Source organism: Chenopodium album, chromosome 15, assembly GCF_948465745.1.
Source record: "Chenopodium album chromosome 15, dcCheAlbu1.1, whole genome shotgun sequence".
NCBI lineage: Eukaryota > Viridiplantae > Streptophyta > Magnoliopsida > Caryophyllales > Amaranthaceae > Chenopodium > Chenopodium album.
The window spans coordinates 51,473,825-51,534,772 of record NC_137848.1 but is presented as its reverse complement, the minus strand read 5'-3'; the positions used below and the strand labels follow the sequence as shown (position 1 = coordinate 51,534,772).

The 60,948-nt window shown below is 32.8% G+C and overlaps 6 protein-coding genes, 1 long non-coding RNA gene and 1 pseudogene across 8 annotated transcripts; 6 read left to right on the top strand and 2 right to left on the bottom strand.

Moving 5' to 3' along the window:
- The first annotated feature begins 6,534 nt into the window (after window positions 1-6,534).
- Window positions 6,535-8,426, top strand: LOC145582525 (cytochrome P450 98A2-like). The gene is made up of 3 exons (XM_081639508.1): window positions 6,535-7,030; window positions 7,227-7,600; window positions 7,782-8,426. The coding sequence occupies exons 1-3, from the start codon at window positions 6,535-6,537 to the stop codon at window positions 8,424-8,426; spliced, it is 1,515 nt and encodes a 504-aa protein (XP_081495634.1).
- A 5,697-nt stretch (window positions 8,427-14,123) lies between these two features.
- Window positions 14,124-18,257, top strand: LOC145583341 (protein RTF1 homolog pseudogene; annotated as a pseudogene). The gene is made up of 2 exons (XR_014100107.1): window positions 14,124-14,216; window positions 16,046-18,257. The product of XR_014100107.1 is annotated as a protein RTF1 homolog pseudogene (transcript).
- A 1,738-nt stretch (window positions 18,258-19,995) lies between these two features.
- LOC145583334 (uncharacterized) lies at window positions 19,996-24,289 on the top strand. The gene is made up of 3 exons (XM_081640570.1): window positions 19,996-20,284; window positions 20,582-21,100; window positions 23,697-24,289. The coding sequence occupies exons 1-3, from the start codon at window positions 20,098-20,100 to the stop codon at window positions 24,131-24,133; spliced, it is 1,143 nt and encodes a 380-aa protein (XP_081496696.1). The 5' UTR covers window positions 19,996-20,097; the 3' UTR covers window positions 24,134-24,289.
- A 3,512-nt stretch (window positions 24,290-27,801) lies between these two features.
- LOC145583339 (calmodulin) lies at window positions 27,802-30,420 on the top strand. Its single transcript, XM_081640574.1, has 2 exons — window positions 27,802-28,038; window positions 29,762-30,420. Exons 1-2 carry the CDS (start codon window positions 27,963-27,965, stop codon window positions 30,133-30,135), a joined length of 450 nt encoding a protein of 149 aa, XP_081496700.1. The 5' UTR covers window positions 27,802-27,962; the 3' UTR covers window positions 30,136-30,420.
- Window positions 30,421-31,182: 762 nt separating this feature from the next.
- On the bottom strand, window positions 31,183-36,717 carry LOC145583336 (ubiquitin-conjugating enzyme E2 22-like). Its single transcript, XM_081640571.1, has 7 exons — window positions 36,560-36,717; window positions 34,425-34,539; window positions 33,432-33,576; window positions 33,226-33,303; window positions 32,637-32,749; window positions 32,411-32,514; window positions 31,183-31,808 (listed from the first exon to the last, which is right to left on the bottom strand). The coding sequence occupies exons 2-7, from the start codon at window positions 34,425-34,427 to the stop codon at window positions 31,433-31,435; spliced, it is 819 nt and encodes a 272-aa protein (XP_081496697.1). The 5' UTR covers window positions 34,428-34,539; window positions 36,560-36,717; the 3' UTR covers window positions 31,183-31,432.
- Window positions 36,718-37,228: 511 nt separating this feature from the next.
- On the top strand, window positions 37,229-42,509 carry LOC145583340 (uncharacterized). Its single transcript, XR_014100106.1, has 3 exons — window positions 37,229-37,607; window positions 41,293-41,398; window positions 42,243-42,509. It is a non-coding gene; the product is annotated as an uncharacterized LOC145583340 (long non-coding RNA).
- Window positions 42,510-44,620: 2,111 nt separating this feature from the next.
- On the top strand, window positions 44,621-47,826 carry LOC145583337 (uncharacterized). The gene is made up of 5 exons (XM_081640572.1): window positions 44,621-44,811; window positions 45,837-45,929; window positions 46,704-46,802; window positions 46,886-47,159; window positions 47,501-47,826. Exons 1-5 carry the CDS (start codon window positions 44,683-44,685, stop codon window positions 47,686-47,688), a joined length of 783 nt encoding a protein of 260 aa, XP_081496698.1. The 5' UTR covers window positions 44,621-44,682; the 3' UTR covers window positions 47,689-47,826.
- Window positions 47,827-47,895: 69 nt separating this feature from the next.
- On the bottom strand, window positions 47,896-52,428 carry LOC145583338 (mediator of RNA polymerase II transcription subunit 6-like). The gene is made up of 5 exons (XM_081640573.1): window positions 51,926-52,428; window positions 51,279-51,453; window positions 50,998-51,067; window positions 49,692-49,798; window positions 47,896-48,186 (listed from the first exon to the last, which is right to left on the bottom strand). Exons 1-5 carry the CDS (start codon window positions 52,165-52,167, stop codon window positions 48,019-48,021), a joined length of 762 nt encoding a protein of 253 aa, XP_081496699.1. The 5' UTR covers window positions 52,168-52,428; the 3' UTR covers window positions 47,896-48,018.
- Window positions 52,429-60,948: the final 8,520 nt, after the last annotated feature.

Below are 60,948 nucleotides of genomic sequence, written 5' to 3'. Positions count from 1 at the left end.
GTATACTACTCCGCATATACGAAGTCCGAAGTATATGGTAGAAAGACAAAGACAAAGGAAATTTAGGCAAAAGTTGAGATAAATATAGTAGCTAATAATTGTAGAAATATGTTTGAAATACTTGAAATCTATTCAGAATTACTCCTTTCAATCCTTTTTGTTCTTCCTATTTCACGATTTCCAATCCTTTTTGTTCTTCCTATTTCACGATTAATAAAGGTTCAAAAAAAACTCCTCTTATTTGGTAAATTATTTAATTAATGTATTCGCCAACATTTCATCATCTTTTTTTACTTTTTTCCTTTTCCATACATGTTAAACAATCTTCATTACTTAAACACCATGCATAATTCCAATTTAAATTCATCATTCTCTTTTAATTCCCACTAATCACCATAAGGACAGGTGATGAAATCGATGTGGAGGGAATCTCTAACCACCTGAGTTATACCGGACTCTCAGCAGTTCTAAATATTTCTTGTCTAATTTTAACAAAAATAAATAATACGAAGTAATTTTTTAGCATTGCTTACAATGGTTTCGGGCCAATGCTTCCAAAGCAATTCTCGGAATTTTTCAATATTGCGGGTGCGCCAAATGACCCAACTACCGCTATCACCAGGAGCTGCATTGCTCTGATTTAATACTCTTACTTTCTCCTACAAATAATCACAAATATGATCGAACCTTTTTGTATTAATTAAAGGCGCATCTTAAATAACATGTTCTAATCCTTTCAATGTATAAAGCACGTTAATCATTTGAGGCCGTAAAATATGAGAACAAAAAGGAACATAGGGAGTACATACCTCTAAGGATCGTATTTTTGGAAGCAAATGTGATTTTTCCTCACGAAGTTGTTTTCTTAATTCCTTGGCTATGTTTAGGTTTGCTTCCAAATATCTCTCAACCAACGCAATTGGTTGTTGGTCATTTGATGTTTTATTTTCTGTATGTAACGACAAATTTATAATATAGCAATAATTATGATAATCAAATTAAAGATCAAGATAATTTCTACCGATTAATTTCATATATTCAATGAATAGTACCTTCAATTTCAAACGCCATTAAATTGATAGGTTGAGATTTCCGAGTATGTACCTTGTTTATGCCGGTATGCCCTAGCTTTCTTGATTGATATAATCCGCGGTTATATATGACACCTAAAGTCCAAACTTAATAACACGATATTTGAGTCGGTGTTCATTTTTCAAATACCCTCTTTTAAATTTTATTTTTAGTTTTTCAAATTTCAACAATTGCAATTTGGCAAATTTTTATATGTTGCTGGCCACATGTACTGTGTGGCCAGAATTACTCGACTTATTCGGTCAGGGGTTACTCGAATTATTCGATCAGAGGTTACTTGAGGGGTTTGGTCAGGGGTTACACGATTAAGGGTTACTCGGTCAGAGATTACTCAGGTTTAATCGCGGGATTATTCGAATTACTCGGTCAAGGGTTACTTAAGGGGTTTGGTCAGGGGTTTCTTGTGGGGCTACTCGGTCAAAAGTTACAGGGGTTACTTGGTCAGGAGTAACTCAAGTAACCCTTGACCGAATAACTCAAGTAATGTGTGGTTGGCCACACAAAAAACCCCTTTTTTAAGCTTTATTGAATTATAAATAATTGCTTCCTAATCATTGACTAATTATTTCTTGTCGTGAACTGCAAGTCCTAATTCAACCTTTGAATTATTAAACTTAAATATCTAAATCACAATTACTTGTTCAATTCTTTCATACATATATATGTATACATATACAACTTTGTTGGGCTAAAATATCATTAATCACCCAACTTATTCAATTTTTTGTTTTCTTTATCATATCTAATGGAAGATGTTCAAGCGGCTGAATTTTTCAACAACTCAAAAATAAACATACATCAATTTTACTTTGTTAAATTTCCAGCATTGAAAGAAGAAATCCAAAAGGCCAAGGAGTTAAACAATAAAATGATCGAGGCAAAAAGAATTATCTTGGATGATATAAGCTCTATGAAGGTACATGTATACATGCATCATTTAACTTAATCTATTATTTTATTGTTTTCAAGGATACACATGGGCCGGGGCCTAACTCGCCTATTTGAATTACTAATAAGTCAATCCATTTATCTTTGTGACTCCCTATGCATTGAGACTTAATTCAGAATATGATGTGGCCTTAAACAAAGGTCGGGGTAGCTTACCATTTGAGCTACCTTACAACCAGATTTTTCTCTAATTATTTAATATGCATGATTTACATTAGCTTGTAATTATTTGGTGATTTTGATGGCCAACTTTATTTACCAAACATAAATGTACATTTATTTACTTGCAGGATAGTATACGTAAGGAAAGTAACAAGTTGAGGTGGTATAGTGACTACAATACAATGTGTAATCTTGAGAGTTGGAAAAGGGAGCTTGACGCTCGACTACGTGAGGGCAATGTAAGAATTGCAAAACCTTATACAAGTATATAGCAATTTATTTGACATACGGAGTATAATATACTCCGTATTCTCTACCAATGAATTATTTATTATAAATAATTATGATAATAATTAAGAAATAGTGACACGCTAGCTTTTACACCGAGTTTTAGAAAAATTATATAGAACACTTAAACGAACAATTATGGCAGTAGAGTTTATTATAGAGTTAAACATTGTAACTTGTAAGAATTAAGAATTAAGAAATGATTGTGCGTGGATTTATGGTTTATCAAACAAAAAGAAAAATGAGTACGTAGTATTCCTCCGTATTTAACTATTTTTTTTTTCTTGATTCCTTTCTCTTGGTAGGATTCACACTCGGATTCGGAACCCTCTATAAATATTGATAAGAAAATTAAAAATTGAGCTACCAATTTACACATGGTAGTAAAAATATAGCAAGTGAAAAAAGGATAATTAAGGAGCTTAAAGAATTGCAAAGGAAGAAGGAGCAACTATGTAATCATGTTGAAACAAGGTGCTCTAAAAAAATTATACAGCAATGTATTCAGGTAAGACCTTAATAATATAAGCTTAAGAATTCTTTTATCTTTTGTTATAACTTCTCCCGTTCTATAATAACTGATATAATAGTCAAATTTGACATATTTGCTAATATGCAAGCTACTTTGACCCTAAATATAAGTAATTAGTCTAATTACATATTAATTAAAATTTATAAAAGTACAAGTACAACAAATAGTTTTATTTATAGTTAGAAGTTACATGGTACATTCATACATCCCAAGCATATAGCTAGTTAAAATTTTACCTTGAAGTCACAAAGTCGACCTCTAATTAACATGCAATGGCGACCTCTAATTAACATGCAAGTTACTTTAAGTGTCTAACTCATAGACATAGTGGAGATAAAAAGATCATGGTAAGTCATAGTCTGGCCTATTCTTTTGTACATTGAAAATTTCCTTAGCTTGCTCAAGTCAATAATACTACTATATTGATTTGTTGCTAATTTTTTTATTAAGTACATTATTGCAACTTGCCATTCATGTTGTCATGTTCATACGAAGTATATTAGTATCAATAATATAAGTTGACTTATAAGTATTTCCTGATTATACATTTAACCATTTTTCCTGAAGAAAAAAAAAATATTTGATGATTCTATATTTCTATGTACTTATTGTAGAAGGGTTTTGAAATAAAAGATGGACAGGAGAGAAAAAGAAAAGTGGAACAACAAAATGATGAATTAGCAAAGGAGATTATGTCTTTGGAAGAAAAACTAGTTGAAATCAACAAAAAGAGAGTTAAACTGAATGAATACATTTTAATTGCCCAGAAGCACCTAAATGATCAGGTAACGTTTAATATGTACTTCCTCTGTTTTTTAATAGTTGCAACACACCTTTTATCACGTTTTTCGATGAGTTGATTAAATTAGGTAAATTAATTAATTAAGCTATGAAATTTTAACCATAGCAACTTATCCCTTTCTTCTTATAGGTGGTAAAATTTAGTGATTTTATTTATCCTTTTACCTAGTCTAATATCTTTCTTAAAATGCGTCTCAAAGAGGTGTGTAGCAAGTAAATAAAAACGGAGGAAGTAATTTATATAGTTGCATCTTCTTATATCCTCTTAGCTTCATTATTTTTTCGTACAATAATTATATATCTACGACATAACTTGTAACAAATGACGTGATAATCCTAAACTATATGTGATAGAACATAATCACTTTAAGTCGTAGCAGATTGTTCGATACAATGATAATACGAAACTACTATTTCATGCCAAGGAGCTCGCGACCAAGAAAGATTTGGTAGCACTTGAAGAATTATGCCCTAAACAGGTTACTACCTTTTCCAATTATAAGATTTTTAATTTCTTACAACCTTTCCAATTGGAAAAATTAATAATGTGTGAGTATTGCTTGTTTATAATCTTTAATATATTTTGTTATGAACAAAATTAGGTTGATGAATTCATGTCTCAATGGAACAAAGACAATCTATTTAGAGCGAACTACGAAAGAAGTATGATGCTATCAATAGAAGTCTCGAAACTTAGTCAAATTTTGAATATCAAAACGTTGAAACTTGGTGATCCGACACATGGAAAATCATAATTTGTACCTTTTAAATATAAATTGTCTTCCATATATCTACCTTTGTATAATACTCCGTATGTATGTTGATATATATATATATATATATATATATATATATATATATATATATATAATGAATGATAATATTGTACAAGTTTATTTGAAATTTCTTTAGAATTATTTGATTGTTTCGCTTGTTGAAGTTTAAAGATAGAAGAACAAAGAAAAGATAGATATAACAAAAGACTTTGAAATTACAATAATACTGATTAAGTACATCAATCCTTTAAATAGTAAATAATGCTAACTAAAAATCCTATCTTTAAGGCTAGATTTACCCACTGACAATACAAAGAGAATACATGACCCACTAACACCCATAATATACCCTTTGACTAATTCATAACAATCCACTCAACTAGCTTTCTAAGGTTACTTATATTTTCCGACTTGACTTAATTTTGCTGACTTAAATTAACTCATATTAACTGAATTCAAATTATTTTAATTGAATTAACTCTGTATAATTGATAGATATCGTTTTTTTTTTTTAAAGGACCAAGCAAGAGTAAAATGCATTTTAGGGGATTCACCTTCCATACTTTTCAGCGTCTGGGGACTCACCTTTCACTTTTCATCGTTTGGGGAATGCCGGTTTGTATTAAAAGTTTTCCGATGAAGTTTTTTTTTTATTTTTTTTTATAGTACAACTAAATAAAAATAATGACACAAACTCCTCCTCCTACTAATAAAATAAAACACTGCTAATTAAAATAACCTAGGTTAGATTAAAGTCAAGCAACTTGCAACTTATAAACCTGTATTTTCTCAATTAATAATATGAGAAGTTACAAAATAAATCAAACTTGAGGTAAACTCATCAGCTTTGTACAATATATGCTATGGGTTTTTTTTTTTTTTAATCAAAATATTATTTGTTTTTAAAAATTCTCATTACTCATATACATTTTTTATTTTTATATTTTTGCAAAAAAATTTTAACATTTTGGGGTTATCCAGTTACAATTTTAACGTTTTGGGTTCTGTAGTATCTTTAAACATTTTCCTCAAAAAAAAAAAAAATCTTTTAGCATTTTGGGGTTTTCTTCTGCAATGTATTTTTTTTGTAGAGTCAAGGACTATAGATTAATTTTATATTCATAATTTTATCTCTTTGACAGTTGTAATCAATAAATTTAGGGGGAATTTTTTTTTATAAAGTAACCGGTTTTTTGAATTTTGGTGACCGATAACCCTAAATGATGAAAAGTGAAAGGTGAGTCCCCAAACGAAGAAAAGCACGGAAGGTGAATCCCTAAAAATGCATTTTACTCAACCAAGCAAAGTGGCCAGGAATAGATAATGGAATGAATTGCTTAGATTGCGCTCATTACAACGCAAGATACAAGTCTAGCATATCGGAAAATAGTATACTCGATATATTTAGCATTTTAGCTAGCAAACTTAGGCTAATGTTTGACATTTCTAAGATACAAAAGATAACTCAAATTTATAGAATCTTAAGAAAAAAATTATTCAATCAATCAAAGTACCTCACTAATAACTATGTATCCCCAATTCCCCACTAACCTCCCCGTTAACACAGGTGCATTCTAATACGAAACACATGATAACAAACAAAGAAATTTAGAAAGTGAGTTATAACTCAAGTTATTACCTCCCGGTTTCAGGAGATCTTGAGATCGATTATCACCCTCACCCCTACCCCTGTGGCTCTCTAAACACCAAAAAGAAAAAAGGAAAAAAAAAAAAACAATCAAAGAAATCTGTGTATGTTCAAGTGCATTGAATACAAGAGCGAATCCTATGGTCACAAATCTTGCATTCTTGCTACTTCCTAGAAATCTAATTTTAATACTTTTGACAAGCCAAAACTCATGACTAACAACTATGTTATACTGCCTTTCTCTCCTCTATATTATGCAAACTTAGTTTCTCTAACAACCTTAAAAAATGGCTATTCTACTATTTTTCACCTTATCAATCATCTTAACCATCCTCTTAACATGCAACATCATCATCCAACGGCTCAAATTCAACCTCCCGCCGGGCCCGAGACCGTGGCCCATTATAGGAAACCTTTATAAAATTAAGCCCGTCCAATTTCGGTGTTTCTATGAATGGGCTCAAGTTTACGGCCCGATAGTATCGGTGTGGTTCGGGTCCAAATTGGTTGTTGTGGTTTCAAGCTCAGAGTTGGCTAAGGAAGTGTTGAAAGAGAATGATCAAGAGTTGGCTAATAGGATTAGGATTAAATCCAAATTAAACTTTGCTAGAGATGGGATGGACCTTACTTGGGCTGATTATGGGCCTCATTATGTCAAGGTTAGAAAAGTTTGTACACTTGAATTATTTACTAGTAAGAAAATTGAGGCCTTTAAGCCCATTCGAAAAGACGAAGTCACCGCCATGATCGAGTCTATTTACAAAAGTGCCACAGATTATTTAGGTATGTACTTCTGCCTAAAATTAACTTGTTTCTTTAAGTTGTAAAGAAAGCTTCAAAGACAATGATGTATATGAGATTTAATTTCATGTATCGCTCAAGAGTCCAGACTTTAACCAACCGAGTATGTAATTAGCCAAATTAGGTCCTTATAATTCCTGAGTAAAACCATGTCAAATTAATGTGTTGATTTTTTCAGAAGAAAATCATGAGAAAGGTGCTCTAATACTTAGGAAATACGTGGGAGAAGCAGCATTAAACCACATAACAAGGATAGTATTAGGAAAGAGATTTATCAACTCCAAAGGTGAATTTGAAGGGCAATTAGGAAGGGAATTGATGAACATTTTACTTGAGTTGAACAATTTCAAGAGGACAAATATTTTAATGTTGGGCATCCAATGGTTGCAACATATGTTTGAAGATCAAGTCTTGAACAAGCATGAAGATCGCTTGGGAAACTTTATGAAACGTTTCATGGAGAACGATAACAAGCTTCATTTTGTAGATGCTTTGATCTTTTGTAAGGATGAGTATGATCTTAATGAAGAGACTATCATTGGACTCCTTTGGGTAAGTTCTGTAGTTTTTACTCTTTTCGTCCCTAAATATTATTTTACTTAAACAACATTTTTTTATTAGTTTACACAATGTGTTGTACTTCGTATTAGATTATAGGACTACTTTTATTCTACCCAATTAATTAGGTAATTAGAAAATAATTATTGATACATTTTTAATTTGTTGTTTGTAGGACATGATTATTGCTGGTAAAGATACAGTAGCTATAGTAGTGGAATGGGCCATGGCTGAACTAGTAAGGCATCCAAGGGTCTTACAAAAGGCCCAATATGAATTAAACAATGCAATTGGACAAGAAAGAATTATGACTGAAGAAGATTTTCCAAGGATTCCTTACTTACAAGCCATAGTCAAGGAGGCCCTAAGGTTGCACCCACCGACCCCACTATTGCTACCTCATCGCGCCCAGACCCATGCCAAGATTGGTGGCTATGACGTCCCTAAGGATACAATCGTCTTTGTGAATGTTTGGGCCTTGGGTCGCGACCCATCTATTTGGCCCAACCCACTTGAGTTTTGGCCAGAACGGTTCTTTGAAAACGACGTTGACTTAAAGGGTCATAATTTTCGGATGTTACCGTTTGGGGCGGGTCGTCGGGTTTGCCCGGGAGCACAATTAGGGTTAAATTTGGTTACGTTGATGTTGGGACATCTTTTGCACCACTTTGATTGGGATATTCCTATTGGAAATCAACTTGAAGTGATCAATATGTCTGAGGCTCCGGGAATTGTCACTTATATGGCATCTCCTTTGCAACTTGTTCCACTTCCAAAGTTGCCAAGACATTTGTACAAACGAATTTGGACACATATATAGTTTGCGGGAACATATTTTCAACGAATTTACACATGTAAAATGTCTCTCTTTGACAATGATTTTCATTTGGTTGAGTCACTTGTAAGTCATTATTTGGAATTTACCTCGTATTACTTTTATATATTTACTAAACAATTTAAAAAAATACCTTGTAACGATTTTTTTTTGGTGTTTAGAGAGCCATAAGGGCGGGAGTGAGAATTGATCTCAGGATCTCCTACAATTGGAAGGAAAGCTCTAACCACTTGAGTTATCCCTCACTCTCTCTACCTTGCAAAGATTTAATCAATAATTAATTGTTGACCAATATCAATCAATTAATAATTTTATAGGATAGGTAGTAACCTAAAATTCATCTATCTACTACTAACCAATATAAAGAGGAAAATTATTTTAAAGTGGGTCTCAATTTTAATAAATATTAATTTTATAAATATAGGTAAGAAGAAGGCCCAAGGTTAATCTGCTAGATAAACATGCTTTGTTTATCATATGGCATTCTTGTAAATAAGAGGAAGTACACGAATAAAAAAAAATTAAAAAAAAAATCCATAAGATGCAGGTGGGATGCAACTGGAAAGGGATCGAATGGAGACATCCATTTCTTGATTGCGTCAAAAACAAGATCCTATGAGCAACTTCAATGGAGGATAGACAGCTTCAAGCCACTTCAATGGAGACTAGCCCCAAAAACCATTTCCGGCAATTTCATCGTCAAATTATTAAACAAAAACCCTAAGAAAAATGGAGAAACATAGTGCATGGTTAACTCAAAGGATAGGATTTGTCGTCCTCCTTAAGTGAAGATGCTCGTGAGATTCCGTTCCTCCATTGAAGTAGTTTGTGAGCTTCGATATCTCAATCAAAGTGTGTGTGTCAAATTCTCATTAAAGTTTCCTCGGCAAGTCTAACATTTAACTCGTAAACTTTGATAACTTATTAGGCATGTTGTAAAATTAATTAAACTCTACCCCAAACTATTTCCAAAAAAGACGAATATACCCCAAAGACAAACATAAAAAATTATCAAGCATTTATATATGTATTTACCCGTAATAAGAAACATTTTCATATCAACCAAACAAGGCCTTAGGGTTTTTTTGTTATTTTTTTTTTAAAGGATAAATTTATTAGGGTATCTCAAGTGTCAAATATTGTATATTGGTTTTAGGGTTTTTTCTCTCTCTCTTTCTTTTCTTTTCCCTTTTCCCAAAAACCGTCTTCCAAATTCGGTGACAGACACTACAAATACCAATTATCAATTTGGAAGGCTAAGGCATAACAAGTTACTCAGAAAATCCAAGTAATCAATGGCGTTTGAAGGTATTATTCCTTAACTAACTACGATTATGATTTCTCGCTATTATATCATATTGATAGATGTATAATTAAATGGTTTTATATTTGATTGTATCATGATTTTTATTATTATATCGTTTTTATTGACAGAAATGCCAGAAAATGCAAAAATAGGTGATATTGATGACGATCAACAACCAAATAAATCAGTTCATCAATTTTATTTTGCCAAAATAGAGAAGTATCACCTAAATTCTGATTTGGAAGTCGACCTAAATATAGCCAAGGAATTGAGGAAACAACTTCGAAAGGAGAAAACATGTTTGTTTAATAGAACACGACCCTTAAAGGTACTTTCTAGTTCTTAGGTTCTTTTTATTCCCGTCTTTACTTTTGTGGTCTATAGTAATCCACGAAGTATTAGGCCTCATTTGGTTGACAAAATAAAACTGAGGTAATGAAAAATCATGAGAATTGGTAATTTCAGTAATTTGGATAGTTGTTTTTTTGATAAAATTAACTTAGAGCAAGATTAGCGCAGTCTCATCTTAAGACTTTAATCCATTGTCACATCAGCTTTTTAGATTAAGTTTAATTTTTTTTCTAATTTATAATTATGCTAAGATTCTTAAGACTCGATAAAATTTATCTCTTCAATCGCTTAGACTCATTTTTTTACATGTAAATTAAATTATTAAAGTTTCTTTTTTATAAAAAAAAAATTAATTGAGTGTTAAATTGAGTTTGAAGTTGAGTCTTGAGTTTTCAAGACTCCACTTCAGATTTTATTAAGACTTAGCTTCTTAAATGCATTAAAAAAACAAAGTCTTGTCTTAAGATCACAAAATCAAAAAATGATGATGTCATCCTGAGTCTTAAGGACTAATCTTGCTCTTATACGGAGTATTTTTTTATTTTTTTTTTATTTTCAGGAAAATATAAGTTTATTGGATCCAGACAATAAATTTAATGGAAGATGTAAATATTATCGCCATTATATCGAGCGTGATATCAAGAAATACCGAAGATTACTGTTGAAGCATTGGCCTGAGGCAATTGTAAGCAATACTAGTTACTATTTAGCTCGATTTTTTTTATTTTTTATTTTTTATTTTTTTTTTGTATCATAAAGAGAGCCAATAAAATATACACAAACTCATAAAATCAACATCTTACCAAATGACATTTTTTTAATAGTCTAATTAATTTATTTATTAATTAAAAGTCATAAATATCTATAAATAAAAGAGATTCGATTTTATCAAGTACATGAGATATTGAATCAAATAAAAATATTTCTGTTTATATCGTTTATAAATACAACCTTATTGGAGAGACAATCTAACGATCTTTTGAATAATGGTTATATACATCGAGTACAGAATGAAGATCTCGAAGAGGAATCGAACCCGGACATAGAATTGGATGAAATCATGGAAAAAATTGAGAAATTGAGAGTGCAAGTAGGTCATGGGAAGACTAATTAGGCGACCGAGAAACAAATCCTCAAAGAGCTTGAACCTCTTGAAAGGAGAAGGGAATTGCTCGAGCCCGAAGTTAAACAAGCCAAAGCTAAAATCCCGAAAGCAACAACTAGTCATGAACATTGGCCTTATATTTATGGTTATGGTTATGGTCTTTCTAAGTACGATTTGAAACGTGAGATTCAAGTAAGATTTTATACTCTCTCCTATTCTATGTACTTTCTTTGAACTCTAATACTTACAACACGCTGTAATTGAAAAAGGCTTGTTTGGCATTGTATTTTGTTTTCATTTTTTTATTTTTTTAAAAGCAAAAAACCAAAAACAAGAAATAAGAAAAAAGATATTTGCACTATTCTGTTGTCAGTTTTCAAAATCATCACGATTTTAATTATATGATTTTGAAAAACAAAAAACCACAATGACGCCAAATGAACCCTTTTACTTCATATGGCCAAGTAATTCCTTTTATACACGTGTAGTGGAAGTTAGGTCTATCTTACTAATTGTATTGAGCTTTCTCTTTGTCTCAACAATATAGAAATGTGTGAATAGACTCAGGGAAGAAGTAGATCCAAACTATGAGAATGAACAAAAACAGGCAGAAGTTGAACAACAAGTTGTTAAAATACAAATGCAACTTACACCTCTTGAAAAGAGGTACGACATTGTGAAGCAAGAGGAAGAAAAGGCCACTGCGTCCATTTTGAAACTTCAAATTCAAATGAAAGAGGAGGTATTATTAAACTATATATGTTACATTCTACTTTCGATCATATTTATTACGAGTAGTATTTAACTATATAGTTAAATCATATGTTCATGGGCACACATTAGAAAATCCCTTTATTTATAGATACTAACACTTTTTCTTGTTCATTATGACAGCTTGCTCTTAACGGTAAGTTTTGCAAACTACAAGAAAAGGTCAAGGAGCTTGTAACAAAGAAAGATCTGGTATCACTTGAAGAATTATCTTGCAAAAACGTTAGTTACACAACTAATCTTAATTCTTTGGCCTTTTGGTTAAGCTCCCATTCTTATTAAGTGTACGTGTTGTTTGATTTGTTTTTTGTGTGTACGTTCGTATACATACATGTTTAGAACGAGGAGTTCATGTCAAGATGGACACGCGACGACACATTTAGAGATAACTATGCAACAAGCATTCAACAATCCCTTGCCAATCGAGGCTTGAGCAACGATGGAAGACTGCAAGACCTCTCGGAAGTGATATGGCTACTTGACAATGTTGGAGACATTTGTGCTAATCTATTTTTAACTTTAATTACTTGAACAAGTCTGTCATTGTATGATATACTTCGTATTAGCTAGCTTGCATGAATTTGAAACTGCATGTATGATAATTTATAGATTCTAGATAATTTTCAACTCATGCTCGGTTTTTGAAATTAATATTAAAACGTAAAAGTCTCTAGATTATACAGAATTCATTCCATGATTATATAATGTTGTTCAGAACAATTTGCAACCACTAATCAGTCACATAAAGGTTTAGGGTGACCTTGAAAAAGTGAAAGAAAGTGTAGAAGTTAAAGCGGACAATATACCAAACACTCAAATGGCCTTATGCATAGTGGCGTGGGCTCCATGAGAAGCACACTAACTTGTTTCAATTCCTTTCCTGACGCGGAAAAATTAAGTGGTCAAAATTGAAGGTATAATTTATACTTTAATTTTAAACCAAAGGAGGTTTAAGGGCTTGGTGTCGAAATTTCTCGAGGTGAGAGTGATGAATCCCAATGTCATATATGTTGTTTGGAACCATATAAGATCCCTAATTGATCACATATACGCTCATATATGGTGATCTTGAGTTAATTCTAGAATTAGCGTACATAAACGATTTAATTGGCGGTATAAAGGCAAAGTAGGTGGTTTCAACCATCAAAATGGTCTTTCGAGGTGTCATGGGGGCCCATGGTAAAAACAATAAGTTATTTTCTTTTCGAGTCTGAAAAGGTAAAAAAAAATCCAAATTTGAAGATTATATAATATGCGAAATTGAACCAATTTCATATGTTTCATAGCACGTCGTATGTAGATGCACGGTTTATAAAAAATAAATTTTTAATTTGTAAATTTTAATAATAAATTGCTATTATACATGAATATAAATAAGAATTACGTACATTTTGTAATTTAAAATCTTTTATTTTCTTCAAAATTATGATATAGTATTTGTTCGACGTCGTCTAATTCATTGTTCAATGCAGGAGGTCATTTATTAGTGTGCTATTTAAATTGTTTCAATTTCCTATGATAAAATGATAATCCGTTTTAGTTGTAAGGTAGAATCTTCTAATATTTAAATTTCAAAAATGTTAAATACGATAGCTCTACAAAACAAAACAAAATGACATCATCATTGCATATAGGAGGGGAAATTTTTATCAAGAGAGCGACACGTGGACAGTAGTGACATCAACATCTTCTATTTTAGTAATAGTTTAATAGATTAAAGGACCATCTCAACCAAAAGCCAACAAACGCGCGTCCCGAGGGGCATTGAAATGTTCAATAAGTAACTAAAAGCCAAAATATTGAATTAAAATAAACAATAATTACACCAATTGGTGCATGATTTTAACATTCATTCCTAAATTAATACCATTATAGGAAATATTTTAAATATTTATCTAACGCCTGAGGGGTGTAGTACACTAGTACATATTAAATCGAATTTAATAAGATCCATCATAATTCATAACTATACTTTTTCATATCTATAGTTTAAACTTTAAAAGTGAAAGTATTACGTCTTACGGTTAACAATCTTAACATTCCCCCCCCCCCCCCCCCCCCCGGTATTAAATTGGTGTCATTAATCGTAATCTTTTTTTTACCTCTTTTGGAGTTTTTTTTTTACTTTTATTTACGCTGCACTCACTCTCTCCTCCATTGAAGCTTTCTCTCAGCTTTCTCTCAGCTTTCTCTCTATTCAACCCACTTTCTTCTTCCTTTCTCCATTGATTCATCATCTAAGGTAAGTTGTTTTCCTTTTTTCTTTTTAAATATTGAATATCAATTTCACAATCTAGGGTTTAATTTCACGTTTTTTTTTTAAATTTAATTGGCAGTATAATCAAATTAGGGTTCTTCTATGCTGAATAATTAAACCGTTGATTATTATTACTGGAGGTGTGAATGCCTATATCGAGCGATTTTTGTTGCTAGGAATTTGCATTGTGCAATTTACGTTGATATTTTTAAGCGAAAGCAGTTTATTTGAGCCTAATTTGATAATCGAATCAAATTTAATTGGAATTTGCAATTTACGTTGATATATATCTTAGCAAGAACAATATTATGTGATTTTTCGAGCCTAATTTGATATTTGAGTTAAATTTTGTTGCTAATGTGCGCAATTTGCGTTGATAATTTTAAGCGAAAGCAGTTTTATTTGAGCCTAATTTGATAATTGAATCGAATTTAATTGAAAATTTCCAATTTACTCTGATATACAAGTATATCTTAGCAAGAACAATATTATGTGATTTTTCGAGCCTGATTTGATATTTGAGATAAATTTTTTGTTGCTAATATGTGCAACTTGCGTTGATATTCTCAAGCAAGAACAATTTATGTGATTTTTTTGAACCTGTGTCAAATTTGGTAGCTAATGTGTCGTATTTTTCGAGCCTAATCGAGCACACAATCCGAGTCCAAACCTTTTAAGCCTACAAGAGCCAAGCCAAGTTTTGTTTGAGGCTTGTCTAGATTCGTGCTCAAACCGATCCTACTCCTATTTAGGCTGTTTTCAAGGATTGCATCCCTAATTGAATTCTCTCCATTTTCTCTTTGATTAAGTTGTTTCTTGTATGTTTTAATTGGCTGTAATAATATTTGCATTGTTAGGGGATGTTTTGATGTCAATTTCTACAAAATTGAACTTAAAATTGATTGCTGGAACATAATTGTCGTTTCTTTTCTTGTAGGGCTTGTAGCTATGCGTAGATATAATATTTATACTTTTATGCTTTGGTTTATGATCATACTTCTGTTTAATATAATCTGTTCCTGGTATCCTCTGATTTCTGTACCCTGGGTTCTGTGATTCCTGTTGTAATTAGTCATTATACGAAGTATTTTCTTCTAAAAAAAAGTAGTCAGTATACGAAGTATGTCAATAATATATAATGTCATCATCAAAAGTCTGTTGCTGCTATGCAAATAATTCTGTAACCAAATTCTTTTGTTGCCCTGAATATTGCCTTTTTGTTGATGCATCCATGTTTCAAGTATTGTAAACTCTGGAAGTTATGTGGATTGATCTTGTGTTATCTGAAAGTTATTCAATTTAGTTGACAGAAAAGTTGGATCAAATTAAATGAAACCTAGATATTGTTAAATTTATTACTTATTATAGACCTTAAAATTTATTATTGTATTCGTTTTCACGTGCTTAATATAGACCTAAAAGTGTTTTTTTTTTTTTTTTTTTTTTTTTTTTTTTTTTTTTTTTTAAAATTTTTTTTATACATTGACAGTTAACAGTTTAGTGATTCAGATATGAATAATTAGACTATGAGATAATTTTGGCTGAATGTTATACGATATGCCCTTTCACAGTGATATTGTTATTTGTTATAGCTTTCAGTTTTTGCATGACATATCCTTGAGCTTCTTCAACAAAAGTTCTACTTTGTTGATAAAGTTTACGTTATTATCGTGTATATTGCTATTATGTTAAAGGTCTTCTAGCTCCATATTATGTTGGATCAATTTTGTGAATTGAACTATTAATTATTAACCTTTACATGTCTGTAATTTGAAATTTGTATCTTTATGGTTTTATTTTTTGTATTTTTGCAGTTTATAGTTCACCACCAAATTATTCTCACAAATCACAGCAGTCATGTCAGAGGCAGACTTGGAGAACATGCTCTTGGAGGCAGCAGGACGAACAGGTGCATCCAAGAGAAATAAACAGTCTCATCCAACTTCCAAAAGTCGGCACAAGGGTTCGTATTCAGATGATGGAAGTGATTCCAAGGATGATGAGTCAGATGATAACCATGGACATGCTGGTAAAAAGCTGTCTGGGTCTCAAGTTCCTTTAAAAAAAAGGTCAAAGAATAGAAATGATGATCCCGGTAGTGATGATATGGATAGCAAAGGTGGGGGATCTGATCGTGAAGGTTATAGCAGTGATTCTGATGTTGGTAGTGACCTTTACAAAGATGAAAATGATAGGGAGGAACTTTCAAAGTTGACAGAACTTGAGAGGGAGATGATTCTGTCTGATAGGGCTGCAAAGATAGATGATAGAAAATTACACAAACAGATGCGATCAAGATTGAGCAGTGATAAAAAGTCCCAATCTGCAAAAGACATCTCACCTCCTGCTTCTTCTCGTGGAGTGCGTTCTTCTATCAGATATGCTGATCGTTCAGCAGCCAAGGCTGATGCCTTGAAGGAATTGAAAGCGAGACGTATGAAGCGGGATCCAGAGGGGAAGCAGAGAGGGAGCCATGAACGCCGTGCTTCCAGGGAATACTCTCCAAAGAAGAGGAAAGGTGTTGGTTCTTCTAGCTCAGGTAGCTCTAGTGAGAGTGAAAATGGAAGTGATTCTCGCAGTGATGATGAAGGGTCGACAGGAGGTGGCAGAATGGACTATAGTGATGAAGATAGAGACAGTACTATCTCAAACACTCCAACATATGAACAGATAAAGAATATTACTATCCGGAGGTCGAAACTGGCAAAGTGGTTTATGGAACCATTTTTTGAGGAGTTGATCATCGGTTGCTTTGTCAGGGTTGGTATTGGGATGAAGGATGGCCGAAGCATTTACAGGTTATGCATGGTTCAAAACATTGATGCTTCTGATCCAAACAGAAAATATACGCTTGAGAATAAGACAACCCATAAGTACCTACATTGTGTGTGGGGCAGTGACCGTTCTGCTGCAAGGTGGCAGATGGCTAGAGTTTCCGACTCTCCACCTACCTTGGAAGAGTTTAATGAATGGAGAAGAGAGGTGGACCGTAGTGGTGGTCGAATGCCACACACTAAAGAAGTTTTGGAGAAGCAGGATGCTATTGATAAAATAAATGGTTTCGTTTACTCAGCTGAAACAGTGAAACAAATGTTGCATGAAAAGAAATCGGTCTCAGCCAGGCCGATGAACATTGCAGCTGAGAAGGAGAAATTGAGGAGAGAGTTGGAAAATGCGGAGTGCAATAAAGATGCTGATGAGGTTGAAAGAATCAAAATCCGACTAAAAGAACTTGAAAAAGCCAGACAAGGCCAAGATTTAGATAAAAAGGCACTTAAGCTTGCGGAAATGAACAAAAAGAATCGAGCTGAGAATTTCCGAGTCTCGTCCTCGAAAACAGCAGACCGGAGTTTGAATCCTGGAGATGCTGGATATGACCCTTTTTCGAGAAGATGGACTAGGTCTACAAACTATTATGCGAAGCAGGAAGCTAAGCCTGCAACAACTGGAGTAGGAACAGCTGAAGTTGTTAATGATGTCAGTGTATCAAACACTGAGAAGAGCAAGAGCAGTGATGCTAAGGGCGCTACAACTGCAGCTTTGGCGGTTGCTGCTGGAGCAGGCAAATTGGTGGATACAAAAGCACCAGTGGACCAAGGAACAGAGTCAAACACGCTGCATGATTTTAAGCTACCCATTTCTCTGTCTTTGTTAGAGAGTTTCGGGGGGGCATATGGGGCAGCAGCTGCCTTTTTGGCCAGAAAACAGAAGATTGAAGCTAATATAGGCTGCCAAGTTCCAGTAGATAACGGAAGAACACATTCTCTGACTCTTTCAGTGGGTGACTATAAGAGGAGGAGAGGGTTGCTTTGATAAACTTCTCTTTTGGTTCTGCTGTAGTTCAGATTTGACCACCTGTACTCTGTAAGTTTTAATGTTTTAGGTAAGTTATCAGTAGCTCATCAGGTAGTTTTACGGTGCTTGCTGTATGAAGTTTCCTGGTTGCACTGATGTTTTTCCAAGATACTGGACTGTAATGTGCAATCGGAATTAGTTTTGTTCTGTTCAATAGATGAGAACTCGTCTTAGTTCAGTTGCGTTTAGAGTTAAATTTTCAATTGCCTGCTTATCGATCATGAAGGTCTGTTATAAAAAGTCAAGCTAATTATTTGCAGTTTGGGTTTAAGTAGTTATGAAACCTTAATTATCAGCTAATTTAAGAACTAGAGTAAACTTAATCAAATAAGAGAGTATCCAAAGCTTAGATACTTTAAGCCCCCACACATAAACATATTGAAATGGTCAGACAATGATGAAAGTTTGTTGGCCTAAAGTATAAACATGTGACATGTGACATGTGACATGCGACATATTATATATTCTTGGTGGTAAATTTTTATTTATTTATTTATTTATGGTGGTTTTTGTGGGGAGATCTATAATAAGATAGTCAGCTTTTAACAGAGAAGACATTGATATTGCATGGTATATGACATATATGTATGGGACAACTTTGGAGTAAAAGAAAAGGGTGTTTTATATATCACTTCCATAGTTCTATCAAATATATTGTCCGCTTTTCATTTTAATAATCTTTTATTTTTTCATTTTTATACCTTTATTGACAAATTTTCATACATAAGGTTGGCTATTTTATTTGCTGTTAAATTGTTCTTTGCAAATTGTCGGCTTATTTTGTTACTATTAATATTGTGACATTTATACAATACAATGGGTAATGATTTTATGAAAGATGAGACTAATATAGAAAACAATTTATTCTATGAACCTATTTTGGATTACACTAAATTGTAATATACTAATATCTGATCCATTTTTAAGTTTTTGAGCTCTTCGCCACCTTATACAAATAATTTTAGAGGCATATTTTGACTTTGTAGAGTATTCGCATTGACAAGTTATTTTGGGTTTCTATCTTTCTATGACTAATTTTTAAGAAAAAAAAATCTAATCATGTGAGGTATTGTCAGATTTTTCTCAACGTCTATTATACTTTTACTTATTAATAATTAGAGATACTTATAATTGAATTTATTTATGTATTGGCAAATGTAATATGTGGAGCAATTTACATGGAAAATGCTAAAACAAATCTAAGTTCCACAGTTACACCCCATTTTATAAAATTCCTTGCATACGTCCATGCCAACTTTTATAAATACTACGTAGGAGTTTTATTTTTGCCGAATCTAAGCAAAATTGCTATTTGTATCTACTATGTATTTGTTTTGGAGAAGAGAAGATTGCTCGACTTAATTGAATTAGTGGTTTCATACAACTTACTTAAAAAAAAAAAGGTTGGAATATTTAGTTCACATGGACGGTATGTTGAGAATTAAGAAAAAAAGTAGCGTAATTATGAATTTTGGTTTCTTTTAAAAGTTTTCATGGAAACAATTTAATACGTGTCAACTAAGTTGAAATGAAAAAGTAGGAGTACTATCTACTAATTATGGAGAACTACAAATTATACTTGATTAGTCTTGACTCATTTAATCCTCAATTTATCACCAACTAAAATTTTACCACAAGTTAAATTAGTTGGTACTAACATGCAAGAGCGAGTCAAAAGCATATTGTCACTCATCTAACGACCTTTGCGTGACAAAATATACACCTCCTAATTCTTAACTTACCTCCCAAAAAAAAAAAAACAAAAAAAAAGTATTTGCCAAAGAAAGAGTATCAGAAAGATCAAAAGTAAAAGCAAAAAATAAAAAAAGCTCATCATCATTCATCATATTATACCCCACAATTCCATAACTTCTTCACTCCTTTATACTTACTTTTATTTACTCTCATTTCTTGTCATTTCTTTACCGTTACATATTCTCCTGCCCAAAAAACTCAACTATCACAAAAATTAAACTAGCTTAGAGTAATTAGTAGTAGAATAGTAGTAGATATGGTAGGGAAAAAGAAGAAGAGGCAGGAAACTACGTCGGCGTTGTCGTCATCATCGTCGTTAAGGTCTTCCTCCTATCGCCGAGACTCCGGTTCTCCGGCGACATCAACCACCAATGTTGGGTGTATGTCCGGGATTTTTCATCTCATGTCTAAGTACCATACTCGCCGTAAATTCCTCACTTTTGGTACGTACGTAAATTTTATTTAACCAACTTTATTATTTTAATTTTTGTGATGATAAAAAAATAACTAGCATAAACTTGTGATCATATAAAAACCAATATTTGTTTTAAATAAATACATTTTAATATAACAATAGAAGAAAATTTGTTTAAATTGCACTAGACATACATTATTGAAAAGGTTAATTTAATCATTTTGTTCATTTAGTTTTACTACTAAAATGAATGGTATGTATATTTAGGAAAATTATGTACTTAGTCGTAATTTATTTATATTCATGTGATCAATAATAATAATAGGTAAAAAACAAGAACGTAATAATGCCGTTGTTCAAGCTCCCACATCACCACCACCACCAACAAAATCCGAAGATACCATCAAATGCCAACAACAAGAACAAGGCTCGTCAGCCGGAAGATGTTCGCTTGATCAGACGCCGAGAAGCCCTGCGATTCCGGCAGAGATCCGACGATCATCAACAGACAGCTCGGTGAGCTCACCTAGGGTGGTGGCACGTTTAATGGGACTTGAAGCATTTCCGGCGAGATCTCCGGCGCCGGCGACGGTGGTGTCTCCGGCGGCAGAGAAGAGGAGGAAGCTGCTGGGGGCGTTGGAGAAATGCGATGAGGACTTGAAGGCGTTAAAGAAGATTATCGAGGCGGTGCACGCCACCCAAACGCCACCGCGAGTGGTGGAGATGAAGAGACGAGAGGAGGCGGAGGAGGTTGAAAGTGAGGTGGGGAGTGATGGGCCGAGTCCGGTATCGGTGTTAGATCACCGCCACTTGTCATCTGGTTATTACCAAAGAACCCCTAATGGTAAGACTAATTTTCTATTATGAACATTTTGTTTTGTCTTATTTATGCTCCATTGATTTTGCTAGCTTAATTCTAGATTAAGGAAATTCTATTTCTAATAATTAAATCAATTAATTTTAGCAATTGATTTATTAAAAATAAATGTATAAGTAATGATAATAATAATGGTATATACGGAGTATAAATATAACACAAAAAATACTTCATATTTAATACTGTAAATTGGTTTAACTATAAGAAAATATACACTCTGTATATTAATACAAAATATCGTTAAATTTCAACCATGTCTCTTTAATGTAAAAAGTCAAAGCGGTATGATATTGTGAGACGATCGAGGACTCGAGGAGTATATACTCCGGGGGTGTTCACTTTCTCCCATAGCCTAGCTACATACGACCTTCCTTATATGGCTGGTGCCAAATGCAAGATTCTGTGTCAAAAATGACAATATTCATAGGCAAAATCCAGGTGAAAGTTTCCCCAATTGAGCACAATCTTCCATAGAATTTCATGGATAAGACAGCTTATGATTAGAGCCTACTTTTAGCACATGATCAAATATAATTCACCTCAACATCAAATGATGTTTTGTAGTCAAACACATTGATGGTGTTTTCCTTTTTCCTTTCCACGCATTAGAGTATAGAATAAGGTTTTATTAGGTTTATGTAGGTCGTATGTAGGCATGTAGCATCCTATTTGTACTGAGTAAACGTAAGTTATAAGGTTGTTCATTCATATGAAGTCCATAAATAGTAACTTTAACAACACCCATATTACTCCATCAAAAAAAGTATTTGCTCCCAACCTACATATCTTTAGGTGTCATTCATTCTCGTGTAGGAACTATTAGTTAGAGTATGTGATGTGCACACCCTATCTAAATTTCCGTCAAGTGTATGCAACTTTGTTTAAGTAATTGCATAATAAAGTATACTTCGTATGTGAAAATATTATCAACCGCATTATTTTATCCTATCTATTAAGTAAATATAAAAAAATTATAAAAGAGCTCCCAATAATCAACCTACACATCTCTAGTTTGCATACATGTCGAATTGTAAAATCGATTGTGTGATGAGCACAAACTATCTAAATGTCAATCAAGTGTACGCACCTTTGTTAAGCATATATACACCAATACATAAGTGCACAACAAAAACAAACTTAAGTAAATGAAATATAATCAATCACACCTATTCATATTATCTAATGGTATTATGGTAATAATTAGTGGGCCACATCACCTTGAATTTTGCTAAATTGCTAACGATCAAGCTTTAACTTGATGATTAAACATACTCTATAAATACCATAATGACATTCAAAAGAACATAAGTTTTGAGTTTCTATTCGAGTGATTTAGAACGAGGGTATGATGAACTTACAGGTTGCGACTAATTTGAAGTATTTTTTAACAACACCTATATAATATCTCCTGATCTCATTATTGTATAAAAACATCATCTTCTCAAGATGTTTTTCTTTCTTTTTTTTTTTCCTTTTTAGAGAAAGCTTCAATTCTTTCTATAATACGCATGAAATCTAAAGAACAGCCTTTTTATTTTTAAGATACCCTAAGGTGGAATTTTTCATCACAAAGTGGGAGACAATGCATGTTCATTCATGCAAAAGGGACAAACTTTAATCCACCATACGTAAGGTAGATTGGCCCCACACAAACACACATAGATGTTGTAGGCCAGGCCCCAATTAATCAAACTCTTTGGTTGGTGTTGAATCTTGATTATTCCTTGTCTTTTAGTGATTAGATGTAACCATTATTCTTCAATATTACTTTGCATTTATCGTATATTTCTATATGGTAGTGTAAAATGTGAATGAATGATCACAATGTGACCCCAGCTACAATAATCAAGTAATGGGTTTCATTATGACATGAATTGATGAGCTTTAAACTTTAGAGGACTATTTCATAATTAGTTTTGAAAAAGTTCGAGATCAAAGTAGATCGAGTGGAGTAGTTTAAATGATCTAGACGGTATATTTTTATGAATTAGCAAGTATATAGATCCTTGAATAAGATGTGCGTTGTTGAAAGTTAGAATATGGTATGATGGTATGTATAAACTTTTCGCTGATCTCTTTTAAGTGTAACGTTTTGACTTTTACATTATTTATAAACCTTATAGACATTAAAAACAAATGTGAAGAAGTACTTTGTAATAAAAGATTTACAAACTTTTGCACATTATTTGGCGTTTGGTCATAATTGCATGTCATTAATTAGTAAAAATACTACCTTCATTTCATATTATTTGCAACGATTTGACATAAAGTAGAGAGTAAAAATGTCTAATCGTTGCAAATAATATGAATCAAAGGTAGTAGCATCGATGATCTCTTTTTTTTTTTTTTTTTTTTTTTTTTGACGGGGCATCGATAATCTCTTAAAGCATGCAACTTACTATTCAAATTTTTAGGCAAATGCAGTAGTCTTATAATTATTACTTACGGAGTAGCTTTAATAGTTTAATCATCATATGGTCTCTTTTAATCTCTAACTAATATTGTGACAATAAACTATGTAACGAACATTAATGATTAATTCTCCAATTTTTTCGTAATCCAGAGCAAATTATGCAACAACAAAAGCCAAAGCAACAAAAACCGCAACAAATGACTAGGAAAAAGCCAGGAGATCATGAAGACAAAGCCATCAATTTCCTTAACAAACCATCATTACCTTCTATTACACCACAACTACCATTACATCTTCCTGCTAGACCTACTCATCACCAGCAGGTTCTCAACACCGCGGCCACCACGACAGCAGCAGCCGGAGAACCATGGAGCACGGCGATGAAAGAGAGCGTGTACGAGGTTTGTAGGGATATCGAACAAGGACAAGTACAAGAGGTTGGAAGAATTGGATTGATATTACAAGATATAATTTATAGAGAATTGATTGATGAATTTATCAAAGAATTTGGTTCCTCTTTACATAAAAGAAGTACTTCCAATTTTAAGTTACCTTTCGAAGCATGCAAGAGACAATTGAGTTTCTAGAGGGTTGTTTTAATGCATCATCATGTAATATTAATTAAATTTGTACGTGTATTAAACATGTTAGTTAATTAGTTTCCTCTATTTAGATAATAGAAAGTATATGTAAATTGATTACTTGCTTTACTTTTGGGTTTATTGAAACCTCGTATTTAGTTGGTAGTCATTTGATTATTTTTTTCCATACATATTTAATTATGTTTTGTTGCTTCTTTGGTCAAAATTGTTGACATTAATTTAGGGCATGGTGGTATTAAGGTTGGGCGGGAAAAGTAAATTCAAAACGTGGCTTGGAGGAGTAGGTGTAATTATGTAAGTCCCAACCACGAGTTAGTTAGATGCAAGATGACTAGGTCTGTTCCATTCTGTTTATATAATTAGTAACATTCACAAGGTTGATATAACTTCTTCTCGTCAAATATGAACATAATTAATAAACTACGTAAATCTACAAGTGTTTTGTTCTGATCATCCCAATAATTCTTTAGCATCAATTACAATAATTGTAATGCTCCATTAGCCCATACTCAAATAAACTATAGGATAATTCAAAATAATATATTATTTTATATATATATATATATATAATAAACACTTTATATGTATATCCTTCTCTTACTATATAAAATTTTCCCATAAAAAAACGCCACTACCGAGGCCCCTAGCACCTAAGGTAGCTAGCCTTTGATTTGGTATTGCTATTTGTTATGTTAAGGCTAATTAAACATTAATCTAGCACTAGTGAATTCGTGATGGTTTCACCTTTTAGGGCTTTTATCCACCAACCATTTACTCCCATAAGTGATGCTGTTAGATTGTAGAAACAGCCCAAAGTATCAACTATCAATCATTTACTCCCATAAGTGATGCTGCTAGATTGTAGAAACAGCCCAAAGTATCAACTATCAATCATTTACTCCCATAAGCGATGCTGCTAGATTGTAGAAACAGCCCAAAGTATCAACTATCAATGGAAGCCCAACTTCGCAATTCAAGATCATAATTGGGTATTTTCTTGAGATGTTCCATAACAATTTAGCATTCCGCATACAAGTTAATGATACATTAGGAATTTCCCTCGTAAAGAGAGCTTCCTAATGTTTAATTTCTTTTTTATAAAAAAAAAAAGAAAAAAAAAGGGTCAACGATTCTTTCTTCTTCTTATTATAGAAAAATAATAATTAACATCAATATTAACATAGTAAATTACTAATAAAGAATATTTAAATAGTATCTAATGTAGATATTTCAATATGTTTTTTCCCCAATATAGCATGTAAACTTGTATTGTGATCGGGAACGAATTATCTTCTAACTAAATATGTGCACAATCAAAGTAAATTAATTGTCCTCAGGTATTGTTTGAGGAAACCACTTCGATAATAAAGTCAATATGGGTTCGATTTGCTTAAGAAAGTAATTTGAGACTATTTTGGTTAAGAAAGTTGCACATTAGAGGTGAAATGTGGTGGAGTATATATATAATATCCCAAGTGTGGGAGTGGTCAAAAAGCAATCTCCACGTGGATAATAATATTAGGCATGCTAAAGTATAAAGATCCAACTAATATGCATGAAATATCCTTAGTTGTCAACATCCTGTACAATGTTTATATTTTTTTTCTTAAATTAGATAACTCAAGCATTTAGAATTGATTCAAATACTTTACCCATTTGCCAAAATTTTAAAGGTTTTATACATGCAATTCTAAATTTATTTGCTTAATTGTTATAAGTATGAAAATTTATTCCTAAAATAAGAGACGGATGGAGTGATATACTTTGTATAAATATATAAATTTTTACACCAATCAAAATTGTGAATGTTTCATTGAAAAAAGATTACAACCACATTACTATTGAGACATCCCAAAATTGGAAAATCTACATCAAAGTATATGATGTACTTCGTATTTAATTCTTGCAGTATTAAACTAGTGATTGATTAATTAAGTATTCATCATATATTTAGTTAAATTTTTAGCTTAATAGTAATTGTAATCATGTAAAAACTTACTTCGTAATAAATAGTTTTAACCTAATATTTTAGCTTTATTCCTCAAAAAAAATATTTTAGCTTTATTATCTTTTCAACCAACCAAAATGTCAATTTCTTTGTCGAAAAAGCTTAGTTAAAGAACCACACTTAGCAATTCTTATCGACCAATGAAATTTAACCACTTGCAAATCTAATGTAATTTAGAAAATCAATTAGTGATAACATAAACCTTGATTTGATGTTAAAGAGTTGAATGAGTTGCGTAATAATCTTTATTACTCTTGTTAACAATTGACTAAGCATGTGATTAGTAGTAGTTAATTAAATCAAAGTTTATTGATAAAGTGGTAATGACATTCTAATCGAAAGTGACAACAAATGAAATAGACAAAGAAGAGATACTAGAATAGTCAACGTGAGATGTTGATGAGGGAAATGTGGGGCCCGCCACACCGCGTAAAGTTCCGCGTAACCACCGTGTCTGCCAATCGACGATTCATGAGAAAAAGAGAGATTTATCAAATGATATCTATTGGTTCTTGATTTCCTTACATAAGAGGAGGAAAAAAAAAAAAAAAAATCATTTTCTAAATATCTAAGAGCCTATTCAGTTCAGCTTAATTTCAATTCATTTTACTTCAGCTCTTAATTTCCTTATCTCATTAAATATTTATTTCAGCTCAGTTCAGTTCCAACCAGTTCAGTTCAATTCAATAAATATGAATAGGCCCTAAGTATACTAATTCTTATTGGTGGCTTGCCTTATCGAATAGTCTACTAGCCTAGTCAATATGGGGTTACCTAGTTGTACTCGATTAGCATGGGTTACTTGGTCTCGAATATTTTCAAAATATAAGTCTCTTTTATATCTAATGCTCTTATATTTTAGAGAGTGAACATGAAGATGTGCGTGTTCATAATATTTAAATTTTCATATAGTACGTTTTAATTCGTTAGTTTTCTTTTGATGTACTCCTTTATTAGATTCTTGTTTCCAGGATAAAAGTGAATGCAATAAACGGAAAATAAATAATGACAACTTGAGAAAATTTATTCGTCAAAATAGTTTTTATTATCTACGTTCACAATTAATTGTAACATTTTGTCATTCCAGATTGCATCAAATTAATAACACTCTCCATTCAAAAATGATTGATAAGTTAAACTTTTTTTTACTATTTTTCATCCACTTTTTTCCCCCTTGCAAAATCCACTCTCGTTTCATATGGATTTTGTTTTAATTCGGGCGGAAATAAATCATACTTTATTACAATTAAAATGAAACCGTGGTAATATCTACAAGTCGCCCCTTAAAGGGAAGGGAAGACTTGACTTGACAAATCATGCAAACCTCAAAAATCAAATGCGAAACCGAAAGACAAGGGGAGGGGGGGACTACATGCAAGAAGATGCCCCACTTTTCTCATATTCAATTATTCATTAACACCAACAAAAAAATATTAATGACAAATTTAGTATAAATATCAATAAATATATGTTAAAAGTAGATTAATTATTTTTATACTACAATAAGCAAATTAATCAAAGGAATTAAGGTGGCCCACTACCTTAATCCCCTCTCTTCCTATATAAACGAAGAACATTGGCTAATATTAAGACAATTAATAAACTAAAAAAACATTAAAATTTATTTGTGATACCCTAAATATAAATATAAATATAAATATTTTTATTCACCTTTATTTTTAGTTTTTTATGGTTTCCCTAAAGTTGAGATAGATATTCATTTTTTGGAGAGAGAAAATTCAAAGAGAAAAAACAAGTTTTTGTTTTTAGAGAGGAAAAGAGGAGAAGTTTTTAGAGAGAGAAAAAATGGCGGAACAACTCACCGACGAACAGATCGCCGAGTTTAAGGAAGCTTTTAGCTTGTTTGACAAAGATGGCGATGGTTTGTTCTTCTTCTTCTTCGTTTACTAGATCTGATTTTTCTTTTTTTTTTTTTGGAATTTTTTGGTTTTTTTCTTGTTTGCTTTTCGTCGTTTTTGTGTTCGGTTGATTTGATTTTTGGCGTTTTTGACTTGTTTGATTTGTGTTTTTGTTGATTGATTATGAGAATAATGTTGAAGATCTGTTGTTTATGTGTTTAATTGATTTGATTTTTTATAGATAAAGGTGATTTTTAATTTGAATTGATGAATATGAGAAATGTGCTAATTGATTTAATTGATGAAATATTATGATTTTTTTGGGTAATTTGATGAAAATGCGTTGAATATTGTTGATTTTGTTGGTTACTTCGTTTAGGGAAAGAAACAAAAGGTTTATTTGTTGGATTTTTTTGAAACAGTGAATAAAGTGTTGGATTTATTCGCCATGTTAGGGTTTATTGTATCGACGGTATGGTAAGTTTGCGTACTGTTTCGACGGAGAGATTCGTTGTGATTTATCGAAAAAATGAATTTTTGAGTAGATTTGTTTTGGAATTTTTGCAAAATAGGATAATAAAAATTGTGACTTGTTGATTATTTAGTGATGTTTTGTACATCCAAACTGCCTCAAAACTCGTCTTGACCACATTTATAGAGGTGGTTGTTGTTGTTATCGTTTTAGGGATTGATTTTGGGTGGTGATGGTTGTAAACTGATTCAAATGGGAGGTATAAGGTATGCCTGATTGTATGGAATACATGATTTTTTGATTGATAATGGGTCAATGGGAAGTTCTTCTGTGTAGATGACGCCGTTCAAAGATAGATTTTACTAGGTATTGTGGGTTTGTTTTTTGGTTGATTGTGCTTCCAATCTTGTGGTATGGTATCGGTTGCAAATATGATTGTATGAAAAATAAATGAATTTGTGTTGGTAGTAGATTTTTTTGTCGATTTCTTTGACATGCAAATCACAGTTAGTTGAAACATTCGAAATCAATAATCTTGTTGAAATTGAATGTGTGTTTTTACCGCGCTTGAATGACAACTGCTCGCTTTAAGTATTTGTTTTACCTTGTTCGATTTTATCATTCCTTGTTAGCATGTGATGGTGATCTCAATTGTTGACTGTGTTGTGTTCTGTGTTTTTGCGGGTGTATGCTTTTGATTATTTAAGCCAGTTTATATTAGTCTTTTAAATCAATTTTCTGGTTTACATGAATGATGGCAATCTTAACCATGCTTTAATTTTTGTTTTTATTTACTTGTATATTTTATTCTGAGCTTCATTACTGGTTCTTTGATGTGTCCTTTGATAGTTACTTGGCACGAACTACCCCTTGGGTACTTTATCAGACCATAGTGCTGTATGATTCTCATCCATGAATGCTCACTAGGATTTAGTTTTGCCTTTGGTCCCTGCATAATTCTGCATGCTTTTGTTTACCGATTTGGTTAAGATTGTGCGATTTGTAGTATCAATCTGGTAGCTTATACCAGAGATGCATTACTTTGTATAGATTGTTGCGATGACACTGATTACTCAGTGTGTCAGTGTGACACTATCTATTGCCTACCCTTCCTGGGCTAATCTTAAAAAGAAATATGATCTGTAAAATTGTTATCCTTAATTACTAAAGTTGTTACTTAGTTTTCTAGTTTTAGACTAATAAGTTAGAGGTGATGAATACTTTATTTATCACCTCTTCTCGTTACTGTCACCTGACCTGTTTTTAATATGCAGGCTGCATCACCACCAAGGAGCTCGGGACAGTGATGAGGTCCCTTGGTCAGAACCCTACTGAGGCAGAGCTTCAGGACATGATCAATGAGGTTGATGCTGATGGAAATGGTACTATCGATTTCCCAGAATTCCTCAACTTGATGGCCAGAAAGATGAAAGACACCGATTCTGAGGAGGAACTGAAAGAAGCTTTCCGTGTCTTCGACAAGGACCAGAATGGCTTCATCTCTGCTGCTGAGCTACGCCATGTGATGACAAACCTTGGTGAGAAGCTTACGGATGAAGAAGTTGATGAGATGATCCGTGAGGCTGATGTCGATGGTGATGGACAAATCAACTACGAGGAGTTCGTCAAAGTCATGATGGCCAAGTAAGGATTTCTGTGGTGGTTGGAGAAGGGGGAAAAAGTCAAATGTGTAAAATGGCTTAGTGAATTATTATGGACCTATAGCTTTTTTTTTCATTAGTAATTTCTGATGCATGGAAACCAGACATTTTAGAGATGTTGTGGTTATGTGATTTCTGTTGATCCTTGTTTACCCATTACTGTAATGATGTCTTGTCTTGGTGACTTTATGTTTTCTTCTGGTTTCTATTGTATCCGATTCGCTTGGGAGAACCAACTAATTTTGATGAATGGCTTGACTCATTTTCTCCGATTTTAGTGGTCTCATCTTTCCTTTAGCTTAGATGAGGGTACAGAGTATTGAGTATTGTTCAGCGAGTTTTCATCTTCATTATTATGTGCATTTTCCAGTTCATCTGTATTCGTAGCATGAAATAATTGGATTGCTAGAACCTAGTATTAACTGAATTTTCTGGATTGTTTGGTGATGGTTTCATTATCTGTGGAGCCACACTAGATACGAAACTTTGAACTTTTCTGTGATAGTTGGGCGTTCCATAATCAGGATAACTAGTAGATTAGGTTGTATATGCTAAATACAATTGTCGAGCCCATACAGGCATACAGCCAATCTCGTCCTTATCGGAAACCACAGTTTCTATGGTTTCGGACAACAATTGCTACTCGAAATCGATCATAGGCAGTAGGACAATCCAATATTACAGTAATTTTTTCCAATCAACAACCTAGTTTGTCTTTGAGATTCAACAAATAACTAATTTGTGCCACCGTTATCGAATCTTCCTTTACGAGTTATATTTGAAAAAAAATCGTGCAATTGTACTTGATGGATATTTGATCAATTACTTTTTGAAATGGCTTTCATGTAGCTTTCATGTAACTACTTGAAATGAAGTAGTACGCAGTATATTTGATCAATTACTTTTTGGAACGGCTTTCATGTAACTACTTGAAATGAAGTAATACGCAGTTTTAAACATTAAGGATACAAATTATCAAGTATAACTGTATAAGATAAAAATGCAAAACATCAACATTCGATCAACGAGGAATGTTTAAAGTTATTTGCACTTAATTTTCTTGAAACTTATTAGAAGGTGCAAAGAGCAAAAGGGCCAAGATGACAGTAAAAACAACTCCCAAATAGACAAATACATATTCATTACAATGAGTCAAAGCAACTTGTCAATAGTGCCACCCTCTAATGGAGACAAAGTGACACCCTATGGGGAGGGGTAACGTCGGAGATACATGACCTAAAACAACGGTATGCGACAGTCACAATTTACTGTCTAAATTTGTAATTATAATCTCTTCAAGCTCTTCTTTCTCGCATCAATCTTCTTTTTCTCAGCCTGGGCCTTCAAACCAACATCCTTCTTTTGCACTACAGGTGCCGCAGCTGCTGGCGGCACAGTTGAAGACCCTACTGCTCCGTTCTCACTTAATGGCAGAGCAGAACCCGCAGGATGATCTTGAAGGCTCGTTGCCTTACTGCTAGTCGTTGATGAGGCCAGAGGGGACGGTGAAGGAGCCCCAGTGTTTGCTAATGTGCTTTTCTGATCAGCATTTTGAGCTGAAGCGTTGTTTCTCTGGTCGACATTCAACGCTGTGGTTGACTCAGAAATTGCTCCATGCTTTGGCTTGGATTTAGGCTTGGCATGGATTCCTGTGTACAATCTGCCAAAACACACCAATATAGATTGATAAGAAAAGTTGAAAAAAAAAATCCTGTATTCCAACTAAAACCATTCACTATTGTGTTTTCCCCCCTTTTCAAAACAGTTATCCTTTGGTTTGTAGTCTTAATGATTATTAGATTCTTTACCAGCCACATAAATCACAAGTGTGGCAACGGTTATCACTCCTCCTTAACTTTCTTCACAATCGTGTTTTTTCCCTCTTTTCAAAAGACAGTTATCCTTTGGTTTGTAGTCTTAATGATTATTAGATTCAGCCACAAATCATATGGCAATGGTTATCACCCCTCCCCTTAAATTTCTTCACACTAATGCCTTTCCCAAATGTTGTCCCCGAATCAACTTGACATCAACTGCAACTTAAATAATTTTTCTACAATTTCCTCTCCATCATCCCTATTTCTCTCTTTACACATATATTACTATATGTGCAACTTTTAGTCTCTATACCAACCCTACAAGTTTTAGGATGAGGAGAGTATATATTATGATGAAAATAAAGGGTGAGTTAACCAGTATACAGCATCCCAATTTTTTTTTTAAAACAAAAGTGAAAAAACATATCATAAAGTATAAGCATACCTAGCAAGCCTTGCATACTCCTCGTAGTTTTCAAGCAGCATCTTGCCAGCTTGCTCATTTAAGGCAGATTCCGGAAAAGGTTCAATAAGTAAACATCTTATAACCTGTTTTCATGTACAATAACCACAAATTGTGTGAGAATTCCACTAAGAATAGAAACAGGATCTCAAGGACTAACATGACATGAAAACACAAACTATAAACTAGAAAAGTTGGCAGCACAGACCAAAAGAACATGTCGCAATCCCAGCGTTGGGTTCCAATCCTTTTTCAAAGTGTTCACACAAATTTCACCATTATTTGCGATGTTAGGGTGAAAAATCTTGGTAAGGAAATAACCTGTCATCAGTATGGTAAATCATTATTTCTATATCATAGTGGAGAAGTTCTCTAGACGGAAAAAAATTGCAGTACACATCAGATACCAACTGACAGCAAAAAAAATTAAAAGCATTAGTCAATAGCAGGCCAAGCAGTAAATAGATTAAGAGGTAAAAAACCTACTGTATGAGCTCCTACATTCCCAACATCTAACACTTTGTTTCTGATTACGTAAAAGACAGCATATTATACATAATCAAGCTTAATAAGCCACATATCAGTGACCATTAATTCACGGGGAAGGGAGGGGAAGAGGGGTGCACAATCACATTCATGTATAGAAGCATCAGAGGAGATATTGAAGCATCACATGCAGAAATCATCATTAATGTACTCAATCAATAGTCTATCAGCAATTTGAAAATAGGAAATCATACAAAGGAATGTAACCAAAGAGACAATAATGTACTAGCAAATGAAAAAGAAATAATTACCTTTGGGAGGAGTATGAGGAAAGTCACTTGACAATATCAATTTCATGCGGAACACACCATTTTCATATGGGGTTCCAGCTGCAAAATTCAGGATCACATGTCAACAACAACATAATTTGACTATAAAACTCAGAATATTTCATTATTAGAGGAGTCACGCTGTGAGCACTCATGCCAAATTAAGAGAGAAAGATAGGAAAACAGACCTGGGCCATCTATATCAGCAAATATGGTCGTAAAATCATCATCATTAACGCCCACTTTGATTCCTTCTGGAGGAGTTTCATCAAGATTTTTTAATTCTTTTGCGAGCTGCTTAATCACATTTGGCGGAAGATTTTCATTTGTAGCCTACAGTGAAAAAAAAAGAAAGAAAATTAGCCTTGGTCACACAATGAAAGGTCTATGAATTTCCCTAAGCTAATGCATCGATATGAAACACGACATATATACTAAGGAATCTTCATGCAAGAAGATTTGATAGCCTGCCCTAGTATAAACATCAGAATCAGAATAGATGCAGTTTTGGAAGACCCAACCACTGCAAAAGCGGCCTCCTTAAAGTGTACTACTTTCACATATAATAAAAGAGAGGTTAAGTTGAAAACTGAAAACTACAAAAAGAAAAGAGAAGAGAATGCCTAGAAATCAGGTTACTGCAACTGTTTCACTTAGTGCATGTTTGGTATGAATATTGGAAAGAAAATGGAATGGAAACAAATAAGAAGGGAAAATGGTAACATAGAGTGTTACTATTATATGTTGTTTGGTATGCACTTGGAAAGGAATCCCTGGTATCAAATTGGGGTTGAAGGAAACATTTTTATTATCATAGGGTTGAGTGAGGTAACAAATGGAGAGTAATGATTATCCTTAGTGTTTTACCACACCTCTCATACAAAAAATAGTTAATGGAAATGGTTGATTAATTCCATTACCAACACTTAAAAACATGGTAACAAACATGCTCTTAATGAACAACACATGATACTTGACAAATCAGCCATTTAGTCGATGAAAAATAAGAATCTCATTTAATTCATATTGCAATTCGGTAAGATTCTTGTCATCAAATCCTTTCCCCTAAAACCTACTTATAACTTATAACATGTGCATTTATACAAGCGTATTATTATACTACTAGACTTAGGTCACATCAAGGCAAAAGAATAAAAGAAGAATATTGTAGGCAAAATTACCATATAGGCAAGTTATTAATTTGACAAGTTGCTTTGACCTTTAGCTTTGACCTGACTCTTTGAAGCTCCTACAACCACTATTGCAGAGGTGAGGGGCTCCGAGCAGGTTTATTATCTGCATAAAAAGAACAAGTTAGGATCTTTAAATAAATACACGAGCTATAATGTTTCATACATAAACAACACAATAATCTCCAGGCATGTTTTATTTCAAAGCACACAATACCCTAGAGATCTACTGTGCTATTGCTTGCTTATATTTGAGTTGCTAGCATGAACGCCGGACAGTGAAGGGTCTGCTTGTATACATCATTGACTAGATGACATTCTTGTTTTCCTCTATACAAATTAAATAGACTATAAAAATTTGAAACCTTCTCTGCTGACTAAAAACACACTAACACAAATTTCCAAGAAAGTGCTGTATTGTGTTGTTTGGCTGACCATGATTATGATAGTTGGGTGGAAGAGATAATTATCTAGAAAGTATAATTCCCAAAACAAATGAAAAGTGACACCCCGCAAGTGTGAATTTCAACCGATATGTTAAGAAATTTACCAGGAAGCCATACGAAAATATGCATATCAAAATAAATTCCCAGTAGTGCAGCTTTCTGTAGGATCTGGGATTTAAAATCCCAATAAAACAACCACTTATTCTACGCTAAAAGATCCCAAAATCCCAACTGAACAAAACAACCACTTATTCTATGCTAAAAGATACCAAAAGGTAATTTAAATCCCAATCTACATCACAGAGACATAGAAAAGATTTTCCACCCTTCACAGCATAGTTACAATCAACCCTCAACCTAAATTTATGATAAGCAACGTATGTTTTTCACCACCATGCAGCACAAGCTCCTTCCATGAAAGTCATTACTAAGATTTATGCTCTCTCTCTCCAGGGTGATTATCATACCAGCCACTTTCCCGAGTGAGTATTAATATTCATCTTTTCATGAGATAATTTTGACTAAAGTACATTACAACTCATTAAAGCTCTCCACCAGCCTTCAAAATCTTCAAGTGACATTCAAACACATAAATCAATCATCAAAATTCAAATTTTGAACCAAGTGTCAAACAATCCTCAAAGTTAAACCTATATGTAACGTATCATCAAGAAGGAAACATAAACTACCTCCTCTCAAATAATATATAGAAAGAATAATTGTGCAACATTTAAAAAATACAGCGTAATGATCAAGTTACTTTTACTAGTAACAATAATTTAAAAAATAGCCACATTCTAAATTAAAAATGTCAAACATAAATCATGTAATTCTGACGACTGCCTCCCTTTTAGCAAAATTCTATAACAACTACTTTCGAATCCTCTTCCCTAGGGTCGAATGACTCCGTTACTTCGTTCACGCTTAATACCCTCTATACAGTAAAATCAATCACAGAAGACAATATGAGAACTTCTAGTCTTCTACTCTCTTTACCCTAAAAGACAGAATGACAGATTATATTGATAATCCAAGTTTGCACAATCTGTACATTCTTTACCTCAATAAGTCAATAAGGAAGTCAACAAACAAACAAACAACTTTGCCCTTTCCTCACCCTATATGACTATATGCTATATCTATATAGATGTTGGCTTTACTGGATTCCAAAAAGAAAGAGATAAGAAAATAAGGAAAAAAAAAAGATAAAGCATAAAGAGAACCCAGAAAAAAATATGCATAAAAACCTAGAAACCCCAATTCAATTCTTGAAAGAACACCCGATTGAAATTAAATCACAACCCCCATATTTGCCCAGAAATCCAAATTCAAATTCATACAAAAACCCTAAATTGAATTTAATTTCACAACTCAAACCCTAATTCGCCAAAAAGTTTCAATCTTCCACTCAATTTACCAATTCAGATAAAATTAAAAAATGGGTAACACCAAAATTCAACAGACACTATCAATGCAATCAAAGAAACAAGAAACAAAACCCCAAAACTTTTATAATCACTAATTATTTATCTAACTACTTAAACCTACAAGAAATCAAAAGAATTAATCAATTAATCACATAACAATTTAGAACAAAAAACCCAGATTAAAATCATGAATCAAAAGAATAACAAACTCTAAAGATAGAAAATTTGAGTAGAAAATCGAGAGAAAAATCACCTTATCTGAAGTGCACAGTCTAAGAGAGAGAAAAAAGGATTGAGAGAAATAGAGTGAGGCTCCTTGAAAATAATAATCGGACTCGATTTTTTTTTCCTTTTTTTGGTGAAAAAAAAGAAATCAGAGAAATTGCAAGAAATTAAGGGGATGATTTTATAGATGAAGACATGAGGGACCCACATAAACGTTTATTTATTTTTGTGTAAATAATTTAATTAATACACAAATTATTTGAAATAGGTATGTCAGTGCAAGACGTTTTCTGATTTATAGACGTTAGAGAATTAGATTCTCCTTTTTTTAAAATAAAAATAAAAAGTTAATTTAGTGATTTTATATTTCGTGAATAGTGAAAATGGGGCCAACGGCAATTTCCTTTTCTGAACATCTCGTTCAAAACTCGTCGTTTTAGGACAAACTAGTTTAACACACCGATCAATTTTTATTGAAAAAAAGTGTAATCATAAAATTTTGACTTTTGCTACCATTCAAACACTCCTCTTTCACTTTTGCTACCCATCTAAAATTTTATTTTATTTTGCTACTGCCTAATATCACATAATTTAAATTTCACTACCACTTAACACTTTCAGTTATTATTTCCGTTAGTGAGATCCAGCCACCCTCGTTGTCACTTTTCGGCCACCCCTTCCTCCTCAGCCATCCTAACTGCCTCCCCGTCAGGCACCAAGAAAAAAAATTAAATAATCAAAGCAAAAAACCCAGCCACCAAAAAAAAGCCCAGCCCCCTCCCCATCAGCCACCCCTCTTCCCTGCGGGCGGCGAGCGCCTAAAGCCGAAACCCTAAGCCGTCATACCTCACACCTCTTTATTTTCCTCTCTCTCCTCCTCTTCCTCACGCTCACTGCTCTCTTTCCCCCACCATTCTCAATTTCTCACTGCTCTTTTTCTTTCTCATTCACACCTCTCTTTCTCATGCAAATTAATGGTTTTAAGGTCAAATTCGACTATGAAATCTCTAGATCTAGAGATTTCATGGTCGAAACCAAATTCGAGGTGAATTTTGAAGCCAATTTCAGTTTTAAAGGTATGTTTTCTTGTTTTAATTTTCGATTTTTTTTTAAAGTTTTGGATTGTGATGGTGGGTTTGGCCGTTTGTGGTGGTTGGTTTTAGGTGGGTGAGTTCGGATGGGTATTCGGTTGGATCGGTGGGTGGTTTTAGGTGGGTTAAGGTGGTAGATCTAGGTTTGAGTGTGTGGGTATAGAGAAGAAACGAGGGTTTTCAAGAAGGAGAAGAAGATAGGTGGTGTGGGTGGTGGGTTTAGTCGTTTAGGTGGTGGGTCTTGGTCAGTTAGGGGTTCGATTGGGTGGGAGAAGGTGGTGGCGGGTTGCGAATGGTGGGGGAAAGGGAGTGGGGTGAGTCGCAGGTCGTCAGCCGCCGGCGAGGGGAGGGGGGAAGGTGGCTGACAGGAGAGGCTAGGCAGTGCTGGGTTTTTTTTTATTTTTATTTATTAATTTTTTACTTATTTTTTTTTATTTTTTGAATAAATTTAACGGAACTTTAATGGATTCCGTTAAGTGGTAGAGAAATTTAAATTATGTGACTTTAGGTGGTAGCAAAATAAAATAAAATAAAATTTTAGATGGGTAGTAAAAGTGAATGAAAGAGGGGTGTTTGAGTGGTAGCAAAACTGAAAATTTCCTCTCATTAATTAATTTTGAAAGAAGTAGGGATGTCTATGGTGCGGGGCGGATGTTAGCCTTCCCATCCCCATCCCCACCTAACATTTTCATCCCCATCCCCGCGGCAGGTCCAAAATTCATCCTCATTCAAATTCCGACGGGTACAATTCCAAAACCATCCTCGCCCCACCCCAACTTGGATATCCACCCCCAACTAATCCCCACCCAAGACCCACTTAATCTCCACCTCTCAAATACACAATCCTACATAATTAATATAGATTACAATATTTAAAAAAAAGAAAACAATTTTTAATAATACACACTTTTTTGTTTAATCTCTCTTCTTCCACCTCACCAGTCATCACCCTCTTCTCACCATAGCCACCACAACTTCCCCGGCACCACTACCCCCTTCCCCGGAAGCCCCAACCCCAGCCTCAGCCCTACCAACCTTCCCCGACAGCCCTCTTACTTGAAACCCCTAACCCTTTCCCTGACAGCCGCCCACCACCACGTACGATCCCACTTAACCCCTTAAAACCTCGCCTCTAAATGGAACTAACCCCTGAATCGAACCCCTAAATTAAACTCCACCCCTGGACCGAACCTTAGAATCAAATCCCACTCATCGCGAACTAAACCCTCGCCCCATCTCGAAACCCTGGCCACCATATATCAAACCTCCGAACTCCAAGCAAGGGAAAGGAAAGGGTACAAAGGTGGGATTGTTCCCACAATATGCATAGGTGAGATTATTTTGAGCAGGTTGAGTAAAGGTGGGATTATTCTTTTTAATTTTTCCAATAAAAAATAGAGTGATAAGTTACGGATGATGATAGTATCATATATGTAGAGCCCTTATATAGAGATAAATGAAAAAAAGCTTTTTTTTTTTCTTTTTTTTAAACCTGTAATAAACACAATGTATAAATTAATACAAATTAGATATTATACTGTTTTTAAAGACTAAAACCAAAGTTACAATTTCAATGTGTGTTACAACACTAATATAAAGTACAGAGTAAGGGCCTGTTCTTTTTAGCTTAATTTCAGTTTAGTTCAGCTCCAATTAGTTCAATTCAGTTTATCTTAGTTCAGTAAATTAGAATAGGCCCTAACTATAATTACTTCAACGACATAATTGAATTTTATGTAAACCTTGCCCTTAAAAAACAAGTGTTTCCTCATAAAATTATTGTCCGCATTGACAATTTTTTTGCATTTTAGAAATTTATTTTAAATAAGTTTCATAAAATTGTCTCAAATTTACTTTTTGCGCGCAATAAAAGCCAATGAACAATACGTCAAAAATCGCATAATAGTGCAAATGTATAAATATCAATAATCAATAACTTAATACTAAAACAGACACCGGGAGTGACACGTGTCACATTCGGGTGCTATTTTTTCCCTTCAAAATCCCCCTTTCCTTTTTAACCCTTTTTTTTTGTTAATATTTGATTATATAATAATATCATTCTAAACCTTTTATATTATCTTTGTGACAAACATATGTTCCTTTTTATTTGGTGTTCATAATTAATTTATATACAATTACCTAATAATTATTTCAACTCCTTTTTAATTATCTTTAAATGGAATATTATTAGATTTTTCCAAAAAAGTAATCATAAATTGACTCATATAATAGATGTTATAGTAATTTCTTTAAAACATCACTTATTTATATTTTTTTTCAAAATACCTCAGCTAGCTAATATTTTATTTCAATTTCAATTTAATATAACTATATATTTAAGTTAATTACAATTTTGTTTATGAAATTTTACTATTATACGTACATATTATCACAAATTAAGGATTTATAGAGTATAATATAGGCGTATAGCCATAAAATAAAAGTTGTGTTTGACAAATGATTTTTTAGATATAAAAGGGGATATAGTATTTGTAATTTGTTTATGTTTGCACTTTTACTAATAGTTTTAGTAGAGATTTTAGTTTGTTGTTTAATTGATTTTAGATGTTTATTAAAAATGCATTTATTAATAAGTATTTACTAATATGACCACTAGACCTGATCAAACCAAGTCTCGCCTGAAAAATTCTCGAGTTTGTGCAGCCTAAAAAAATCCATTTTTAGATAATTTTTTCCTTTACCTATTAATAATGATTATGACATTATAATTTATATATATTTGATTTGTATGTTTTATCAAATTTTATTTGTTGGATATAATTAATTTTCTTACAAAAGTTAGACTTATCATGCATGGCACGGGCCTTAAGCTAGTAATTTTATATGGCCAAGTGTGTGTGTGATTGTGTGTTTTTTTTTCTCTTACAGTGAGGCTCTGTTTAGTTCGTCTTATATTTGCTTATCTGAACTTATCTTGATCTGGTCTGGTCTAATCTGATTTGGTCTGATCTGATTGTCTGATTTGACCAAACTTTGATTTTAAGTGTACGATAATCTATACAGAAAAAATTGTATCAAATGAGATCGATCTTGTTAGATTCTTAATAATGTGTATTTTATTAATAAGTAATTTTCATAATTTTTTTCATTACAAAATTAAATATATTTAGCGATAAAAAACTACACTAAAACGATGATCTCATCTGAACTTATTTTTTTTTAATCTAATCTGAACTTATTTTTTCTGAAATAAGTAAAAATAAGGTGAACTAACAGGACCTAAATCTCCACATTTGCTTGTAATAAAACTTGAACCTTCCTTATAAGGATGGTACACCTCGTCTAACTCTCTATTTAGGAGTTAGAACTAGACCAAATAGTTAAAGATTCACATCAACTAGCTAATCAATCATACTTTACCATTTTATGGTGAATTTTATAACAACCTGCAAACTTCCTAACTTTAGTGAAAGCATCTGAACTAAGTTCTTGTTTAGTTCACCTTATCTTTATTTATTTCAGAAAAAATAAGTTCAGATCAGATTAGAAAAAATAAGTTCAGATCAGAATATCGTTTTATGTGCGGTTTTTTATCGCTAAATATCTTTAATTTGGTATTGAAAAAAATTGTGAAAATTACATATTAATAAACTATACATTATTACGAATCTAACAAGATCCCACTTGATATATTTTTTCTTTATAGATTATCGTACACTTAAGGTCAAAGTTTGGACAAATCAGATAATTAGAGAAGACCAGATCAGCCCAGACCAGATCAGACCATACCACATCAGATCAGCAAAAATAAGGTAAACCAAACAAGGCCTAACTTCGTTTCATATTATTTGCAACAATCAGACATTTTTCCTCTCTACTTTATATTAAATCGTTGCAATTAATATGAAACGGAGGTAGTATATTAACTCAATTGGATCATTTGAAACCAATATAACAATTAAGAAATGTGGTCATTTAATCCCTCACTAAGCTATTTATTAAATCAATACTCAATCCTGCAAATCCTTAAGCCAACCCTTTTTTATGTAACAAAACATATTAAGAATTCAAATAGCTAGTTACTTGAACATGCATGGAAATTATTCTATAGCTATTTTAGGTGATTTGTACAATATTACAATGTGTGATCGAGCTTCATATATGACAATGACATTAAACAAATTTACCTGAAAAGTGTTCAATAATCATTGCAAAACTAACTCTACGACTATAAAGACACTAGATTCAAAATTAAGATTAAAAATTGCGATAATTAGTTAATTACCATGCATCTTACTCCTTACTCCTGTTCCTTAAAAGATCTTCTTGTTTACATTTTACATGATCTTTAGTGTGAATTTTCAGCCATTAACACTCTTATTTTTATATTATATATTGTAGTTAATATTACACATATGTTGATATTACTACACACATTAAAAGAAACTTATGAGATCATACATAGTGACTTTTCTTTCTTATATTGAACCATAAAGCGTCATGAAACTTATGCGATGATACATAGTAGTGACTTTTCTTTCTTATATTGATCCATAAGGCGTAAAATGATAGATATTTAAGGAACGGGTGAAATATGCCTTTTTATACTTCATTATTGCTCATATTACACCTGATTCAATGCTTCATACATTTTAGGGAAAATATCAGTGGCGGAGCCAGGAATTTCAAACCGGAGGGACAAATGGAAGACATTGCATGATGTGGAAAAAATGTTAGGAAAAAAAAATTGATACAAAGATAATTAAGTAGCTGAACTTCAGGTTGTTAAATACTTGACATGTAAATAGTTATAAAGTAGTTGAAAAAAATGACGATTTCCTTCGGATTTCATTCTTTCTAATAGGAATTTTCGAAGATCGAGTTGTTTTCATGTTGTCTTAGACTAGTTTGAATTAGGTGAATCATTTGACATGTTATGAATCAATTATCATATATAATTTTACAATCAAATTATCAAATAATTTAAATAATTTAAATATTTTAATAGAATAACATATTTTTATAATATCTAATTCAATGTGGGATTTAAATTTCAACATACACCTCAAGCAATAATCCAATATATACATATAAAATTTTATCATTCAAACAATTAGAAATTACTCCATCCGTATGATTTAACTATAGCTAATATAGTATGAATTCTATGGAGTAGTTAACTAACTAGTGATTGCAAAATAAATTCTTATATAAATACAAGTTAGAAAAAAAAGTAATTAAAAAATAATTTTATTTATTATTATTATTTTTTTTTTGAAAAATCAGAATTTTTTTTAAAGTGGGGGGACAGTTGTCCCCCCTTGTACCCCCTTCCCTCCGCCACTGCAGGAATATGTTCAAATGCTTTTATGTGTTTATTATTCATCAATTGCTAGCTTCACCTTACTTATAGGCTTATTAGCACGTAATAAAATTGAATCACAAATGAAATTATTTGTTGATTATGTACAAGTATAATAAAGGTGTTAAGTAGAAAAATCTTAGGTGGTTCTAGCTAGTTTTTGGTACGTATGGTGCGGGTTTGGTGTATATTCCTTATTGCCAACCGATTTATATAGTGGCTTTGCTATTAATTTTACTCAATTTTTTTTTTTTTTTTTATGTGTGTATTTTGTTATTTTTATAAACTAGATAGATTTTAAGCAATTTTAGGAGGCCCTCCAATTTATTTCTTCTTTCTTTATGCTGTGTATTACACATAGGAATTTGCATCTAATCAATTAAATTGGCTGTATTAGCTAAACATATGATTTGAAGATAACTACTATATACTTATTATTTGCTGCATAAATTGACAAGAATTAGCTGAATCATTTGATGTAAAGCTATCGAAAATTGATGGTTATCATGGGTTGTTCGACAGAATTGGATTATATGATACAACAATTCAATTAAACCTATAAAATGAATTTCAAGATGAAACAAATTAAAAATTATTAAGGACATTTCAAGTATGTTTAGTTAATTAGTATTTGGTTCGTTGTCATTTAAATTGTGAACATAATTACTATTGATATTCATTTATTAGTCATTAATTAATTGGTATATGTATGGTGGTGATCTATACCATCTATATACGTATTGGATCTGTTAGTGCTTTTATTTAATTTCTAAACATATATTCTATAGTTGATCAGAAAGTATAGTTCCAAATTTCTGACTAGTATCTTAGATTTCCTACATCAAATCACAAACTAAAGATCTCTTAAATTTATACTCATTGATTAGACCTATAGTTATCCATTGGGGTGAATGCAAGGAAGTTGAAACTTGTGTTGCTTTTGTGTGCGAAGCATCAACACATTGTGCTAGTAATTAGTAAACAATGGTCCAATAACTTAGGATTATATAGCTTACCGCAATATGATACAGAGACAATCGACTATTGCATAGCATTTTAATTAATAATGGAAAAGGTATGAATAGGCCGATAAATCGTGATTTAAGCCACATAATGGATACCGAAATGAATAAAATCTTTCTAGTTGTGTACTGACACTATTAAATACAGAATACGTAGTCAAGAGAGACAGTCAATGAGTAAAAATTAGAAACTAATATGCTCTAAAACTTGGTCTTAAATTAGTTTATGAGCCCAATCAATTAAATAAGATAGGTGATGAACAAGAATTTTGACTTACTAGGTCAAGCATTCAAATCAAAGCAACTACGATATGAATCATATGACATTATACACAAAATACCACAAGTTTAATTTTTTAATACCTCATTCTAATCATGTGATTGAGACAAGAAATGATAAATCTATCTATGAGATTATACAAATTTGAATTTTTCGAGGTTATATAAATATAGTATGAGGCAATTTTAAAATAATAACCCAAGAGGGTAGATTAATTGCTTGGCCAAAGAGCAAGTTAGGAGAATTCACGTGGAAGGAGAAAAACCATATACTGTATAAGCTAACTCTTGTAAAAGAGGTAGTTGGCCCTTTATAAATTCCGGTGGTAGGTACACAATATATATAACTAACTAACCTATGCAATTTTTCTCCAATAAACTAAATTAATCTTTTTGTGCTTTCTTCGAGTGAAGTAAGAAAATTCAAAGAAAAATGGAAATTAGTAGTGAAGATAATAAGAAGATGAAGATTCTTTGTCTTCATGGATTCAGAACAAGTGGGAGTTTCTTAAAGAAGCAAATCAGCAAATGGGATCCTTCAATTTTTGCTAATTTTTATTTGGTAATTTTTTTTTCTATTAATTATCTGAAATTAGTACAAATTTATCATAAAGAAAGTAACTATAATATATATTATGAAGTTTAATCATGTACTTGCAATAGTTCTTGGGTTGGTGAGAAAAAAATTTTGACAAAATTTTAGTGGTGTTAATTTTATTTGTAATGATAAATTTATTGAGTTTTCTACTAATTAACAATCACTTTATTAATAAGACCTTTTTTGTTTCAAGTCTTTTATCTATTAGAAGTTTTGATACACTCACATATATGACTATATGAGTAGCTTCAATTCGCACATGTTATAAGTTCAGATAATATAAGTTCAGACAAAATAAATCAAACCCCCTAATTAGATTGGTAAATTGTAGCCAAACAACCATTTTAGTGGACTTAATTGCCTATGTAAAAAGGTGATTAAGGAAAATGATGTCCCTTGAGATGACATTACTATATTATTTAGTCATGATCAACTGGATCCAACCTTATTTTGCTTGTCAATCAAAGTTTTCAACAACTTGTTCATAATAATTGGGAAAACACACTTCACTCACCTCGATCAACATTTATTATATTTTTGTATTTTCATTTGAAGTACAACTCCGATCTGCAACTATTTATACTGTAGTTTTATATTCCATCAGTTTTTTCACCAAACAATATTCCATTAGTTTTTACTCTTGCTAGCATAACGGTTTGATTGCATATTTTAAATGAATATCCGAATCTAGTGTTATGCGTTTTAAAATTATAAATAGACGATAAATATATCACAGTCACATTATCAACTCTAAGTTGAAAATACAATATACTTATTATAAAAAATTGTAACAATTTAACTTTCACTTTTAACAGCGTATATTGATAACCAATACTTTCAAGTAAATTGTGTTTTGTTGTTTAGGTACATAGGCTAAAACCAATGAGTGTGTGTAGCAATCGAGGCAAAGTAATAGATTATTGTATAAAATAATTATGGAGATGTCTTGAAATGAACTAACTAAATGAATAAAAACAAAAATGTGACAGGAATTTCCAGATGGACTATATCCTGCTGGTGGCAAGTCAGAAATAGAGGGATTCTTTCCACCTCCTTACTATGAATGGTTCCAATTCAATAAGGTACACACATATATTCATGCATGTATCTTCTTATTATGCTTAATTCTCACCAACTTATATAATATAGGCGGTCCAACCGAAAAAATATTAATAATCCAACCGAAAAAATATTAATCCAATTAATCATAGTTAATAGATGGAAGAATCGGTGGATGTCATTGTTAAGATGTATATGTTTAATGTTAATGGGGTTATGATCTTAAATTCTTTGTCTTTTTAGACTTTAGATTGATGATTTAGTTATGATAAGCTTTGGTTATTGGTGATTTCGTATCAACTAATGGAATACATAGCTTGTTTTTGGCTAAATAGAGTGGATTGGTGACTTGATGATAGATGATCCGGATGAGTTAGCAACTAGTAAAGCATTCACGATACGATTTACTTCTTGTATATATGTCGTTTTCTTGATAATTTTATCTGATTCTCTTAATTTATGGAGATAGAGAGGTTATCATTTTTAAGTCACTTTGATTATGTAAAAGATTTGTAAGGAAAAAGAAACAAAGAATTAGTGAGTGTTTTGTTTCATCAATTGCATAGAAATTGGTAGGAAAAAGAAAGAAATTGACAGAAATGATTTCACTTTCATTTCCTCATAAAATGAAAAACACAGCAAGTGATCTAGGGCGGCTCAAGGTGTTGAGTGACTTGTGTTGGGCCGTGCCACAGTTGTGTTAAGGCTCAGCACAACCACTTTCGGTTCTATGTGGGTGTCTGGCTGTTTGCTATTAGACCCTACAGTTTTACTGATCGATGTTTTTCTCATTGAAGGAATTCACAGAGTATACTAACTTGGAAGAATGCATCTCGTATTTATGCAACTACATCACCACCCACGGACCCTTTGAAGGTCTCCTTGGCTTCTCTCAGGTAACATCATTGAATCAAATGAAAACTACAAAGAATATTTTATGATAATATCTATGAATTTTCATCAAGTTTTATGTTATCAGGGAGCAACATTATCAGCCCTTCTGATCGGATACCAATCACAAGGGAAGGTGTTGAAGGATCATCCACCCTTCAAGTTCTTCATATCGGTTTCTGGATCGAAGTTTAGGATTCCAAGCATCTGTGAGGTTGCTTACAAAGAGCCTAACAAGGCTAAATCAGTTCATTTTATTGGGGAAAAGGATTGGTTGAAACTTCCCTCTGAGGATCTTGCCGCGGCTTTTCAAGATCCTCTCATTATAAGGCACCCTCAAGGCCATACTGTGCCAAGACTAGGTATGTTGTCACACTTTATTTTCAAATGGTCTTAAAACATGTCGATTCTAAAAAATAATAGGCTACCATTTGACTTTTGTGGTCAAATCTTGTCAATTATAATTATTAATGCATGTCCTTGAAAGCATGTTAAAAACTATAAATTGACAGTTTACTAAAAAAATTCTTTGAGATAATCTAGACATGTTATAACCCAGTATTACAGATCAATACAATGTGTTTATGATCAGAAATTTGGCCACCAAAGTCCAATGGAACATATATGTATGTTAGAGAGCGTAAGTTACTGTCAAACTCTCCTTAGTGTATCCAAATCATTGATGAATGAATGAAACAAGCAGATGAGGCGGCAACTGAGAAGCTGCTTAACTGGGTGAAAGAGCTGTTGGTCCAGACAAGTAAGGCTAAAGATGGTGTGCAAAATGGGGAAGCACAGAAGAAACAAGAGAAGACAGAAGAAGCCTGTGAAGCTGCAAAAGAAGAGCATAATTTTATGGAGAAAAGAGAAGTGGAGGTTGTACAAGCTTAAATACTTAAATCATAAATTATCGGGTAGTCATATTCATAGACATGCAATATTGTAAGGTCAATTTTCAGTTTATATTACTAAGCATCAAAAAAATTGATCATGAGAATAAGCAGGATATTTAAGATGAGCATCTCTAGTTTGTCAATTACCTCATGCTGGGAAGTGAATATATTGAGATGAACCTTCCAATAGCACGATAGATGATCATGAAAGAAGGGAGACATTTCACTCAAATTCCATATATATTCCAATTTACAGGAAATATCAACCCTGTCAAAGCCACCATTTTGCTATTTCACATGACATTTGCATAAAATTGGCAAGAAAAGATCAATCATATTTCGTTCTTTTAGCTGGCCCTTGGTCAATGATGGGATCAACAGGCGGAGGCTGCTGTTGTTCTGTCCCTTGCTGGGTTTCTGAGCCTTGTTCCGTTTCTGTAGGCTGAGATGGAGTATAGCCCTCTGGAAATGGTGGTGGTGGAGGGGCTGGTTGTAGCTGCATATTCAGAAGAAACGCTGCTTAGTATATACAAGTACTTTGCAGTACTACATACTTACATAGTACTAATCTCAAATAATAGAGCAACTCTTCAATAAAGCACTGAAAATCTTCAGTACCAAATCCCAAGTAGTTTGACCCAAAAAAATATATTCCAAGTAGAAAATGATTCTATATAAAGGTAAGATGAGTTTCTAACTGAGTGGAACTTTTTGCTCAAGAAATCCAGAAGCTATGTGAAATTCGGGAAAACAATGACCAACATAATCTACTTACAAGACCAACATAATCTATTTTCCCTTGTTCCGCTGCCCTCCTGCTTCTTTGTCTCCCATTGCCTACTGAGATAAATTTCTTGGCCTGTTTGACCTCTGTAGCTCTTGTTGTGGATTGATGGTCATGCTCTCAAAAGAGTAGACCAAAATGTGCGGCGAATCCTCTCCTCCACCACCCCCCACTGACGAGCTTGTGGCATTTTCCACCTTCACATCATCCTCTCCTCCACAACTCCCTGCCGACGAGCTTGTGGCATTCTCCACCTTCAGCGAGGGGTGGAGGAGGAGAGGATGATGTGAAGGTGGAGAGTGCCACAAGCTCATCAGCGGAGGGTGGTGGAGGAGAGGATTCGCCCCACTCTTTGGTCTCCTCTTTTTAGGGCATGGCCATCAATCCGCAACAAGAGCTGCAGAGGTCAGACAGGCCAAGGAAATTACCTCAGAAAGCAATGGAAGCAAAGAAGCAGGAGGAGAGGAGGGCAGGAAGCAAAGAAGCAGGAGGAGGGGAGGGAAGGAAGCAAAAGAGGAGGAGGAGGAGGAGGGGAGGGCAGGGCAGGAAGCAAAGAAGGAGGAGGGGAGGGGAGGGGAGGGGCAGGGGCAGGCGGGGGAAAGTAGATTATGTTGGCCATTGTTTTCCCAAAGTTCCACTCAGTCCCAAAACAAAACCAGCTGTCCCAAATTGGACTCAACATTTTCATAACAAACAACCACGGTAAAATAATCATTGATCTGATCCACAAATGACCTGCTTATGAACAACCCAAAAACAAAACAAGCAGACTGAATCCTGCCGCTGGAGGGGTTTAGGGAAGGAATGATGTGCACAGATGAAGCCTTCACTAATCACAAGTCACGACATACTCCTCATTCCGTCAAAGACACTCAGCATATTAACTGTCCCTTGTCTGAGATGATATTTCCCATCCATGAGAGGCTAAAAAAAGCAAAACAATCCAGGACAAGTAAAATATAGGGTGGTTTATTGCAACAAGCCATTATTGAGAGGTAGAGAGCTGTCCAAGGGCAATAAGACTTGTAATGACAGTCTTATAAGGGAATTTGTCTAAATAGAGTCCCATTTTAGTTTATTTCAAATTTAAATAATATCATATCTTGAGAAAACCTCTGTACTCCTGGAATAGAAAGACGTTGGTATCATCCTTACTATATAGCTATGTTTCATGTATGAAAGCTTAGACACGGTAAAGCTCAAAAAGTTCAGCTTACCTTACGCTGCAAGGAAGCAAGGATATGATCTACTCTCTTTAGTTCTCTGAGATCAATAGTCTCTTTAGTAGCTGTTGTATCATCATTTGCGTCATCACTTTCACTGTCTGTTGGAACAAGCATAAGAAAATCAATCATGTTAACAAGTTTTAGAGCTTTCCAAGGTATCTTAAATAATAAGATATAAAATCCAGGACTAATTACAATAAGAGGTACATATCAATAATTAGCAACAACCCGAAATAGGTGAGGCAAAGAATGCCAAAATGCACAGGAAACTTCCATCCTAGACTCAAAGAATTCTACGCAAGTCCAGCATGGTAAAAGCCATAATAGAAACTTCTCTAGGCTTATTACAAGCTCTATGCATGAAGCTTGTGCTCCAAACAAGGAAGCATCCTGAATTTTCAATTCCAAAACGGTGTAAAAGGGAAATCAAGATTTCTCCAGAACTGAATATAGATGAGAAGATTCTTGTCGTAGTCAATATAGTCCTAGAGCGAGTCCAACTTCTCAGGTCATGTTGCATAGTTGGATCATTTTATTATAGTCAGTACAGGTTCTCCCAGTTCCACTAAACTGTTGCTTGTTTGTTTGCTTTCCTTATATCTAATTCTGATCAGCAGTTTGCCAGCATATGTGCAGAAATACTGAGATTTACACTCAGTTCCTAGTTTATAGTTTTATATACCCTTTCAAGCTATTATCTTCTGCTACACTTCTCAACTTTATTGTTTTCTTAGTGACAAGAGGCAGAGACAGACAGAGGTGGTGGATAATAACGACCAGGCTTTACAACATTTTCCAAGTTATAAGAGTATAAGACTACTATCACATAAGTATTTTGACATCTAGCAATGAGAATGGTTTGCAGGACTAATAATTTGACATCCAGTGACTCTAAAAGAGGTCCAGAAAGCTAAAGTATTTCAGCATCTAAGACTATTTCCAAGTGGATAACAGATTTAATGTAGATTTCAGTAGGCTGATCCACACTTTGGCTGACAAATTACCAGTTACTAAGGATCTATCCAAAGTTTCCAAGAGTTGTTCATTCCTAGAAATCACCTTCTCTTATCTTCTAAAACCGCGCTGAAAACCCCTCAAGATCACGACAGTTTTAAATATAGCAACGCTGATTTCCAAAGGTCGTGAAAGAAGATGATTTCCCAGGAATCCCAGAACTTATAGTCATGTGTACTAAAGAGCATAACCAGCACAACAATGTTCACCAAAATAATGCAAGTCAAAAATTATGATTTATGAACCTCTTGTAAATGCTGAAACCAAAGGCATTAAAAATTACCATGTCCAATCTTCTCCAACTTGGAAGCAGCAGTTGAGAATCCTTTCTGTATGTAATACAAAGCACGCCCCTGCCCATCCAAGTACACTTAAAATGAGCAAAGAATCTTTAAAAAAATTGTAAACTCCCGTGAAATGAGCTTCACTTTATAAGCAAAATTATTTAATTTCACCACTAGGAATGTAAAGAGAATAACAAGCACATTTAACTATAACAGCTAGCAGGATCTTGGGTATTACAAGTATTATCACTTGAAGAGGACAATCAAAGCGAAATCTTACAATTCTTGCAGAGAAAACACTGCAAAGCTGCGGAGCTTGGTAGATAGAACCATCCAATACATAGTAAGTCAACATCGGTGTAACTTTCTCAGGACTATCCCTCTTTTGCATACGAATGACGAACAAATTAGGCTCTACAACTTCATACAGCATATACTCAATCCCTGTCATCTTCCTGTATCAAAATCATACTCAATGTTTAACAAATACCCACAAGAAACTACCTTGCAATAAAATAGAAAACCTACCAACTTAACCTCTGTTCACTTCAGCCTATTTAAATCAGTGCAGCAAACATAAACTCAACATATGTGTCCTATTAAAGCGAGACGGTCCGGACAGATAGAGTACATCAATTATGCAAGAACATGACTTTATATTAGCAGTTAGCCAATAATCAAAATTTTTGCCACAAAAACACTACCTTGATGTAATAAACAGTAAACACACAAAAATTTATTCTTAACTACACAATGTTGCAATTACAAACACTCCCACTAAATCAAACACATTTACCAAATCAAACTATACCACATTTGTTATTTTTGTATCAATGAATTTGACAATTAACAATTAAAATTAAGAAAATAAAACCCTAAAAGAATAATTTTGAAATAAAAGAGGTAAGAAATTAGGGGTTTACATACGAAAGATGAGAGAGATCAAGGGGATGAACAGAATTCATTCGCAATTGCTCATTATTGCAAGTATGATCGTAAAAGGGGGACAAAGCGAAGTAATCGAAAACAAGATTACGATCGAGAGGATAAGTGTTAAGCCATAATTGATCTCTGAAGCATATTCCGGTCATGTCAGTTCCCGGAGGCGGCGGCAATGGCGGCGGATTTCCGTCCAAATTAGGGTTTCCCGGCATTGGTGTTGCTGCCATAGTTGAGTTTTCTGGGTTTGAAAGAAGTAAAAAATTGTTGTATTAGTGGAATTAATTGGGTTTGGACGTTAAGTTACTTGAATTCGATTGAATTTGAATTGGAAGATTATAATTAGGGATTATCAAATTCAGGTCTAATTTAATTCAGAGTTTTTCCAGATTGTTGAGTTGAGTGATGAAATTGCGAGAGTAGTAGCTGAAAGTGGGGTGAAGTTATTGGTCGGATTGTTTATGGTTTGGCCTTTGGGTATAGGTGGTTTGCCCGAATGACTAGACTCTTACTCGATTGAGTAGGAGTGTTACTTGAAGTAGTTTGTGGTTCAGGCGATGCCTTTAGTATACCAACTATGCTTTTTTAAAGGTAATTAGTAATTTAATTTAAGTATAACTAATTATATTTTTAATTTTTTTTTTTTGGAGAAAAGATACTTTTAAATTTAAGTATAACCAATTATATTTTTGTTTAAAAGTATAACTAGTTTTAAAGCCGTGCAATGCACGGCTATTTTTTGTATTGTAGTTTTTGTTTGTTTAAAATTAACTTTATATTAATTTTTTTTTTAAAAAAAATAATAAAATAAACATAAATAACATATTTTTTTTGACACACAATATTAATTAATAAAATAATACGGGATTTTAAGTTTATACTCCAAACTCACGATAAGTGCAAAAACTCACATGCAAATTATTCATCTGGAACCTCAACCTAATATTCAATCACATGCAAAAAGAGACACCAATATTCAATTACCAAGTAAAACCGCAATCCAGAATGGATCCAACATTATCAGAACAATCAAATAATGGAAAGTAAGTAAAATTTAACATCAAAATGCAATTTAAATTAGTTGAAAAGTGAACAAAATTACTAAAAAAATAAAATAAAATGGAACCTTCAACAACTACATGCAAAGTATTGAAAAAAATCGAATCTATTTTATCGTCAAATACAATCTTGTACCAAAAAAATACCATCCAGAGTATGATTAATATTGCAGAAACAAAATTCATAACGAAGTATAATTTAGAATGTATCAATTTCAGAATTAGGGAAGTGGAAGAGAATGGAGAGGGGAAGAAGGAAAGGAAGTGATTTTCAATTTAGAAAATAGGGAAAAGTTCTTAATTTCAAAATAACCTGGTGAAAATTTAGACTGCAACTCTTCAATAAATTTGAATTCGTACCACAATTTGAATCTTCCAAAATATTTATGACTTGAAAGCTTGAAATTACAATAAACATAACAGGCAATTAAAATTTGAATGATTGAAATTTTTAAAATTGATATGTCGACGACCATACTAATTAATTGATAAGCACAATAATATAGAAAGAAAAAAAAAATAAATGTACCTTGATCTTCAAATGTATCGTAGAATGCCTAAAGATAAAGTTCAATATATCTAATTAATTGATAACTACCATATAAATACTAATAAAGATGGAAATATTATATAGTTAGATTGAGAGAAGTCAAAGAACGCCAATGAAAATGGTTGATTGTATTATTGATGATAGGGTTAGTGATGTTGATTCAGTCCTTTCAGATGGTATGGGTTGATGATGAAAGTTTTGAGCCGGTTGGAAAAGAAGACCCTGTAAAAATTAGAAAAAAAAATAAAAAAACAAACAAACTTGAAGTATAGATGTGAGTTTTTTTTTTTTTTTTTTTTGGGTATAGGTTTGGGATTGCTATTTTTTTTTTTTAAGGAAAAAAATTATTTTGTTGAATAGGCATGATTGAGGATTGGGATTGAAGAGATGTGTGATACTATTTTTTTTAATTTTAAAAATTATTTTAAAATAGGAAAAACAGGAAGAGGACATATGTCATTCCAACTTCCTGTTTTAATAGTAGTATTGATTGGTTATACTAAAATTAAATTACTAATTGCCTTTAGAAAAGTATAGTTGGTTATGTTTTCATTCAACGAAACAATTAGTAAAATATAATAAATTGATTGAATTGGGCATAGTTTTCTTAAACAAAAGTAAAAACCTTGAATTGTAGGAGTAAATTCTTTTTTAGAAGGTAAACCTTTCCAAAATGTTATTACTAGTAGTAGATTTAGAAGATGTATTTGAAAACCTAATTTTAAAAGGAGGTAGATTTTTTTTTTTTTTTTTTCATCAAATAAGGAGCAAGTCCAAGTACAAAGAAAATAAATATAAAAAACTAAAACAAAAGACTACTAATGAGGAATGAAGCGTGGGAATGCCACACCCCTAGCATCCTCTTCTAAAATATGACTAAGCTCTACCGGAATAATATATTTAGTTGAGAGAGTCTTAAATGACTCTGCGCGATTGGCTAACCAATCCGCTGCTCGATTCCATTAGACACATGCGCTATCTTGGTAGACCATCTTGAGTATTCTAACAATTGCTTGTAATATCGGAGGTAGATTTTTTTTTTTTTTTTTTTTAATTGCAGTTGTTTAGGAAAAAAATGATAGTAGGTGTTATTTTTGGCAATTTATTCATAGAAGAGGTGGATTATAAGCTACAAAATCCTTGCGTATGTGTATTATTCTTGTTATTTTTTATGTGTCGTTCCTAACAGTTGTTACCCTTGTCAAGGGGGTGTTTGGTTCGCATAATTTAGGTATAAGGTATGGCTTTAGAATGGTTTAAACCCATATCTTATTTTTGTTTAATATAGTTTCAAACCTATACCTCAAACCTCTAAGGTATGGGGTTTAGAAACCTAGGGGCCGGGGGAGGTGGGTTTGGCTCATTCCCATACTTTTAGTTTAGGTATTAAATAAAAGAAAAAAAATGCATAGGGGTGTAAATGAACCAAGCCGATTAATAAACTACTCGGGTTCGAGCTCGGTTGAAGCTCGTTCATGTTCGTTTATTTAATAAATGAGCCAAGTTTGAACAAATTTTGAAACTCATTTAATAAATGAGCTTGGACACGAACATAGATATGCTTGTTCAAATATGTTCATGAACAACTCGTTTATTTATTTTCACGAACTACTGGTTTATTTATGTTCATGAATTATTGATTTATTCACATTTGTTAATTTAATTATTAAGTTTATACGGTGTGATTAAGATTTAATTATTATGCTATTTTTGAGATTTTCAAGTGTCAAAAGTACGAAGCTCGTTTATTATTAAGCTCATTCATGAATCACTCATTTATCAGCTTGTTTAATAAACGAGTTGTTCATGAACTGTTCGTGAACATACATTATACTAAATGAGCCGAGGTTGAACAGATTTTTGAGCTCTCTTGAAAGCTCGGGATCGTGCTCGGACTCGCCTAAGTTTATTGAACTGAACATGAATAAGGTATTACTCGACTCTGCTCGGCTCATTGACACCCCTATGCATTTTATACTCATTCCAAACATATGGTATTGAGAATCAAGTTCCAAATCAATACCACTACGGTTTCATTCTTGATTCCAACCCCATACCAGTTTGCAAACCAAAGACCCCTAATGAGTTGTGAGTTATTTGATCGCTCCGAGTGCATAATTAGATAATAATTAATTAATTTTTAACTGAGTTGTAACTTTAACGTGAAATAGAAGTAAGGCTTCATGTTTGGTTTGATGGAAGATATTTATTTCCAAAGAAAATCACTCTTATTTTCAAGCAATGTGAGAAAATACTCATGTAAAATCACAAGCTAAGGTAAGGGTATCTCATGCATGAATAAATAGAATTGGGAATATTGCAATAAGGGTATAATAGTTGCAAATTCATTATTATGCATGCTGGTATGTAAACATGTATATAGTACAAGATATTCCCAACTCGCTAGCCTCAGATGCGGTAGAAGGGATGAAATGAAACAACCAAGCACGAAACACTCGATATCACACTCAATCAGGTAACAAACAACCCAATCGACAACAAACAAGTCCAAACATTGTAACAACATTAACAATCATAGTTGATCGTCAGAATTGATCAACATATATACGAAAAGAAAATAATTCAAACGTAGGTTGGATCGATGGTGCTATCACCGTGCATCGCGAAGCCAGAAGATGCACAACGATAGTTTAAAGCAAACGTACACTTCTATGCGCAGTGAAAGCCACCAGTGCCAGTAGAAACACACTGATATGGTGTGTTAGGACAACACTCACGAACACCGGGCGTACACGAATGGAATTGGTGCGACTCACAATCGACGCACACGCCATCAACACATCCATGTTCTTCACAGCATGGATTTGTATCACTGCATGCTGCACCATGGCATGCGTCCACAGAAACCATTTGCAACATCACTTTGAAAATAAAAAAAAAAAAAAAAAAGTTAGGGACAAATTAATTATTAGTATATACTTAATTTGATCAAAATATATTTATAACATACATGTAACATGATTAAAGTAGATATATTAATTAATACCTGTTGCTAGGAAGAAAATAGCTGCTAATTTGATCTGCTTGTTGTTGGCCGCCTTCTCCATTTTTTTGGTTAGCTAGAAATTTAAAATGAACAAATTTTGTTTGTGTTTAAGTTTGTTACAGGAAAATATGTGTTTATTGGTGTATTGTCACATTATTTTTGGTTCTATTTATACTGGGCTTTTCATCAATCGATAACTATTGTTTTTAGTTATTTTATTAGTACAAGTCACTCTTATTACACATACGAAGTAATGTATTACATCTACGAAGTAATATATTTACATCGACTTCTCTATCTGATTGCCGTCGATTGCTGCTAGATAAACTATTCTGTATGTATATGTTTTGCTAATATGTTGTCATATGTTCATTTTAATAAATTATTAAAGAGATACATAACTTATTTTAAGATCCAAAATAATGCTATTTTATGCCGTCCAAATTACACTTTTTATCATTACTGTAAGATGTTGTTATGAGTTTTATTTAAATCCATCCAAATATGCTTTTGACATTTTATATGCATAGGTCATATTGAGAACTGCAATTATTATAGATCGGGTACAATCGTATCAAGGGCCACTTATAATTGCAAATTTTAATTTATTACTCACTTTGTCCTCAAATAAAGTTCTCATTTATTTTCAATTTAACACAAGTTTTAAGATTAGTGAATAGGAAAATAAGATATAGGTTACATTTGGTTGATTATAAAAAAACAAGAGACAACAATGGTTAGGCAGCTTGATTTCATTAATCACTTACCCATAAAAAATGAACTTTTTTTTTTTCTTCTTTTTTTGTTGTTGTGATTATACAACTATTGCAGTTATATACTTGTAGTTAATCAAGAGTTGCAAAGGTGGTTTCAATCAGTAACTAGGCATCCCAAGGTTCTATTAAGGCGGTACCAATCAATAACTAGGCATCCACCAAGCTATGTTAGTCATTGGTGCATAGGTTGATTATATCGACTAAACCCATCATTAGCAGTATACTAGGTTAGTTCCCATGCCATGCACGATAATATTAATATCCATTATTAAAGTATCATTATAATTAGTTTATTATAAACAAAAAAAAAATCTAAAAACATTGTTGATAAAATTTGATCAAAATAAAGGATTTCAAAAGATTTGTTAGATATAAAATGATGTATATAATGATCAATGTGTTATAAAAATACAAAATTTGTGAAACAAAATTTAAATATTGAAATGTATGAGAAGTAAATTTTATTGGTTTGTGTAGGACAAATTTGTATTATTAGTCAATAGGAAGATTTGTAAAATAAATTATTTTGGAGAATTTTTATTTTCTATAAGAAGCCTTGGAAGAAAGAAAAAGATTGAGAATGAGGAAGAAAATATTAATAATAACAATTTAGGGCCTGTTCACATTTACTGAATTGAGATGAACTGATTGGAGCTGAACTGAACAGAATTGAACTGATTGGAGCTGAATTAAACTGAATTGAACTAAACTGATTGGAGCTGAACTAAACTGAGCTGAACTGAAATTAATTAAGCTGAAGTGAACATGCCCTTACTATAGTTAAATTTTACAAAATAGTGGTTTGTTACTTTAATAGTTTTGCATATGTTTAATTTGGAGCTATTTTCATATTAACATATTAATATTTTAGTATTTTAATAGATATGAATATAAAAATGTAAATGTAGTAGAATTATAAAAAAAAATTATGGTGTCTAATCAATGACTATATAGACAAATATTTTTAGGTAAAAAAATATGAATATATATATATATATATATATATATATTGAAAATTATGTTATGAATATTTTTTTATACCTATAAATATTTGTCTGAAAGATATGTCAATTTTTTTATTTTAAGTAATTATATTGTATAAGATAAGGGAATTATTTTTGTATAAGATTTTGTTTTTTTAATAGAATTTTATTAAGAAAAAAAAACAATAAGGACACACTAGGAGATGATATTGTCATTGCTGGTGTGTCTGTTAGTATATAGTTATTGATTGATTTATTAATAATGATTGATTTTGGTTAGTTGTTTACAACTTCATAGTACAGCTTTAATTTGTGAAAGTATCCAGAATGAGGCCTTAAATTAATTAAGGAATCTTATGGATGGTTCATGGTTGGCAAGTATATGATCCAAACTCAATTTATTTTGCTTTTTCTATACACCACTAATCAACTGTATTTCACTACCTTTTTAATATACTTTAGTTACCTTCCTATTGTGCAAAGGTAAATGACATTTTTATTTGGAGATAGATGGAGTAATATATAGGAGTTGCAATATAAATAACGTTCTTCCAACTTAGCTCAATTTATCATAATTGTACTTCTCAAAGTCAAAATTAAAGTCCTTCATATTTAAATAAAGAAAAAATTGTGTTCCAAGATTGACGTATTCATTAACTGAGCCGATCTCATAGAAATTAATGGCTTTTTCGTTCTATATGCAAAAATTTATACCTTGTAGTTTTTTTTTTCTTTTCCGTAAATAATGTAGCTTATGATAAATAACCTTTACTTGATACTTCTCCTCCATACATGCATCTTTTCAAAATTGTGCACAATGTCATTAAAACCGCAACATTGTTGAAATTAACAATTCAAGTTACAGAGTATATTTTCAAGTATTTTGGAACGTATAAAGTAATTTATTTCAATACATGACAAATTACACACAAAACTATAACGTAAAATAAAAACCATTATTATTTATAAATATATACGAAATAACGACCAGTGATGATACACTAGCAGTCTTTTAGAATATATCTAGAAGACCATTATCATTAAGATTTAAGAACAACCGTTAAACAAAAGTGATGAAATTACAAAGTTGTAAAATTAATTATAATGCAAATGGAACTATCTCTTCCTTATACATCATTAGCTAGTAACAACTAACCAAGGAAGAAGATACTTTATTTTAAAGCATGAAGAAAATAATCAAGTACGTACTTAATAAACCAATACCAAGTTTAATCTACCAAAAAAATTTCAAACTTTTGGTATTAAAACTATGGCATAGGTTTATTAATTGATGACAATTTGGCTTAATTAAAGAGCTATCCTAAAAAAACCCGGGTTAAAAACAAGACAAGGTACATCATTGACGATCTTGCGAGCCCCAAGGGCAACGTTACTGACGAGTCTTCCGGTATTAACATTGGCCCAAACGGAGCAACCGCGAATGGGAAGGCTAACAACAGCCCTAATTTTAGAGATATCATTTACGCTGTTTATGATATTACCTACGGCAATATTGACCTTACAAAAGCCATTACGGTCGGTTGTGGTAGTAGCAATTGTTTTGTCGTTGAGGGTGATGTCAATATTGAGATTGGCCAAGGGAGCGCAGTTATTGCAGGGATCGATTAAAGTGCGCGAACAATGAAGAGTTCCGTTTAGTGCTAGCGCCTTCACGTTTATGCCGTTGATGTTTAGGGTGGCATTGGCCTTTGGTAAGGTAGTTGTGCCTAGGATTATTAGGGCTAATGCAAGGAAAAGAAAGGCTTGTGTTTTTGTGTTTTCCATTGTAAGAATTTTGAAATTTTGAGTTTTTTTTTTTTTCTTAAATTTTATTTTAGGAAATATAATTTAAGTAATTTGTATTTTGTTGAAGTGTGAAGAGAAATTGAGGGGTGAAGGGAGGTTTTTATAGGGTGTGCATTATGCAAATGTGAAAGGGTTAGTTGAAGAGTGTAATAATAATAAGGATACTCGTAATAATTGCAAATGTGTGCAATTTTTTTTAGGTGTTTGATTTGTGCAAGTTATGACAGAGTGGACTGACTTTTCCTACTAAAGGTATTACAGGCTTATGGCTTCTCGGAACACTGGATCAAGATGATCTCACAGTGTATCTCGACAATTAGTTTTAAAACTATTATTAACAGGAAAGCTACTACGGCCTTTAACCCGCGCTGTGGTTTAAGGCAAGGGGACCCCTTATCACCATATTTATTCATCTTTTGTATGGATATTCTTTCAAGAATGTTATCTATGGTAGAAGACATTAAACAATTCAAAGGGTTAAGAGTGTCAAGGCGCTCACCTACTATTTCCCATCTCTTCTTTGCGGATGATGCTATGCTGTTCTTCAAAGCAACGGAAGACTCTTGTCGGTGTATTAATGACATCCTTCAGAGGTTTGGTAAGGCTTCTGGTCAGCAATTAAATCTACAAAAATCATTCGTGAAGTTTTCTCCGAGGTTGGATGAGAGAACGAAAGTGGTCTTGAAAGGTATCCTTTCGATGACGGAGACTAATAATATGGGAACTCATTTGGGGGCTCCAATTGACATACAAGGAAGGAAAAGAGACTCTTTTCAGTATTTGGTGGACAAAGTCTCAGAGAAAATTCTATCTTGGGCCTCTCTTAATCTC

Excerpts from the sequence above, each read along its gene's own strand:
- LOC145582525 (XM_081639508.1), top strand. The coding sequence starts at position 6,535 with ATGGCTATTCTACTATTTTTCACCTTATCAATCATCTTAACCATCCTC. Across the intron at positions 7,031-7,226 it reads AAGTGCCACAGATTATTTAG|AAGAAAATCATGAGAAAGGT; the intron begins GTATGTACTTCT and ends TGATTTTTTCAG. Across the intron at positions 7,601-7,781 it reads CTATCATTGGACTCCTTTGG|GACATGATTATTGCTGGTAA; the intron begins GTAAGTTCTGTA and ends TGTTGTTTGTAG.
- LOC145583338 (XM_081640573.1), bottom strand. The coding sequence starts at position 52,167 with ATGGCAGCAACACCAATGCCGGGAAACCCTAATTTGGACGGAAATCCG. Across the intron at positions 51,068-51,278 it reads GTGTTTTCTCTGCAAGAATT|GGGCGTGCTTTGTATTACAT; the intron begins GTAAGATTTCGC and ends TTGGATGGGCAG. Across the intron at positions 48,187-49,691 it reads TTGCTTCCTTGCAGCGTAAG|CTACAACCAGCCCCTCCACC; the intron begins GTAAGCTGAACT and ends CTGAATATGCAG.
- LOC145583336 (XM_081640571.1), bottom strand. Across the intron at positions 33,304-33,431 it reads TGCTGATATAGATGGCCCAG|CTGGAACCCCATATGAAAAT; the intron begins GTCTGTTTTCCT and ends TGAATTTTGCAG. Across the intron at positions 31,809-32,410 it reads GAGTATGCAAGGCTTGCTAG|ATTGTACACAGGAATCCATG; the intron begins GTATGCTTATAC and ends GTGTTTTGGCAG.
- LOC145583339 (XM_081640574.1), top strand. The coding sequence starts at position 27,963 with ATGGCGGAACAACTCACCGACGAACAGATCGCCGAGTTTAAGGAAGCT. Across the intron at positions 28,039-29,761 it reads GTTTGACAAAGATGGCGATG|GCTGCATCACCACCAAGGAG; the intron begins GTTTGTTCTTCT and ends TTTAATATGCAG.
- LOC145583337 (XM_081640572.1), top strand. The coding sequence starts at position 44,683 with ATGGAAATTAGTAGTGAAGATAATAAGAAGATGAAGATTCTTTGTCTT. Across the intron at positions 45,930-46,703 it reads AATGGTTCCAATTCAATAAG|GAATTCACAGAGTATACTAA; the intron begins GTACACACATAT and ends TTCTCATTGAAG. Across the intron at positions 47,160-47,500 it reads CCATACTGTGCCAAGACTAG|ATGAGGCGGCAACTGAGAAG; the intron begins GTATGTTGTCAC and ends TGAAACAAGCAG.
- LOC145583334 (XM_081640570.1), top strand. The coding sequence starts at position 20,098 with ATGGTAGGGAAAAAGAAGAAGAGGCAGGAAACTACGTCGGCGTTGTCG. Across the intron at positions 20,285-20,581 it reads CCGTAAATTCCTCACTTTTG|GTAAAAAACAAGAACGTAAT; the intron begins GTACGTACGTAA and ends TAATAATAATAG. Across the intron at positions 21,101-23,696 it reads TTACCAAAGAACCCCTAATG|AGCAAATTATGCAACAACAA; the intron begins GTAAGACTAATT and ends TTCGTAATCCAG.